Here is a 72,089-nt window from a genome sequence, read left to right as displayed (position 1 = left end):
ATCTGTGATTAACGAAGACGGAAGATCGGAAAAAGAAATTGGGAGCGGAATTGCCATCGCAACAAGCGCAATGACCAAGCTCAACACGATCTGGAAAAGATTAAAAAAAAAATTGGAATGAAGTCAAAAATGCAACTGCTCCGCACCATCATAATAGCAACTCTTCTATACGGTGCAGAATCCTGGACCCTGACAAAAGCTATGGAGAAAACAATACAAGCCTCTAAACTTAGAGCATATAGAAGAATGCTGCAAACCCCATACATAACCCATGTCACCCACACTGAAGTGCTGAACAGAGTTAAGGAAGCTATTGGTCACCATGATAGTCTACTGACCAAAAAAAAAAAAAGGAAATTAAATTGGTTTGAGCACGTTTACCAAATGGAAAGGACACTTGCAAAGGACATCCTGCAAGGCCTGGTAGAAGGGACAAGGAAGAGAGGGAGACCGAGAAAACCCTGGGTAAACCACATCGGAGAATGGCTACAGATGAGCGTAGTGGAGGCGGAGAGCGCTGCGATGGATAGGGAACGGTGGAAGAGACTTGTTGAGGAATCAGCTGTGCTCCTATGACCTCCATAGGTTACAGAACTGATGATGATGGTGATGATGAAATGTAGTTAATGTAAGTCAGAATCAGTCATTTGGTCAAAAGAAAAGAAAAACAGTATGTGGTTGATAACTGATGATCTTTGTAATTCTCCACTTGGAGGGTTTAAACGGTATCTCAGTCAGTTAAGAGGTTGCTGGCGTTCCCTTAAAACATAACAACAACACATGCCCCGGAAAAATGAAGTGTCGATTTTCTATTTTCAAACTCGACAGTATATCAATCTCATTGGATCATTATCTGTAAACCCACCACAAACGTTTTGAGCTCACAAGTGTATGAAAAGAATCCATCACCTCCGGCCTCTATTTCGGAGACGATACCACAGCGATTTCTTTATGGCTCGAACTGGGACCAAAAACAGAGGCACGCTTTTTGAAATTGCTGGACACTGAACAAACACCGAAGCATCGCTGCAGCTCAATTAGACAAAGGAAATTAGCCTCTACCACCGCTCCCGTGTTACTTTACAGCCCCTGTGAGCCCTGGATCTCTTCCAATGCAGGGAAATGCCCAATTATTATGCTAGACTGCTGCTCGCTTGGAGTCCTGCCCAGAACTCGCTGCAACTTAACCGAATCACAACAGCAGCCCCTTCTTCCCTCTCTACAGGAGGGGCAGCAGCAACACATGGCTTTTGGCAGACAGGAGAGATCGAGGAGCGGATGGAGATGAGGGAAGAGAGAGCGAGGAGGATGTGAAGAGGGGAGAACAGGGGAGGGAGAGAGCAACAGAGAGAGAGAGAGACAGAGAGAGAGAGAGACAGAGAGAGAGAGAGAGAGTGATGAGTGATGCTTTTGCTGTGCATTTGCTTTACAGAATCACAAACCGTGACCCATCATGCTGCTGAACATTACAAATCTTGGGCAACAGTGCTTCATCTTTGCTGCCAACAGCCCTCTGAAAATGTACTCTGAGCTCTTCCAACCACCTGGGGCCATCCTAGAAGACCTCCTCTCTGAAGTGTGGCAGTGATCTGAATAAAGACCAAGGGCATCCGCTGTCAGTTCCTGCTAGCATCCTTACCCTCATTACAGATAGAGAGATAGAGCCCGGCTTTGGCAGACACACACTGGCCTCTCAAAGTGGTTTCATCCTTTGTATTAATCGCCCCCTCGTGCTGTTTACACAGCCACCACCCAGGGACCTCTAGTCCCTGACCCACCACTCCTCCCCTCCTCGCACCCAGGAAAGATTTTCTGACGGCGGGGTGAAGAGGGGCCCACGCTGGGACCGGATCAGAGGCAGACACCAGGGGGTGGGGGGGCACAGTGACTGGTGGTTGATGTGAATGGAGGAGGGGGCACACTGCATGCTGCTGGCAGCTGTGTCTCTCTCGTAAGCCGGGCCCTACCTCGGTTGCCAGTAATGACGGGCTTTCTCCACGGTGACGGCTGGACGTTATTGATGTCGGTGTTGGCTCGGTGTGCGCGTGCAAACAGAGCCACGATGTCATAATTATAGCGTTTAAAAAGCCCTGTAGAACAGTCACGCACATGGACACACAAGCACACACAGTGGAAGGGAGAAGCAGATGAAAGAGAACTGGCAAGTGTGGGAATCACAAGGCCCTTTAGGAGGTGTCTGGAGTGCTGTTAGCCGGCCGAGTTGTGCCACAAAGCGCCGCAGGCCTCAAACAGCCGAGCGGTTTGTAACGGAGGCAGAGACAGACGACACGAGGGCCCGGCTCTTCACTCATAATGAGACACAAAAGAGCGCTTTTACAACCTCTCTCCCTGTTCCCTTCAAACATGCTGGCAGCCAGCTCTGACATCCAACACTAACACGGTGGGGATGAAGGCATGAGTCAGATGTAGACACACACACACACACACACACACAAGTGCACGCGCACACACCATCTCCTCAGCTCTAATAGTCAGTGAGACAGGCTTAACAAACATGTATATGTGAATAAACATCCATATGTATGTAACTGCACAAAACACACACACACACACACACACACACACACACACACACACACACACACACACACACACACACACACACACACACACACACACACACACACACACACACACACGTTTGGGACTTTGAGAGACAAGACAACAGGGACTCACTGACTAACTTCAGTCAACCTTCAATTTCTGATGAAACCAATCCCAGATTTGTAGGCTGGGGAAAAATCTGCATACCTTACATTGATTATCACTAAATAATGACCTTCAAATGTCATGTTTGGCTGAGTCGGGATCTATCAAAAGGCTGATAGATGAGGAATAGGAAGCGTTGTAGGAGACTGTTGGGAGGCTAGGAAGTGTGGTAGAAGACTTTAGGGGGAATGGGAAGTGTGGTAGAAGACTTTGGGGGGGATGGGAAGTGTGGTAGAAGACTTTGGGGTGGGTGGGAAGTGTGGTAGAAGACTTTGGGGTGGGTGGGACGTGTGGTAGAAGACTTTGGGAGGAATGGGAAGTGTGGTAGAAGACTAGGGAGAAATGGGAAGTGTGGTAGAAGACTGGGGGAATGGGAAGTGTGGTAGAAGACTTTGGGTGGAATGGGACATGTGGTAGAAGACTTTGGGGGAATAGGAAGTGTGGTAGAAGACTTTGGGGGAATGGGAAGTGTGGTAGAAGACTGGGGGGAATGGGAAGTGTGGTAGAAGACTTTGGGTAGAATGGGACATGTGGTAGAAGACTGGGGGGAATGGGAAGTGTGGTAGAAGACTTTGGGTAGAATGGGACATGTGGTAGAAGACTTTGGGGGAATAGGAAGTGTGGTAGAAGACTTTGGGGGAATAGGAAGTGGGGTAGAAGACTTTAGGGGGAATGGGAAGTGTGGTAGAAGACTTTAGGGGGAATGGGAAGTGTGGTAGAAGACTTAAGGGGGAATGGGAGATGTTGTGCAAGACTGCAGTGGGTAAACAGAGGTTATACTCACAAGCAGGAGTCCGGGTCCAGAGAGTTCATCTTGGGGTACCAGCCGTAGTCATAGATGGTATCTCCCTCTGCCATCCTTAGCACTGGACTCTACAACAGAAAAGACTTGGGATCTGTTTTTGTTTGCCAGTTATCACATCCCAGGAATTTGATCTGATGCTTTGGTCACTGACACAAAGACATAATACAATGTTAGGTGAAGTAATAAAACAAAAACTAAGGAAACAATGTAGACATGTATGATTGTTTATTCCCTATGTGCAAAAATAAATGAAGGACTAGAAGACAAGAAAGTCTATGCATTTGGTAGGTAGTAAAACAGATCTACAGTTGCGAAACAGATGGTACACCTAATTTTGTAAGAGCTTTTGTGACAAGTTTATAAATTCATAGCCAAAGAATCTGAAAAAAAAAGAAAATAGAAAAAGAATCACAGATTACCAAACATGGGTTAAGGCGATTAAGATGCGGTAGCTGATGCATAGCCGGAGATCAGAGACCCAATTTTTCTGGGTGGTGAAACTCAATACCAAGAGGTACAAATAATTTTTTTGAGGAAAATGAGGCAATTCCTAAAAATCTTTTGGGGCCTTTAAAGTTAAAAAAGGTTCTATGTGTAACATTTTAGCTTTAGGTATAATATGACTGGAAAATATCAGCAAGGGTTGGTGACTGGTTTTGCCAGCTAGTTGGTTTTGCTGTTGTTTGATACCCTGCCCTCCTTTGCTAAGAAACATGAGTGTCAGCAAACTATGCAGCAATCACTGCAAACTGACACTTAGTGGGGGCGTTCGAACACGGCAGATGTTAGTGCGTACAATGCATCTGCTACCTTTCCACTTAAATTTGCTTGATTCACATCAATTTGTTAGTTTAATTTGTTACATCAATTTGTTATTCACATCAATGAATGATTGAGGTCAGAAGTTTCAGTAAAATCATATCTAGTAACTTTGCAACATTCCCCACAATAGACAGTTAAAAAACAAAGGTACTTATATATCTTAATTATTGACTATAATCAATATTTACTCTAAGCAGCAAATCGGCGATTTGCCTTCTGATGAACAAGGTACCTGCACATTCCAGATGTTTTGTTTTTTTTTATCCCCCCCCCCCCTTTTCTCCCCAATTGTACCCAGCCAATTACCCCACTCTTCCGAGCCATCCTGGTCGCTGCTCCACCCTCTCTGCCGATCCGGGGAGGGCTGCTGACTACCACATGCCTCCTTCGATACATGTGGAGTCACCAGCCGCTTCTTTTCACCTGACAGTGAGGAGTTTCGCCAGAGGGATGTAGCACGTGGGAGGATTACACCATTCTGCCCCAGGTTACCCCTCCCCCATGAACAGGCACCCCGACTGACCAGAGGAGGTGCTAGTGCAGCGACCAGGACACATACCCACATCCGGCTTCCCACCCGCAGACACGGGCAATTGTGTCTGCAGGGACGCCCTGAACAAGCCGGAGGTAACACGGGGATTCGAACCGGCGATCCCCACGTTGGTAGGCAACAGAATAGACTGCTACACTACTCGGATGCCCCTCCAGATCTGTTTTTGAGCATAACAGGGTTTTGTTGTTTTTTTGTTTTTTTAGAATAACGGCATCACTCACCTCACTGAAACAGGTCCAAACATTAGCGGCGCCCAACGAAAGACTCCAAATACATTAGCCTACTTTTGAAGCTAATGAGTAAGATTCTAGCCAAACATCAGCCAGCATGGGAAACAATCATTAGGCTCACCATCTCAGTGAGCAAGTCCCAGTTGTAGCTGTAGAGCTCCGGAGGAAGGTTGTATACACGCAACACATTGTCTGCACTGTTGGTCAGTATACAAGAGCCATCAGGAGCCCTGAGAGAGGGAGAGAGTATGTGTGTGTCGGTGGGGGGCGGGAGGGGGGGGGAGAGAAATACATGATAAATCAGTTGCTTTGAGCTGAGGATGAGCTGCAACACTCGTCTGCTGGGTTCAAGGGATAATTCAGAAAGTTTAAAGCCCATTCTTGTTCTCTAATTGCCACTAATGTTGTCAAACGGCAAATTTCATTTACAAGTTCATCCATCCTGTTCATCCATTGGACGTGCAGCTACTGCTAGCCAGCTACAATGCTCGTTCAAGTGTGAAGTACAGTATGGATGAATGTGAAAACCAAATCTATGAAATCTACAGATCCAGTGTGATGCATCCATTTATAGAAAAGAATAGAATACTCTTTGTTAGTCATTTTGTACATACATACAAATGACAGCTGTGTAGCTAGGAGCAGTGAGCAGCCGCTGTGCAGCACCTGGGGACCAACTCCCGTTCTTCGTTCCATTGCCTTGCTCAGGGGCACAGACAGGAGTATTAACCCTAACATGCATGTCTTTTTTGATGGTGGGAGGAAACCCACGCAGACACAGGGAGAACATGCAAACTCCACACAGAAAGGACCTGGGACGGCCTGGGGTTCGAACCCAGGACCTTCTTGCTGTGAGGCAACGGTGCTAACCACTGGGCCACTGTGCCGCCATTTGTGTCCAAACAGGGTGTTTTTCGCTGCTCATTCAGAAGGGTAAAGTCGAGGGCAAAATAAGAAAACAGAATGAATGCTCAGCTTACACATGAACTAGAAGAAAACATACAAGTAACTGTAGTCCTACCATAGAATTTCTATGGACTTTTGCTTTCAAAATGAACATGCCCTTTATGAAACGTAAGCACCCAGAATCTTCAGGACAAATCTTTCGCTCAAGCCACCTGTATTATGTTATTGGGACAGTCCCAGTGGCGAACAGATGGAGAGAACTTGCTCTTTTTCTCCTTTTGCCATACCATATATTTTTTGTTAGTATAATGAGCGAATAAAAATCATATATCCATACAGTTTGAAGGTATATATATTGGGAATAAGCGCTGCATCAGTATAAAGAAACAGCCTTACGTTGAGAAGCTCACAGCCACAGTAAACCAGGTGTTGTCTAAAAATGGGGGAGTTCATGTGATATTCTCAACCATGGAGAAACGTAACTTCCAACAGGATATTTTCAAATGATCATAAATTCAAGTATGAGGGCTATCCTTGGTAAAGTGAATGTCTTCACAGTGCTGTGATGCACTCAAGACAAAAAGCCTCCACTAGATGACATTTCTTTTAGAAATAGTTTGGAAAGTTTACCATTTGCAGCCTTTGAGGTAGTTCTCTGGGAGACTGGAGTATTCCGCCCAGGAACCAGTCAACACCCGGGGGTTCTGGGTAAAGTCAAGGCCCAGGCTGAAGAGGAAGGATGGAGAAGGAGAAGCCCTCAGTCACCATGTCGGTCAAAACACAGAATCAAAGCTGGTGGAAACTGAGCGTTATTTTAATGTCCCACAACAGGAGTACATGCTTCAACCATACAGGCCACAAGGAAACTCTCCTGAAAATTCTTACTTGCTAGGTTGCCAATTCAGAAACTATTCAGACCCCTTCACTTTTTACTTATTTTGATATGTCTGCCATACTCTAAAATGGATTCATTTTTTTCTAATCAATCTACACACAATTCTCCATAATGACAAAGCGAAAGCAGGTTTTTAGAATTTTTTGCAAAGTTATTAAAAATTAAAAAAAGACTGAAACATTCCATTTACATAAATATTAAGACCCTTTACTGAATCCGGCCCTGGCCCTTTGCTGCATGTCATCTCCTCTCTCTCCCTTGCCTTTCCTGTCTCTCTCGACTATCACTATCTAATAAAGGCGGAAAATGCCACAAAAAAAAAGGATGATCAATGGAAACGGGAAACCTGAACTCAATTTCTAGTGTCACAGAAAAGGATCTGAATACATATGCAAATTTTAGTTTCTTATTTTTAATAAACACACAAAAATTTGTAAAAACCTGTTTTAGTTTTGTCATTGTGTATTGTACTGTGTGTAGACTGATGAGAAAAATGCATTGAATCCATTTTAGAGCATGGCTGTAATGTATCAAAATGAGGAAAAAGTCAAGGGGTCGGAATATTTTCTGAATGCACTGTAATTATTTACACAGAATGTAAATACTTATTTTTTTTACCACTTGTTGATTTGCCAAATAAGATATTATTTAACAACTTAAGTAATTACTTGCCAAATATTTACTTACCTTTTTTACTTGCCAACTTAACCATTTACATGCAAACAGATATTTCAATATTCATAGGCACAAAGATACTCTTTCAGATATTATTATTAAATAATCCTAGGTTTTTTTGTTCATGTTTATGTCCTTATGTTCTTTATGTTGAAGACTCCACAAAGTAGAATTCCTACTATGCAATCATTAAAAAACAAAACGTAATTTAAGAAAAGCTCTGGGAAAAAAAATTCTCCACATACTGCTGTCCTACACTGGGACTGTCAGAAGATCCACTGTTGTCCTCTTCCTCTACCTCTGGCTTCCTCTCTCCTCCTTCCAGAGGAGTTTCATGACCTCCGTCTCCATTCTGATGGTATCCTACTTCAACTCCTGTACTCCCAACGTCTTCCTCCGCCTCCTCTGCACCTGGAAAGCCATCATGACCAGGCAGGGGGGCTTTAGTTTATAGGATCACAGAAAAAAGTTGTGTAAGTACAAAAAAATGTAAGTTCTCAAGACAACAGTGAATTATCACAAGCGATTCACGAGTTAAAATCCCTGAGATCAGAGCTAAAAGAACAGATTTTTCTGAACACCAATCATCATCATGGCTAGAAACAGTGAATGCTCCACCTTGCACTGGTGGAATAAGTTCATCCTGCAGTCCTTCAGCTTGTGCCACTTCTCCATGCACATGGTGGAGCTCCACATCAAGCCTTTGGTTCTCTTCACTCAACCTAAGTCGCTTGGCAGAGGGAGAGGCCCCTTCCTCAGCGATTTTCCCCAGTTCTGAACTGTCACCCTTGGGTAACGGTGGTATCAGTTGTGGGGGCTCATTATCCGCCTCCATGTCTTGCCCTGCTGCCCCTCCATTTTCATCACCTCCCACTACACCAGACATCTTTGCTTTTCAACTCTCACCCGCTGAGTCCTCTACCTGGCGGTCCAAGGGCTGGTTTTGTACCTTGCTCCTGCTGGTTGGCTGTCAGACGTGGGTGAGGTAGGTGCTACTCGGATAGTGCTTCTTCCTGCAGTGTGGGTGTTTGAGTCTGCTGAAGGATGGGGACATCACAGCGCCCGCTAGACTGAAGACACACAGAGGCAGACGGGGGAAAGACGTTGGGCAAAAGAGGAGAAAGTAAGTAAGTAAAACTTTATTCATAGAGCACTTGAAGTCACACAAGTTCGTGGGGGTGCATCTAAACAATAGGCTGAACTGGTCCGACAACACTGAGGCACTCTACAGGAAAGGACAGATAAGGCTGTTCTTCCTTCAAGCTGTGCACCAAGCTACCTGGACGTTCTACCTGTTGGTGGTAGTCAGTGCACTTTTCTTCGCTGTGGTGTGCTGGGGAGGCAACATTAAAACTGGTCAGGTCAAGAGGCTCAACAAGTTGGTCACGTAGGCCAGCTCTGTAATTGGCTTGATCCTGGACAGCATGGAAGTAACAGCAGAGAGGAGGTTGTGGTCCAAAACGAACTCAATACTGGACTAGCCCTCCCGTCCTCTATGATGAATTGGTGCAGCTGAGGAGCTCTTTATGCCACAGGCCTACCAATGCCACCTAGGTGCACAGGTGAGCATTTCAGACATTCGTTTGTGCTGTTGGCTGTACAATAGTCACTTGACAGTGATCTCTGCCTGAGATGCAGACCCCCCCCTCCCCCCCAAATACATACACACACCATACACACCAATTGCCCCCACATTCAACCCCACACTAACTGCACTGGACAGTACCACCTCCTGCACAGGCACTACAGTAGTGCTGTCCAAACTGAACAGCTGCCCTACACGCGCGCGCGCGCGCGCGCGCACACCCCCCCCCCCAAATGCCCCTCCTCGTACCCACCTGCATTGGACCATATTTAGACTTACTGTTTTTACTGCTCATAGACAGTCACTTCGCATGCTGAACCGTCTAACATTACCCTACAACATCTGCTGCTTTTCCTATGAGTATTTTGCACAACTGCACAAGGCAAATGTTTGTTTGTATGCAAGTGTTTTTTGGTTCACTTATCTGTACCTACCCAGTAACGTAGTTTCAGTTCAAGTACTGTACCCGTTTCTGGTCTGTCCTCACCTGCCGCCGCAACAACTACCGAATTTCCCCATGGGAATTACCTTTCCAAACACATGGCTATAAAGCATTTTACAATAAGCACAAATAGACGCAGCTCTTAAGATACAAAAGGACATACGCAAGACATAAAGAATAATCAGAAAATACAAACATTCATTCAAAACAGAAAACACTTTAAAGGAACAGACCCCATTATTCGACTACACAACACAACGGTGCAAGATGAACTGGTCCAAAACAAAAGAAAGCCTCTGTTTAAGGGGGAGGGGGGGGGAAATAAAACAAAACTTACACAAAAGGTTCATTAGAACCAAAGGAGGTGAACTGGCTTGGGGGGTTGGAACTCAGCATATCAATCCCAACGAGCAGAGACTGCCAGACACCTGTAGCAGCTGTGATTGATGTAGTGCAGATCCCATTAACCATTAACACAGCCAGTTAAAAGTTGACACGCGAATGTCTTTAGCAAGGTTATAACGTTACGGATTAGCACAATTCGCGTCAATACGTACATAAGATGAAATAAATCATCTCGCTCGCCCGTTTACGTCGACATACCACCACAAGCCTCCAAACGCTACAGCTAGCTTTAGCTAGCCGACCAACGCTATAGCGCTACCTGTCTGTGATGCGGCTGGCCTGGCCTGTGGATGTAACGGTAAAGACGGGCTTCCCCTTGGTAGGACCGCGCTTTCCCCTCGGAGAGGTGGGCTCGGGGCACACAGGTTCCGTCCTCGGGAGCTTTCTACCGCTAAGCTTTTTCCGTACTCACGGGCTCATTGTTGTGAACGCTGGGCGGCCATGTGTTTGTTCCGACGCTATCGCGAGATCTGCGTACTGCCGCGAGAATACAATCGCAACCACGCGACATCGCCACGGCTCATTCAACCAATAAATACAGAATCAGTGTTGAATGCCGTTTTATTTTAATGTTTTTTTTTTTATTCTTCAAACAAACAAAAGCCAAACTATTTACACGTTTTTTCAACTATTTTTTTTCTCAAAACGTTTTCATTACATCTATGTTATTTCAATAACATTCAAAATTGTTTCAAGCAAAGGAGCTGAGTCGACTGGGGTCAGATGTCCGTTAATGCCATTAAGTTGATAACGCCAATTATACAATTCTTAGTATTCTTTAGGCCACTAATGATGGAGCCATTGCCAGAGAATGTGATGGCTCTAGTGTCAAAACCAAGAGGCTTGGTATCCCAAGAGAACAGATATTGTGAACCAAGGATCTAAAAGGTCTGAAAAAGGTTATTACCTGACTTCAGACTAAAAGCACAGCAACCAATTTTTAAACTATTCTTAACAGCTTTTCTAGTACACCAAAATAAACTGCACATTGCACCTAAAGCAGTGTTACTTACTCTATATTGGATACTGGTGTACCAACATTTGAGGGCCTAATGGCCCAATGCACCTCTAAGATTGTGAAACTCAAGGTTTCAGCTTTGTTCAAACTGTTCAGAGATACTTGGGCTTTCTAGTTTACAGTAGTTGTTGGGACAAAGTTATTTACGACAAAAGTTATGACAACGTCAAATCTATAAAGCATTTTAGCATCAAATCAACAGTAGATACCAATAATCAAAACTGTAGCCTACTTGAGTAAGGTTTTTAACATTAACATTACTAACATCCAAAAAGTGGTCTGCTGATGAAAAATATTTGGTAAGACAAAAATCTCAGCAGCGGGTAATCCACAAATTCAGACCCAATTAATTACTGCACACTGTTACGTCAGCAATGACACAAAACAAATAAGCTATTTGCAAACAGTTATCTTTTAGTACCAATTTCTCCAAATTAGGCATACGCGGTGACAAGAATCGCCTGCTATTAAACCAAATGAAGAAAATGTTGTTAACGCTGAACTTAAGTGGTAAATCCCAGACCTCAGAACCCTCAATAAGAGTAGATGAAATGAAGAGCTGTACAAATGCAACAAAAAAACACTATGTAAATTTGTGATCCCTAAAGGTTTAGAGAAAGAAAAAAAAACCCCATGAAAATTAAAAAAATTAATTTCAAATTCCACACTTGCCCCAAGAAACCGTTACCACTTCTTTCAAATCAAGTCTAGGCCATCTCCAAACTGTCAAAATACCTTAACACCAATTAAATATTTAAGTCATCAGGAGTGTATCAACTATCAAATAACCCAACCTCTTATTTCAGTTGAAAGACAGCAGTCACTAGTTCAGTTCTGTCTGTTCCTAGGGAATCCAATGTTGCCAAATGACAAAATGTCTGTGTTTTAAAGCTTGCCAATTCACCCCTCCCAGTCCACTCAGCTCCCGACAGTACAGACTCCAGCCCTTAATAATCCTGCACCTTCAGCAGTAATCTTAACAGGAAATTTGAAGGGAAAAAAAATCCACTCTTCATTTAAACAAAAGCAAATGAAAAAGAAAAGCAAACCATCACCAAAATCACCTTAAATCGACGACTGTCTGCAGCTCCAATCTATAGCTACCAAGTAGCTTTGACGTTGGTCAGATGTATACGGTTTAGGGCAAATACATAGCAGACACAACAGTAAGTGAACCTACAGAAACAAATCAGGTAGAAAACTCCTTCTCTCCAATTACAGGAGACGTCAAGGTGGTTTCTAACTCCAATTTGTTATTAAAAGAACATTTCATCTGTAAGCCATTGAAGACTGGACTATACAAGTTAAGGCATGTTGAATGTATAACAACTGAAACAAAATACACTAGGATAGGGAAAAAAATAAAACAACCTTGTACATTATTTACAAAGCAGATAGCTCATTATATTATTGAGTTTTTCCGCATGTGTTGTCTTGTTAAATAACTGAGGTATGGACCTCAATTATTTGTGAAAATGAGCCTGTGTAAATGAATGTAAATCAGCTTGTGTGGGCATGTAGTGTGCATCTGGGTTACTCTTAGTTTCTACAATCTATGTGTAGAACAGCCTGACATGTTAATTATGTGAATGTTTTGTGTGTCGTGTTGAAAGTCCTTTTTTTATTTTTTTTTATTTTTTACAATTCTCTCGTTCATCTACTTAAACAGCTGCAGGGATCTCTGCTAGCTTGGATGTAATCAGGCTAGGTTTACTCGAACCCAACCCCTGCCCTCGGTCTGACTTTGTGCCGGAGGGCAGGCCCGCTTGCCTCGCTGGTGAGAAGACTTCCACACAACCACCGATGAGCTTCAGGCCGCGATGGATGATGCAGTCAACATCTCTCCGGCGTAGCAGAGGGATTGATCCTCTTCTTCAGGAGAAAATAGTCTGTTCAAACCTCAAATAGTGACTTGATTTCAAACAGATGGAATCCACTGCAAATTATTTAATTCCGCATCTGGTGAATGGCTGACTGATGATGACAGTGGCCTAACCAGTGCAAGGTCAAGACAGCAGGTCTTGGGTTTTTAGTTCATAGGGCAGGAGTTAACCGGCACAGCGTTTGGCTGTATAATCTTCTTTTAAAGGGCAGCTAGCAGAGAACAGCTGGAATCCTGTCAGAAGACAAATAGAACAAGATAATAATCATCAGAGATTTGGGTTTATCAGCATGCTAAGTTGACTTTTTCGAGGAGTCTTTGTATGGTAGTAAGGCTCATGAGGCAGTTTAAAAAGTTGTCGCATCCTGAAGACTGCAACAGCCGCTATCCTTGCTTCCTCTATTTTTATTGTCCTAAATGGCTCTATGCCACTACAATAAAGGCTTTTTAATTCAGTCTATTCTTAAGAGTGCCTCAGTTTGGAGTAGCCCTTTCTTTTTAAGATTAACAGTAAACCTTTTACCTTGAATACAGAACACCAATATGATTCGCCAGGAAAAATGATCCAAATCAAACTGCAGGAATATAAACAGAATTTAGCAAGCAAATTGCCCCCCCCCCCCAAAAAAAAAGAAAAAGAAAAGAAAAAGATCTTACCGTCACCAGGGCTCCTTCCCACGTTGTCACTGTATTGCTGTCAGGGCAAGCAGCAAGCTAGGAGGCCGAGTGGTTGTCGAATAAAGAGATTCCTTCTCTACCGCCCATCTGACCTTCCATCATCTGCCCCCCTTTATTGTGTCTGTTGGTCAGACACTACAGGCTGGACAATCTGTGGCCACTGCAGGATCCATTTTGATAAATAATTATCACCAAGTCTTGGAGCCACTGCAGTGTGTCCTAAACCTCAGTCCATGTGGTTTTCCTCTCAATCCTTGATAATAGCATGGTTACTCAAAACCTAAGGGAAACCCACCACAAGTCCATTTGTCACAAAACTATATTCAAAAGGAGTTTGATTTTCTAGAAGAACATTCACTCCTTGTACAATGTCTCATGAATTTTCCTTCATCCATTCACAAGTCTATTTTATCCTCTGAAAGGTAATACAAAAATATGGTTATGTACAGGACGTGGGAGAAGACGTGCTCCTCTAGTCTCTTATTTCAGTTTGGGAATATCTCGTTTTCAGTGACGCCAAAGTCCTTGAAATCCCGCAGTTGTAATTGTGCTCCCTTCCCCAAAATGGTACCTCACAGCTTGAATGAACAAAAGTGCATAGGTGAGTTGGTGAGGGCAGGGTGTGAGCGTCTGCGAGGGCTACAGCAGGAAAAGCGCACGGACAACGTGCACCCTTATCGCGTCCCTCCAGGGTTTAGGTTATAGCCCTGCACTCCACACTCCACAAAATGAAGACAATCTTTGATTTTTTTCTCCTCCGCTCCTTTGATCATCAGGTCTCATGATCCAAGACTGCGCCAACGGTCCAACAGGAGGATCTGGTCGTCTCATTGTGATGCCATGCCACTCTTCCTAAAAAAAAACAAAAAAAAAACAAACAAACAAACAAAAAACAAAAAACAACTCCATGTCCACTCAATGTCCATATGGCAGAAGCGCACTTGCAAACCCCCACCTTTCAAACAAACTTTAAAAAGAATAAGAAAAAAAAAATAAATTCAAGGAAAATAAACTGCACCCACAAAAATCCATGTGGTTTGTAAACAACCAAAGCTCCAGTATGGAATTGTATGAGTCCTTTCTTTAAATTCATAGTCATTGTTTGTACGACCAGGATTGTAGAGGCAGTGTGTTCAACTGTATCCATCCCGAGTTCTTCTTCTTTGTGTTAAAAAAAAAAAAATCTTAAATGCATGTCTGAAGCTTTTTTTGTATGTTTCCATTTTTGAAATCTTGAGGAAAAACAAATCTGGTATCAGCACTGTTTTCTTGTCTTTTTTTGGAATACATTCAATATTTTCTTAAGAAATAATACAAACACACTTCACATGGCGGTAATGAAAAACCAATGGAAAAAAATTAAGGAAAAAAAAAAAACAAAAACAAAAATAGCAGCCCCAAGTGCTCATATTCTTAGTCCAAATACTTTTAAACTTTGTATATAATGTATATATTCATATATATTTTTCATTAAAAAAAGAAGTTATCAAATTGCAACCACAAATAAGTAACACAATATGCTAAAATTATGCACCGTCCTGTGCACTTGCACATTTAGATGCTGTATTTTTTTTCTTTAGCAGTCAGAAACTCGACACCTTTCATTCACAAGTTCGAGAGCTGACAAAAGGCAACGTGATCACACCCCAGGAAAAACAAAAAAACAAAAAACAGACTGGACTAACTTTTTGATGGATCACCCCCCAGACTAAGCTCAAAATATTTATGGTAACACACACAAGAAAAAAAAGTTACGTACATTACATACACTGTGCTGAGCACTGACACAGGTCAAACTCGCTCTCAAAAAAGTCAATGTCTGAATGGCCACTCAACCTACCCAAGTTCTTAGGCACAAATGTGCATTCATACACATACAAATAGCACATCCACACAAATGAGTACCTGTACTCTCAACTCATTTATCTGAACAGTAAATGAACGCAGGTGCATGTGCGTGCACACACACGCACACACACACGCGCGCGCGCGCACACATTCTCTCACACTCACAGACTAATGTCCCTTATGATTTGCCTTGTCTCCATGTCCTTACAGGTCTAGAGACAGCTCCCCAACGGGAGAAGCAAAGGGAAGTTTAAAAAAAAAAAAATCTAAGGGGTGGCCAACACACAATGAACACAGAGCAAACATTTACAAATGTATGCGTTTCTTTTAAGTCTATCTGGGGATGAGGAGCTGGTGAGAGAAAGGATGTGTTGTGCAATTGCCCCTTCCCCCCTCTCAGTCAGTCAGTCATTCATTGATTCATTCGCTCTCTCAAAACACGCAAAGCAAGTCCCCGTCCGGAAGAGGGACACACACATTCTACAGGAGAATACTAAATTATCATTTGAAAAAAGCAGACAAAAAAATGGCCTCTTATGTTTCATACATCTTGGTAAGCAGTGAGCCAAAAAATAAAAATGAACAAAAAAACATTGTGCAGACTGGTATAATGATACACACCAACCCTCACAATCAGTCACTCTCACAGTCGCTCGTACACATTCACAAAAATATTCATTTCTACAACTAACTCCATTTGTTTGATTTTTTTTTCATTTTTCTTATTTATTTTTTAGGCAAGTGCAAATCTTCAAGTTTTTTTTATAATCCGTTTTTCAATAGCTTTACTTTTTTTTATAAATGTAAAAAATGCTAAACAAGAGAAATATCAACAGTGTTTGTCTTTTGAGAAAGGATTTGCTCTCTGATAAGGTTTCAACTAAAAAAAAAGAAAAAAAAAAGAAAAAAAAAGGTCCCCCTGACTTTGAAAACCTACCAGCCTCACCGTCCACCCCGCAACCTCAGTTTTATTTTCCCCTTTTCCAGTTCCAATCCCCACATGTGCACATGGGGTGTTGTATACCAAATACATACACACACCATGTGCACACCGATTCTTAAAAAGAAAAAAAAAAGAAAAATTTAAACACACACACACACACACACATATTCAAATCCCATCTCAATAAAGTGCATTAGTTTAGTATAAGGTGCTTAATCTTTTGAGTGCCAGAGGATACCCATCTAACTTTTAACCTCTCCCCTGCAGACACACACAAACACAACCCTACCCAGTCCCCTGCTCAAGTGTTTAACTGGTGCTGCAGGGAGCTCTTTATCCCCCCCCCCCAATTCCAAGGGAGGGAAAAACTGGAAGGCGCAGATTCATGCTGCCCCCACCTGCCTCGCGCCTACCTCCCTTGCATGCTCGTCCCCCCTCCCCCTCCTCCCCCTGGTTCCCCCAGCAGTGCACATTCGTCATCAGGTTTGTCTGATTAAAAGACAGAAGGCCTCAGGTAGCTATTGCTGCTGCGCTGCGTCACATCAGTAATCCTCCCCCATCTCCATCTCATTCAGGCTCAGACACTCGCCCGTGTTATGGAATGAGTACCCTGTGGAGGGGAGCAGGAGGGAGGGATGAAGGGGTGCATGAGAGAGAGACACCAGAAATGAGAGGGGTGGAAGGATGAAAGGAATGAGAGAAGACAGTAATTGAGAGGTGAGGAGGGTGGAAGTGAGGGAGGAAGGAGGAGGAGAGAGGTTAGAAATGCCAGTCTCAAAGCTGGAAGATTTACAGCAAAGAAACAATCCAACATTTATTTAGCCACCTAAATCTGGTTGGATTGGCAAAAATTTCTTGTGATTTACATGTAGATGTGAAAAGTCTTCTGAGACTTTTATCACTTACAATAACCGATGAAAAAATGCCATTTATATGTACTGCTTAAGTCCAGCTACAGATAGAACTTGACTTTGTACGTTAATATCTGACTTCATGGTTGTTGTCGCCTTGAACAACATTTACAATACATTTTAGGGGTCGAGCAATATCGGACTGGCTGATTATCAGATCCGACTATGACGGAGTGGCTCCGCCACTGACTGCAGGCAGCACACGCGCACACGTACACACACCACACATTCCTCACTCCCTTCCATTTTCGATGAGAAGTTCATAAACCTAGCTTTCTTTCCTTCTCCATTTCAGTAGTGCGACAAAGGGTGCACACTTGGTAAGTGCAACTTTCATTTACGTATATATTCGCACAAACGTTTTATTCGATTGCCATTTGTTGAACTGCGTTGCATAATCACAACACTGTCTCCTATCAATGAGTATGGTTGGCAAAACAAGGGTGTAACATTTTCCTCTGTTAAATACTATGTTCTTACACAAAGCGCTCTCATGGTCGCATGAACTGCATAATTGTGTTTCTTGATTGTAATGTTAATTTTGTGTATGAAGCTATGGATAATCCTTGTTTAAAATGTGTAAACTGAGGGCGTCTGAGTGACGTGGCGGGCTATTCCGTTGCCTACCAACACGGGGATCGCCGGTTCGAATCCCCGTGTTACCTCCGGCTTAGTTGGGCGTCCCTACAGACACAATCGGCCGTGTCTGCGGGTGGGAAGCCGGATGTGGGTATGTGTCCTGGTTGCTGCAGTAGCGCCTCCACTGGTTGGTTGGGGTGCCTGTTCGGGAGGGGGAACTGGGGGGGAATAGCATCATCCTCCCACGCGCTACGTCCCCCTGGTGAAACTCCTCACTGTCAGGTGAAAAGAAGCGGCTGGCGACTCCACATGAATCGGAGGAAGCATGTGGTAGTCTGCAGCCCTCCCCAGCTCGGCAGCAGGGGTGGGCCGTGGCACAGCAACCAGGATGGCTTGGGAGAGTGGGGTAATTGGCTGGATACAATTGGGGAGAACCCACCCCCCCAAAAAAAGTGTAAATTGTATTTTTTTTATGTAATTATGAAGCCTAGTGGGAGGGGCTACCAGTTTAAAAGGGCTGTCTTCGGCCCGCGTGGAGTCAGTTAGTTTGGTTACAGAGGAGGTAACAGCTATTTTGCTTTGGTACAGTGATTGCAGTACTGTTGTAAATTCTTTGTTTCAAAAGTTTTTGGCTTTTTTTTTTTGATCGTTTCTTTTTTTAAAGATATCTGAGTTATTGAGGAACTCCTTTTTGTAATATTTTGCAGTCCTGTTAATATATTTTGTTTTTCTGTTTTTCATCTTCATGCTCTTTTTTGTAAATATTCTCTCATTGTCTGCACCTTGGTGAAGTCGGCATAATAAATCACACCATCATATTTTCTGACCATGCCTGCTTTTGTCCAATTTTTGGGGCGTCTGAAATAGAACCTTGTGACTCCGATAAATCAGCATTTTTACGATTATGGGACTCATTATTTTTTTTAATCTGATTGCCAATAAAATAAATTCATTTACAAATGTGCTACTTTGGCTCTGATGAAGCCGTCTCTCTGTCTGTAGTCACCACTCTGTGGTCTCGAGCAATGTCCCGCCAACAGCACATCTAGTAGGCTATTACTCGTGACTTATAACCAATCAACACTGAAGGCTACGGTGCTACAGACGGGCACAGAGGAATACATTTACAGACTAGAGCAGCTCCGGTGAGTGAGTGGCGCTGTGTTTCAAAGGTAAGGCAGCAGATATTGCCGAAGTTGCAATAAACATGACAATCCTCTACGCTGAAGCTGCAAAAAACACCACAATCTTGTGATTTATTTCCAGGACAAGCATGCCCAGTTTCCCAGTTACACCACTGAAAATGCCCAAGTAATGCTCTTTGTTGCATTATCCAGGCAGTTAACTATAACGAGATAATAGTTTATTTATGTAGCTAAAGCTACATCTTTGAGTAAAGTTGATGCCAGTGACACGAACTTATTTTTAGCTGCCATATTGAGAATGTAACATTAATATTCTTTAAAACATTTTAAGCTTCACTTGGGGGGAAAAAATGTAAACAGCAACTTTTTGACAGAATAACAAATAGTTTAGCAATTTCTACATTTTAAACAATTTTAAGTGTACTTCATGTTAATTTAGGTTGTTGGTCAAAGTATCACTTTAGAGACAAAATTTGGACTTGCGCCAGTATATAAAAAATTTAAAAAAGCCAATCTTTAGGTTTATTTTATCTATAAAAAAAAGAACAAAATAAAACAAATAAGTAAGTACAGTAACTGGTGAGAGCCTGTACCTAAGATGCTGGGGTCAGAGTGCAGCATCATGGGCTGTTTCTTCTTCATCTTTCCTCCCTGGTTGTCATAGAGACCAGCCTTGCCCATGTGGCTGGCCTGGAACATGGACTGCAGGGTGCTGGGGTTCATACCTCGCATGGAGTCCTGAGAGACAGGCGGTACAAAAGAGAGGGATCAATGGAGAAGGATAAACAGGGAGAGAAGAGAAATAAAAACAGTAAAATAGAGAAAGGTAGATGAAAAATTAAGAAAATAAAAGATAAATGTTAAAATCTGCAAGAAGGGGACAATGATATCTGGTGTAAAGAAATGTCCCTAAAGACAACATGACAGAAGAAGTAGCTTTATTCAACTTGTGTACAGTATTCCCTGATGCACTTTCTAATGAGTGTCTTAACAACAGTAAAGCTGTGAGTCAGAATTTACCTGCAGGGGAAAGTTCATGTTCATTCCAGCCACTTCCTTTGATAACTGGGATACAAATAAACAAGAGAAAGCTTTACTACCGAAAATATTTAAACTAATAAAAATGAACCCTTAAAAGTTTGAACTAATTTCGAACCATCAGAACCCAAAGCTAAGCATATGTCATGAACACCTATGCCACCTATTTTTATGTAATACTGGAAGTCAACTATTTAGTGTCAACAGAGTTAGAAGATGGAGTCTTTATATGTCTGGCAGTCTGCCCTCCCCCCCTCCCCCCAATTGTACCCGGCCAATTACCCCACTCTTCCGAGCCGTCCTGGTCGCTGCTCCAGCCCCTCTGCCGATCCGGGCAGGGCTGCAGACTACCACATGCCCCATCCGATACATGTGGAGTCGCCAGCCGCTTCTTTTCACCTGACAGTGAGGAGTTTCACCAAGGAGACGTAGCACGTGGGAGGATCACGTTATCCCCCCCAGTTCCCCCTCCCCCCTGGACAGGCACCCTGACTGACCAGAGGAGGCGCTAGTGCAGCGACCAGGACACATACCCACATCCGGCTTCCCACCCGCAGACACGGCCAGTTGTGTCTGTAGTGACACCCGGCCAAGCCGGAGGTAACACGGGAATTCAAACCGAAGATCCCTGTGTTGGTAGGCAACGGAACAGACTGCTATGCTACCCGGACGCCCTGGCAGTCCGTTTTTTAATGTACCTTTGTCCTTTTTAACTGAATAAAGTAACAACATTGAAATGTTTATTGGTTGTTTGCTTCTGCACGATTTCTTTTCGGTAATTCCACGTTAAATGTTCAATGCTTAAGTCCAGTCTTTAGTTCCTGAGGTTTGACAGGGGTTAACACAGATTTACCGTATATCTCTGAATCCTTTCCTTCTAAGAACACAATGTTTTCTACAGTGGCTCCACTCCTTTGCCACTAAACACAAGATTGCCCTTCCCTTACAATGCAAAGGTGTATCTTTGGACGATACCAGCAAAAAAGACCCTGAACTGTTTACATCTACTTACAGACCTCTCAAAAGTTCAGGCTGGCCTTCCTCTATAAGCAGGCGAGCGAAGAAGACATACAGTACGATACAATTAATGCGTAGAAGCCAAGAAACTGTCAGCTGAAAGTAAAGAGCTTGGGGGAAAAAATTTGCTCACAGAATTATTATCCTTTTTTTTTTTAATAGCCAGTGGGAAGAATTTGGGTGGGAAATATTATTGGGTTAATAGGTATAATGAGTGTACCTATTTGTCTTTCACTTGGTGTTTTTCTCTTGTGACAAGTGGGTGGGATTGGGTGGAGGAATTACAGGACTAATGGGTATAGGGTAAGAATTAATTGGACTAGGGATTGATGACTGTTCTTGTTGCTGCTTTTTTTTCTACTGCTGTTTACATATGTATGAAACTAGTTCAATTTGATATTTTGTGTATACAACAATGTTTTATATGCAACACTGGTTCAAAAATCCATAAAAAGATTAAAAAAAACAAACTCCCAAACACCAAGCATGTTGTTCATATTAGTCAGTAGTTTTACAAACGTTAACCCATTATTAAATTAAACCTTATTTGTCCAATTTGTGCATAGTGAGACATCTATTAGGTCAGTCTTATACTGTTCCAGGCTTTAAACAGACTTTTTAATGAAATCTTTCAAATATCCATCATTCTATAGCTTACTGTGACTGAAGCATAAATTGATGCAGAATTTACTAACTCAGAGACTGAAATATCAGCCTTATATTTACAAACTTTTGAAATTAAACTAAAGCCATTCTACAATTCATGAAATTGACAAAGCCTCAACTTTGCACACAATCAAATCGTCTGGGATGACGAATACCTGCTGCTGCTGTCTCTGTTGGTTAGCTTTCTGTTTGGCACGTCTCTCCAGGAACTGTTTGGCGAACTCTTTGGCTTCCACTGTGTCCCCTAGGTAGGACCGGATGAAGTCCAGCACCGCATAGGGAGACTCCACCTCCTTTAGGTAGGCCACAATTGTGGCAACTTAATACAGAAACACAGAAGACATAGATTTAGCAAGCTGTACATGGGCTGTATTGAGAGTCCAACGTGATTCATACAAAAATTGAGTAAGAGCAGAAAAGGAAAGAAATAATGTATGTGGTGAACACATTTTGTGGCCTTAAACATGAAAAGGAATCGGAGCTGTTGAGTAAATTTGGTCAGTAGGAAGTGTGACATTACTGAAGCAATATTATGGCAGTGTGTTCAATTTAAAATTAACTAAGAAACTCTTACCATAAACCTGGAATAATACAATAATGCTCTATCATTTAATTATAGAGCCCCTTCCTACTCATTTAGTAAAAGCCTGTCTACCTTCTCTATCCTCTTTAATAACTTATATTTTACATTCCTGCCTTACCCCTGGTCTTGTTCCCTCATCTCTCAAAACAGCTGCAATAACTCCAATACTCAAGAAACCTGGTGCAGACCCCAACAATCTCAATAATTTTTGCCCAATCTCAAATTTACCATTTCTTTCACAAACACTTGAAAGTACAGTCGCATCTCAGGTACACGCTCACTTGATGCACAACAATCTGAACAATTCCAGTCTGATTTTCGCTTCATGCAGAGTACAGAGACAGGCTTGGTGAAAATCACTAATGATCTCTTGATGGCAGCTGACTCTGGGCTCTTAACCATACTTGTCCTTCTTGACCTGAGTGCAGCCTTTGATACCACCTCACAAAACATCCTCCTAGAGAGATTCGCTTCTATTAGAATAACTGGCACCCCCCTTGACTGGTTTAGATCATATCTCTCTGGTCACACTCAGTTTGTCCAACTTAAAAATGTGATCACAGTCATTTCCTGTTACTACAGATGTTCCCCAGGGCTCTGTATTGGGACCCCTCCTATTTATTATGTACCTATTACCTCTTGGCCACATTTTCAGGAAATTTGGCATTCAATTCCACTGCTACGCAGATGACCCCCAGCTTTATCTATCTACCAAGCCTACCTCCACTCTTCCACCCACTTCCCTTTCTGACCGATTACTAGAAATTAAATCCTGGTTTTCATACCATATTCAGACTTAATAATGATAAAATCGAGGTCCTCTTAGTAGGCACTAAATCTACTTTGGCGGAACCTGATAGTTTTTCCCCCAACTATTGACAATTCTATAGTTCCTCCATCGCCTCAGGTTAAGAGTATGGGTGTCATCTTGGACAGTACATTATCTTTTGAAGCTCACATCAACAATGTTACTCGGTCTGCATAGTTCCACCTACACAATATTAATGTTCTTCGCCCGTCACTTACACATAACAGCACCGCCATACTCATTTACACCTTGGTTACATCCGGTATTGACTACTGCAACTCTATCCTCTTTGGTCTTCCCCTCAAGTGTCTTCATAAACTTCAATTGGTCCAAATTCAGCTGCCCGTATCATTACCAGAACTCCTTCCATAGAGCATATCACTCCTGTTCTTCAGCAATTCCATTGGCTCCCTGTTAATACCGTATTGACTTCACAATCCTGCTTCTCACCTTTAAGGCCCTTAATAACCTAGCTCCTTCATATCTTTCTGAACTCCTTCATATCCACATGCCCTCCCGCACTCTCAGACCCTCTTCTGATCTCCAGCTCACTACACCATTGGCCTGCTTAACTACCATGGGGTCTAGAGCTTTCAGTTATTCTGTCCCCCGCCTATAGAACTCTTTCTCACAAGACATTCACGACACTGATTCTCTTTCAACCTTCAAATCCCATCTCAAAGTACCTTTTCAAACTGGCATATCTGTCTGGTCCACACTTCATTGAGTTTTGTGCAGATGATTATTTTATACTTATCTGTTATATTAACTTTTTATTGTCTACCCTGCTTTGTTTTGATTTTATGCTGTCTGATAGTGCTGCTTGTTTTGTTTTTTTAACTGTGTTCTGTAAGGTGTCCTTGAGTGCTCTGAAAGGCACCCAGAAATAAAATGTATTATTATTATTATTATTATTGTTCTCATTTTCTGAAGCCAATCTAGAAAATAAATTTAAAAAATCAGCTTGTGAATCTATGGCAGCCTTGAAATGAGATGAAGAGGTAAAAAAAAAAAATCAGAGAGCATACCATCCAGGGAGGAGGAGGAGTTGTTGGCGGAGGTGTTGAGGGCGTGCAGCATCTGTTCACACCAGGTGGTGAAGCCATCCTGAGGTTTCATCCCCTGGAGAAGCTTAAGCAGCTTCTCCTCTTCCTCCGTCCGCTTACGGCGCATCATGTACTGATCACTTGAAACACAACAGATAGAAACTATAAAATACTGATCAACCATAAGACACTTTTAGAAATTTAAGCTAGTTAAGTGCTTTGAAGTAAATGTTCGGTAAATAGGACACAAGCTAGCTAAATGCTTAGCCACAGAAGCAAGCTAAATACTTTAAATAATAAAACTGTCTTTGATGCATGCTCAATAGGGCTGTCAATGAATATTCAAAATTCAAATATATAACCTAAATGTAAAACAAAAACAAAAACACATTCAAGTGTGAAAATTAATATTCATCTGTGGGGGAAAAAATGCAGCACTACCATAGCTGTCTGCCTCGTGAATTCTCGCAAGCCTTGGCCACTGTACTGAATACGCTGCATGACGGACAGGAGTCACACAATGTCAATTTCGTTGGTTGAAAATTAAATTTAGGTAAATAAACGACTAATTCAACAACAACTGTGTGGTAAAGATGGCAGAGAGTTCACAACCCAACTCGGCTGCAGAGAGAGTGATTTTCACTCCTAACAATCTGAAAAGCTCTGTTTGGAAATACTTCGGATTTTGGTCAGGAAACGGAAAAATTGTGGAACCTCGAGATAAAGTCGCATGCAAGCTATGTAAGCTACAGTTAGCTTATCAAAAATTCTATCAAATTCTTTATTTAAACCAGTATGAATATTACCTAATTTGTACAAAAATTAGACTATCAAATAACACATCAGTTACGAATCAATCATCTCGCTCCAACAGACTGTGTTCTCATTTGAGAGAGAGAGAGAGAGAGAGAGAGAGAGAGAGAGAGAGAGAGAGAGAGAGAGAGAGAGAGAGAGAGAGAGAGAGAGAGAGAGAGAGAGATCGATCTATGGTCTCTAAATGAAGTTTTAGGGTATAGGATTTTTTTTAAAAATTATTTTGTAATGTGTAAGTATGTAGATCTTTTAAAAGACATGTTCATGTTGAAATAAATATACCTATACAAGTAGTTATGTCTCATTTTATTCATTTGCCCTCTTATGGACATCTTCCTCCGGCTTGTTCCCCGTTTCTCAGGGGTCGCCAAAGCGGATTTTACAATTTCCATCGGTACCCTGTGAGGGGCACAGCATCAATGGCGGTCTTGTTAAACCTGGGCCTCGGCCAATCTGGTATGGTCTTGTCAATCCGCATAATGATTTGGCAACATTTTACATCAGATGCCCTTCCTGACACAATCACTAACCCTATGGACCTCTTATGCCCTCTTATGGCTTAAAGCGCTTTGAGTGGCTGTGGCAGCTAGAAAAGCGCTATAAAAAAAGGTAACTTGATTGATTGATTGATTGATTGATTGATTGATTATGGACATAATGTGCAAAAATATGTTTGAATGGTTTCGAACTTTTTTTTTTTTTTAAAGAAGGAATAATTGAACGTAATTTCTGGCCAATTTTGACAGCCCTAATGCTAAATAATCCAGGTAAGGAATTCCCGATATTGGATCTGATATTCAGCATTTTTACAATTATCAGAATTGTTATTTTTTTATCCGACTGTCGATAAAATGAATTAATTTAAAAATGCGCTACTTTGGCTCTGATGCAGCTACCTTTCTCTGTCTGTAGTCACCACACTGTGGTCTCGAGCAATGTCCTGTCCACAGCACTCTCTGCTTAGTTACACATAAGGAGTAACAGCCTATCAGTGTTTCCCAACCCAGTCCTCATGGAACCCCTATCCTGCAGATTTTCTTTGCAACCCTGAATAGGTACCCGTTTATATTTATTCAACCAATCAGCAATGAATTATGTCAGATGTTGCACACCTTGCATAATTAAGTGCTGTGAGATGATTCGTTGAGTAAGTACAAACAGGGCTACATATGCAGGGTTACAATGAAAATCTCCAGGATAGGGGTTCCTTGAGGACTGGGTTGGGAAACGCTGGCCTATCAAAACAGAAGGCTAAGGAGCAGTTCCGGTGAGCGAGCGGAATTGTAATTTGAAGGTAAGGCAGCAGATATTGCCAAAGTTGCAACAAACACCACAATCGTCTATGCTGAAGTCGCAAAAACAAACAAGCTTATGATCTATTTCTATGATGACAAGTATGCCCAGTTTACCAGTTACACAACTGAAAATGTCCAAATAATAAAAAATTCCCACTTTGTTGCATTACTCGGGCAGTTAACTATAATGAGATAATTTTTTAATGTGCGATAGCTATATCTTTGAGTAACATTGGTGCCAGTGCAACTGGAATTTATTTTAGCTACCATATTGCAAACGTAACATTACTCACCCGTATGAGTTGGTGTTTTTACTTGTTATAGGTAGCGGATGGTCATAATAATACAAGCTAATGTTGAGTCTCGTAGAGCTAACTTGAATGTGATAGCGAATGTCAACACATCTGCCCTTTTTGTTTTAAGTGAATGTTTAAAAGTTTTCTTTTAATCAAACCTATGCTTAAAGGAACAGTTCACCCCAAACCAAAAACATGTTTTTTCTCTTGCCTGTAGTGGTATTCATCCATCTAGATTGTTTTGGTGCAAGTTGCCGAGTTTTGGAGATATCGGCTGTAAAGTTCGGCCATAGAGATGTCTGTCTTCTCTTGAATACAATGTAACTAGATGGTAATGTAGGTGTAGTTCAGTCTAAGAAAGTAGTTCCTACAGGAAACTGCCCAAAACAAGGTCTGTGGATTATCTTGATTAACCGGGCCATGATTTTTGGAAAGAGACGTTACTGTTTATTTTTTTCAAATGTGTTTTTTTGGTCTTTGAGTAACACAAGCCGAGTGCCATCCAGTTCCATTGTATTCAAGAGAAGACAGATATTGCTATGGCCAATATCTCCAAAACCCAGCAAACTTGCGACAAAATTATCTAGATGGATAAATAGCACTAGAGGTAAAGAGGAAGAACAAGCATTTTTATTTATGGGTGTACAATTTTGGGGGGGGGGTTCCCCCCTTTTTCTCCCCAATGGTACTCAGCCAATTACTTCACTCTTCTGAGCCATCCCTGTCGCTGTTCCACTCCCTCTGCTGATCCGGGGAGGGCTGCAGACTACCACGTGCCTTCTCCGATACATGTGGAGACGCTAGCCGCTTCTTTTCACCTGACAGTGAGGAGTTTCGCCAGCAGGACGGAGTGCGTGGGAGGATCACGCTATTCCCTCCAGTTCCCCCTCCCCCCTGAAAAGGCGCCCCGACTGACCAGAGGCACTAGTGCAGCGACCAGGACACATACCCACAGCTGGCTTCCCACCTGCAGACTCGGCCAATTGTGTCTGTAGGGATGCCCGACCAAGCTGGAGGTAACACGGGGATTCGAACTGGCAATTTCCATGTTGGTAGGCAACGGAATAGACCGCCACGCCACCTGGACGCCCTTCAACAATTTTTTTTGTTGGAGTTTGTGTTCTTCTAATTGACACCAAGATTTTTAATTTTTATTGCAAATGTACATCGGTTTCAAATATCAGTTATCAGTCTCCTTGATTACCATTAACTGGTACTGGCCCTGAAAAAAACCATATTGCCTGATCCCTAGTACAAACTCCCTTAAAATACATAAGATATAAAAAATGCATAAAAAATAAAAACTGAGTTATTCAAGTACGCCTGTAAAGTTACTTGAATTTAGCCATTACTACTTCCCACTCAACAATACATTCAGAGTAGGAATTCAACAATGCATCAAGGACAGCCTCAAGGTTATAATTGCTGCTAAAATGGTCTCAAATATTGTCTCAAAGAGGGCATAGTCAATAATTTTCTCTTATAAATCCCAAAATAATTTTGATTAATTTGCAGATTTGTTTTCAGATAAACTTTAAAGAGCATTTGTCTGATCAGTGGCAAAAAAGTCCAATTAAATCTGGTAACTTAATGTTGTAAAATAACAAAATGTGAAAAAGCCAGCCATAAGGAGAACACCTTTCACATTAACTGTAAACAAGCATTGACCATTAGTTACCTGAGAGAGGGGCTGCTACGACTGTTTTTCATGCCCATGTTGTTGTTGCTGCTGCCACGGAGACCAGCCTGGTTCTTCACTGCTTCATCCCACATGCCCATGCTCCCAGCGGAGGAGCCCCCACTGGTGGCCTTCCCTTCCATACCTCCAGGCCCTCCCCACATACCAACACCCTCTACCCACTGGCTTCCCATTGACATGCCAGGGTGCTGAAAACAGAGAGAAAATATAAATATAATATATATATATATAGTCTTATTGATGTAAGCTGTCCTTAGTCATTTCTTTATTCTACTGTCAAATGTTTTCTTAATGTTGTTTTGTTTTTTTAAGTTGAAGATGACCAGGACAAGTTCCTAGCATGTGTAAACTTACTTGGCGGTAAATACATTTATAACTAAGCTTTGGTCACAATAGCATATTTTACATGACAAAATTTCTATTTGCATTCTATACAACAGCCTCTCCTCTCTGCCAGATCATTTTTGTTGGAGCCTTTGCTATATCCTCTTTTAGTACTCACTCGGTCTCTCTGCTGCTGGGCTCTCTGTTGTTGCTGCTGCTGCTTCAGTAGCCTCTCTGCTTCTTGCTGCAGTTCCAGCAGGGCCAGAGCCGGGGGCTTTCCTGCTTTGGCAAGCCCAGAGGAGGTAGCCCCGCTCCAGCCTGAGCTGCCTGCCCCAGGCCCCTGCTGCTGGGGGGCCTGCTGGAGCAACTTCATGATCAGTTCTTGCTGCTGACGACACTACAGGGAGGGGACACACACACACACACACACACAGTTGGATCAAATCTTAATATCTCTGACGCAAAATTCTTCTATGGACAGGCACAGTAATAACTGTAATTGGTTATCATGATAACGGGCACATTCCTCATTTCTCACCATCTCCTTTCTCACCTGCTTGCGTCTGAAGAGCTCCTCTTCCTCCCTTCTTTTCTGCTCCTCCTGCTGCCTTCTCTTCTCCTCCCTCCGCTTACGCTGCTCCTCCTCTTCGCGCTTCGCCCTGAGTTCAGCGTCTCGCCTCTCCTGCTGGAGCTGGGAGGGTGAACAAGAGTCAGAGGCCAAATCAGGTCAAATGATAAAAAAAAGGATCAGGAACAACAAATGGCTTGAGATTTCCCAGCATTTGAAGTAGGGATGTAAGTTTCAATTAATTTTGCTTTCGACAGACCAACACCCATTAACCGGTAACTAACCAGTTAATTTTTAAGAAAAAATGCAAAATCTGAAATACAAGAAAATGACGCTTTCCTTTTAGTCTGGTGCTCCATTGACCCAATGAGCTTTGGCGCCTCTTTTCAATGCGCTGTCCATTTAGAGGTGCTGAAATTTTAACGTTTTGTGTTGCAAAGGTCTTGTCTTGCCTTTTATTCAATTTTCTGTTGGCTTTGCTGAAGTTTATTGCTGCATTTTGAAAAGACCATCATTGCAAAAGAGAATTTGTTAATGATTCCACCAGATAAAATAAAGGTTAATAAATAAAACTATAGAATTGTCATTTCATTAATAGGCAAAAAATGAAATTAGGCCTACAAATTTCAAAATTATGGAACAGCATAGCGGTCAAATTACCACTGCTCTGGCACTTCTAGTGTTAGTGCAGACAAGGAATTTATTTAAGAGCTTTATTAAAAGTACAACTGCACTTCAACAAAACAACATATTTAGCCTTTTGATTTGGCACTTGGCACATTACTTGGCAGCATTTAACAAAACACTTTTGAATTATTCAATTTAACGTGAACAAGGAAATGATTTTTAAGAGCTTTAAATGAAGTTGGCGACAACTGCACTTAATTTTAAAAACAAAACAACCTTTCAGTCTGAACTAACGATTTTTGTTGAGGAAGATCAACATAGCCACATGCTTTAAGGTGATTCTGGTTCATAGCCTGTTGACCATGAGGCCTACAGCGAGCCTGGCGTCTTGGGAGTTCTGTGACGGTCCAGTCAGACAGAAAGGCTGTGACTGCCCATCTTTACTTCAGCAACCTCTCGAACATATAAGAGAATATTTCCCAAAGAGTGTCCAGGAAGTGTGGCGGTCTACTCCGTTGCCTACCAACATGGGGACCGCCGGTTCAAATCCCTGTGTTACCTCTGGCTTGGTCAGGCATCCCCCTACAGACACAATTGGCCGTGCCTGCGGGTGGGAAGATGGATTTGGGTATGTGTCCTGGTTGCTGCACTACTGCCCCCTCTGGTCGGTCGGGGCGCCTGTTCGAGGGGGAGGGGGAACTGGGGGGAATAGCGTGATCCTCCCATGCGCTACATCCCCCTGGTGAAACTGCTCCCTGTCAGGTGAAAAGAAGCGGCTGGCGACTCCACATGTATCAGAGGAGGCATGTGGTAGTCTGCAGCCATCCCCGGACCGGCAGAGGGGATGGAGCAGTGACCGGGCCAGCTCGGAAGAGTGGGATAATTGGCCAAGTACAATTGGGGAGGAAAAGGGGGGGGGGGGGGTGTTTAAAAAAAGAAAAGAGTATCGCCTTGGCTAGCTTGACTTTAAGCTCGTCGTTCTTCTCAAAGTGTTTTTTAATGCGTTAAGTCCCAGTAGTGCTTTATGCATAATGTATTCGGGCTTGAGGTACCAAACTAGCTCTTTCAATCCCTCACCCTCTACCACGCTGATTGGCAGCATATCAGTCTCAATTATTTGGCACACCAACTGGGTGATGGCCTTGGACCAGCGTGCATCACACTTTCTCCCCCCCCCAGCTAGCAGCGACGTGATCTTTGGCTGCGACTGCAAGCCATCCCTGGACATGGCAGCCAGGTGGTTGTTCTTTATGTGGTACTAGCATAGTGCTAGCACTACTACTAAACTGAAGTGGAGCATCACACAATTTATATTTTACTTCATTGTCTTTCTGGAGGAAATGGTCCCACACTCAGCTTTGTTTAGCACGCTTCACTTTTTTTACCCAAGACTGCTAGCTACCAAAGCCATTAGCGGAGTGTCTGCGAATGTTCTCATTCATCCAGGTCATGGTTATCCAAAGGAATTGAATCAAGTGCAACTGGACTTGGTATATATCCGTGAAGACTGGACTTGGTATATGGACTTGGATGAGAGGTGAAACATCTTCATGGATATATATCAAGTCCAGTTGAACTTGATTCAATTCCTTTGGATAAACATTAGCGGAGTGCATATGCAAATTAACCTATAGACCGACATGTGTAACCAGTCAAAAATATTCTCAGTGCTTAACCGATTAACCATTAACATCCCTAATTTGAAGCTTTCAAAACTTTTATCAGACCTAAATAGTGCCATCTGTGAACTTGCAGGAAATAGCTGGCTGCCCATTTCTCTTAATGTCTGTTAGGAGTTTAAAAGTCCTGCACATCTTACCATTTCATATTAGCTTAAATTTGGAGATTAGGTTTAACTTTCTAGCTACCCAGGTAGGTAGTCAGAATACTAAGTATTCATCACGTAGCTATGGCAGAAAGTTATATCCATCCAGGCAAAAATTGCCCAACTAAGTCTGTATGATCAAGCATGAAAATTTAGGTTTTCCCAATTAACAAAAGTATTAAATAACATTGTATATTCTAATTTAACCCAGAAGGCCTGTTTTAGTGTAGATGTAAACATAGTGCAAAATAATATTTTCCCCCTAAACTTAACAAAAAAAAACAACACCCATAACTACATCATCCCACATTCAGAAGGTTTGATTGAACTCACCTTTTGAAGCTGTTCAAGAGTTGGACCCTGAGTAGAAGAATTCATTGTTAAGTCCCAAAGACTGGCTTCACCTCCTAAACAGAAGAAAGACTTAACCACATCAGATATTCAGACTGCAAGAGTGTGTGTGTGTGTGTGTGTATATGTGTATTTATGCCATGTAAGATGGTTGTGGCCTGAAGCCTTACCTGACGGCTGTGAAGCTGAGGTATGCATGTCCCACATGGACCCTGTATCTGGCACTGACATCGACCTGTTCATCGAAGGCATCATACCCTGCTCACCGCACCTGTGAAGCACAAATCAAGTGCCACGCCATCAGACCAGAACTTTCTAAGTGCAGGGAGAGCTTCCAACCTCAAATGACATTCATGAAAAATAGGATCGCACGTTCTTGCAACAACTTATCCAAAGTTTTGAATAGCAGCTATGGTTGAGAAAGAACTAGCAGGCAAATCAAATTAGTGAGAGTTGATTGAGAGACAGAAGACATGGTGAAATGGAGGGAAAGAATTAAAAGGGTTTGATAGTATAAAAGCCTGAGGTGGAATTTACTTGAGCCAAGGACATGAAAAGGGGACAATTCCATTGAAATGACAAATCTCTAAAGTGGTTAGATTATGTAGTCAAAAAGTGTCATAATTTCTTATATCTATGAACACTGCAGTATACTTAGTGTTCACCTGTCTCTGACAAGTAACTAATAGTCCGAAGGTCTGATCTTTACAGGGGAGTAGAGTCTAATCTTTGGTGCGTCACCTGCAATACAGTTCAGGCTTACACAGTTAAGTCAAATGATTGGTTGCCAATGTCTGAATAGAGCGTTTTAAACAGCAGCCATACGCTATAGTGGAATGGCTAATCATAAAGGTGAAGTGGAAGTTTTTACCCTGAAACATGGGCTGATATCAGGCAGATTTTTTTTATTTTTAAAAGGGTGCATTTGAAACTTGTCAAGTCTAACTGATCGTAATTACACGCAAACACGAACACTCTTAAAGGTGACTTCTTTTTGTGGGCTACTATCTAATAAATCCCAGAATGTAGGGTTTTGACGAAGTACAGCCACGTTAATGAAAACACAGCTCAGAGAGGGAGGGAGATAACGGTAAACACAGAAAAAGTGGATAAGGGAGAGAGAGCTGAAGTCTCTCTACTCGTACCTGTTAATGAGCTGGAATAGCTGCTGCTGCTGGAGCTGATAGAGAGCTGCTGCCGCAAGCTCCTGCTGCTTCTTCAGACGCTCCTGGTCCAGGTTCCCCTAGGAGGGAGAGAGAAAGAGACAGAGAGAGAAAGAGATAGTCATGGTGAGACAAAAAGAGAAAAGTATCAATTAATAGAGAGCACTTTAAAACAGCCTAATCAAACCCAATTCTCAGGGAGTCTGATACTCTTATGGATAGTGTTAGCTATTCATTTTTAATTTGACTTCACAATGTTTTGTTAATGTCCTTAAATGTACTTTCTGTTCTTTCTGTTCCTCCTATGTGCAAATTCCTCCTTTTTTCACAATGACAGCTGCTGTCAATGGCAAGCTAAAACAAGAGTTGCTTTTTTTTTTTTTTTTGATTTTGAGATACATTATTGATCCCCGTAGGGAAATTATGCTCTGCATTTCAGCCATGCTAGCTGTGTAGCTAGGAGCACTGGGCAGCCGCCGTGCAGCACCCGGGGACCAAATCCAGTTTGTCTTGAGGAGTACTAACCCTAACATGCCTGTCTTTTTTGATGGTGGGGGAAACCGGAGCACCCGGAGAAAACTCATCGCAGACACAGGGAGAACATGCAAACTCCACACAGAGGACGACCTGGGATGACTCCCAAAGTTGGACAACCCCGGGGTTCGAACCCAGGACCTTCTTGCTGTGGGGCGACAGCGCTAACCACTGTGCCATCGTGCCGCGTTGCTCTCCTTTAAACAGATTTGCTGATAAGGTGCCTATTTTGTCATGTTCTTTCCACCAAAATTTGCATCCATAAACAATGCTCAAAACATAAGACTAGTGTATATTGTACAGTCGACACAATATTTAAGATCGACCATATAGCAAAAAAATAACATCCTCAAGTACTTAATCTAATTAAGTTTGTTTTTGAGAATTTCTCACCAATGAGACTGGACTCAAAATAAGAAGGGGCCCAATTTATAGTTGATATGCTGAATTTATTGGTATGTTTTCAATTTTAGCCTGGGACAAGTAGAAATGAGCAAGTTATGTATGTAAAGCACTTCCTAGTTGCATTGATGAACAGAAATGCAACAATCAAGGCAAGAAGATACTGTTTTTATCTTCAAATTAGTATGGAAGTTTGCCTTTTCTGCTTCATCTATTTGACTGAAAGTTTGGATTTAATCTGCGCCGTTGTCCTTGACTAGAGGACACAACCAAACCAAGGTGCAACAATTTAGTCTGAATAATTTGAAAGCCTTCCTGTGTACTTTTCAGCTTGAACAGAATCTTATTTACCTACAAGTTCAAAAGCAGAGATTACAGCTCCATGCAAACTTACAGATGCACGACCCAAGAGCCCTCTGTAACCTCTAAAACAGTGACCCAGACTTGAGAGTTCAGTGAATACACAATTAACAGTTCACCCATCATGAAACTCTCTGCAGCACCCTCCCCTAAGACAAAATCACAACTTTCTTACTTGTTTTTGTTCATCAGTCCCCAGCATCTTTAGCTTGTGTATTAAGCACTTTGTACACACAGGTTTACATCCATTACACTTCTACTATCAACTTTCCCTCTTCCTCTGTGTCCCTCAACACCTCCCCACCCCACGTTGGCTGAGCTCTGACTCACAGTCCCGGCGGGGCCCCGGGTGGCCTGCGGCCGCTGTGGAGGTGGTGGCTGTCTCACCAGCAGGGGCGGCGGGGAGGGCCCCGGGGCAAAGGGGACACGCCCCCACATCTTGATGACGTCCCCCAGGGCCTGGAAGCCCTCGTCACAGCCCCTCTTCACCAGCAGGGTCATGGTGAAGTAGCCAGCCTGGAACCACTCGCACATCTCCACTGTGGTGAAGGGACCTGCGGGGACAGACAGATAAGAGCTTTAAGTCTAAAATTCAAACCTATGGAATTTGTTTTACGACACATCCTGGTATGTTGACTGAGTGGCTGCATTTTTCTTGGACAAAAAAAATATTCACCACAATTCACTCTGTTCTCACTGGGAGTCAATCAACCAAGAAAATCAGCATGTTATTTCCTTATGAAAAAGAAATGAAATGTTGATGAAAAAAAGACGATACCATGATCAAAACTTCACATTTGAAAACAAAAACTAAGACTGAGTGCTGGTTCTGCTTGTGGAACCCTCTGTGTGTTCTGCTTCCTTCTTACATGCACGTTACATGAATTGCCATACTCTACATTGGCCGTAGGGGATGAATGGTGTGCAAGTTATCACATGCGTGGACCTTGTGAGGGACTGGGGAATTCTCCAGTGTGGATGTGTTTCTTAGGTAAGCTCCAGCCCCCTATGACCCTGAATAACAACAAGTTAACACTTGGCTACATGATGAATTCTCTGTTGGGGGGCTAGCTTGCTCAATGCTCCGGGACAAGGGTAGGGTTAACAGTCTTTCTCATTAATACCACGACAGATAGTGACAATGGGTATTCTACTTAAGGGCCAAGTTCACTAACTCTTAGAAGAAGCCACTTTATTTTGTCATTGTATTCTTACAATGAATTGTATTCTCACAACGAATTTATTCTCTGCATTTCACCCATCCTATTGTATAGGAGCAGTGGGCAGCTGCAGCACCCGGGGACCAACTCCAGTTCTTCTTTCCATTGCCCTGGTCAGGGGCATAGACAGAAGTATTAACCCTAACATATATGTCTTTTTGATAGTGGAAGGAAACTGAAGCACCCAGTTGAAACCCACGCAGACACAGGGAGAACATGCAAATTCCATACGGAAAGGACCTGAGACAGCCTGGGGTTCGAACCCATGACCTTCTTGCTGTGAGGCAACAGTGCTACCTACTGGGCACGGTGCCATCCCACCACCTGTGTACCTAATCTAAAGAATATACGACTGAGTATTTGAGTATTATATGCAGTCATAGAATTCAAAAGGTGGTAGAAAAGAGGTTTTTATTTTATTTTGATTTGATATACCTTAATGATCCCCGTAGGGAAATTACGCTCTGCATTTAACCCATTCTAGCTGTGTAGCTAGGAGCAGTGGGCAGCCACCGTGCAGCGCCCGGGGACCAACTCCAGTTTGTCTTGCCATGCCTTGGTCAGGGGCACAGACAGGAGTATTAACCTGAACATGTATGTCTTTTTGATGGTGGGGAAAACTGGAGCACCCGCAGAACACCCACTGCAGACACGGGGAGAACATGCAAACTCCACACAGAGGACAACCTGGAATGACCCCAAGGTTGGACAACCCCAGGGTTCAAACCCAGGACCTTCTTGCTGTGAGATGACAGTGCTAACCACTGCGCCACCATGCTGCCCAAAGGTTGTTTTAATGGTCACAAAAAGTACAGTGCTGTAAAACGAAGTCCAATATAAAGATATTAACTGTGATCAAGAATGATCGAGTTCCTTTTATGCAAGGGTTTAACAATCCAGATATCAAATGAAATGATTAAATTGGTACGACACTTTCTTCAAGTCCAAAGACACAAAGCATACATGATACGAACGCATTACATAACAGTGTGGGCCTCAGCAGCAGCATCAGTGCCATGCTCAATGTATATGCTGCCACAACACTGGCATTCTACCGAGTAACACAGTACCCACTACATATTGGGCTGGGCAATATTTTTGACCAATATCTCTATATCGATATTTTGACCATATTGTAGACGACTATTGGTGCTCTGACAAAATATTTACATAATGACATTTTTGATAGACACTCATTAGTAAAATGGATATGATGTCCAGCTAGAACAGCCTAATAAGTTCAGAAAACTGCACCTCTTTACTGTAATGCAGCCTTTAAAACCAGGAAAAGACAACACTTATATCCTATCACGATATCCAAAATCCCAGATGATATCTAGTCTGACATCACAATATTGATATAATATATTGCCCAGCCCTACCTAAATGTGCATAAAAAATGGGTCCTCTCGAACTCTTGAGGATTAAGTTCAGTTTAAATACGCTCCGTGATATGCAATGACATTAAAATTGATTGGAAAAACAAAACGTAACGCTCTTGCATTACGTTTGAATATGTGCCTTGATAATGCCAAAATGTTGGGCCTAGTTCTTAAAAATAAATGAAAATAGAGAACGCCAATGGTGTTTTGTCTCTTGCTTACCAAGGCATCCACTGTATCGTTTTGAATCGAAATCGTGAGCCCTGAATCGTGAGACGTATTGAGCAGTGAGATTTGTGAATTGTCCCACCCCTAGTAGATGTCCATGTGGGTTTCCCCGGACTCTTTTAAGATCAAATTTACAGTTAATATTACTTTCAATATAGTGACTTGGCATGAAAATTCTGATTGGACTAAATACTAATACAACTACTACTACTACTGTTTAGACAAACAAAAAGAATAAAAAAATAACTTAGGCCAGACATGAATTAAAAATTATCGAATTCAATCGCATTTGCAGATGTTACCAAGGACAAGCACGTGCATGGGTGTCAAAACGTGTGTGTGTGTGTGCTTGAGTGTGTATGTGTCAAAATGTCTGCGTGTGATGATGTGTGCCAGTACCCTGGATCTCTCCCTGGGGGTCCTTGTAGAACCACTTCATGGCAGCCTCATGGGACAGGGGGAGGGCCGCCGCTGTGTTTCTGCTCTCCTGCTGCAGAGTTTGGGTGAAACACTCCTCCTCCAGAGAGGTGTCCTGCAGCGATGCCACCATTTTCTCTGCTTCCTACGTACATAGGGGGTTACATACGCAGTCACTCAAACCAGACCAGTTTGTTTGCATGTGCAGTAAAACCTTGCTCGCCTGAACCTAGTGTAATGAGTTTAGTCACGCTAATCCCACTTTTGAAAAATATGGGTCAAGGTTAGATTTGTGTTATGGTGCCAAAATGTATTCATAGTAACTACTCTTTACAACCATGATAACCTGTACACAATTTATTTAACCCAATAACCAAACATCCTTCCTGAGGCAATAATATGTGCTTATCTAATACCTCTGGTGTTAGCTCTAATGCTGTAGACAACTGGGAAAACCATTCATCACCATTAGCCTATTTAGTACTGTTAATGAACACTAGTGCTCTTTGTAACCGTTACATTGTCTGCTATGGAGAAGTGATGCAGTAGCTGGCTACGTAAAGATATTAGGTTTCATTCCGCACTAAACTAAAACGCACTAAAATGGTGTTGCTCACTACTGCTTTCTTTGTACCCTTTAAAAACAAAGAGAAAGGCTATTCTTTGGATAATCTCTTTTTTTAGAGCACCACTAATTCAGCACCTAATTAACCACAAAAACAGTCTTGTTTATCTGTGCCGTTAAAAGTATTAGCTGTACCAGCATCATTGTTGTATTTGACATTAGGGTTTATGGCAACAATGAACACCAAGATGGCACCACAGACGGCAGCCTCGGTTCTGCGCTTTCTAGTACTTTTTTTTTTTTTTTTTTAGTTTCCAGCTCTCACTCTCTCATCACATTGAGCAGGGAAGAACTTTTAAACCTCCGGCTATCCACTGGTCAAACTGTATTGCTTTTCACTGAACCAGAAAGTTTCGCCAAGCTTTTAGTTGGAGGAGCAGCAGCTCGGTTGTGAGCTTCACCGGACCCAATGATGGGGGAAGCGAGCTGGAGTGCTCATTAAACTGTGACAGCGGGGATTTTGAACTGTGCTCCCGTCAATCGACCTGGTGAAAGTCCACTCTATGGCCAATAAGATGGACGAACTGCTGTTCCTCAACAGAACAAACTCGGACTTTTCCCTGATCTGCCATCCTGTGCCTCACTGAAACCTGGCTTGGTGAGCATATACCGGCCAGCTCACTCCATCTACTGCACTTCCAACTCCTCCGTGTGGACTGTGATGCCACCTTCCCGAAAAAACGGGGAGGTGGAATCTGCTTCTATATAAACAAAGATTGATGTACAGATGTCCCAGTGTTGAAGAAATCATGCAGTCCTCACTTAGAGACCATTTTCGTTGACTGCAAACTATTTTATTCACTGCTGGAGTTTTCATCATTTATTCTGGCTGGTGTCTATATTCCACCCCAGGCTTGTGTTAGTGAGGTGTTACAACACCTGGCTGACCAGATAAACATGGAGCAAAAACATCCACCCTCTCTTCTCATTATCCTTGGGGATTATAACAGAGCAAACCTCAGCCATGAACTGCCAAAATACAGACAGCACGTTAAGTGTCCCGCTAGGGACAAAACAACACTGTATCATTGCTACACAATATTAAAGGATGCCTATCGCTCTGTCCCCTGTCCAGCTTTGGGACTCTCTGATCACTGTCTGGTTCATCTTCTCCCAACCTACAGGCAGCAACTTAAATCTACAAAGCCTGTGGTTAAAACTGTGAGGAGATGGACCAACAAGTCAAAACTGGAGCTTCAAAGCCTGCTTTGACTGCACTGATAGGAGTGTTTTTGAGGCTGCATCTACAGACGTGGACTAACTTACTGACACTGACATCCTACATCAGCTTTTGTGAGGACGTGTTTGCCCACCAAAACTTTCTGCACCTTCAATAGCAATAAGCCTTGGTTCACAGCAAAACTCAGGCAGCTTCGTCAGGCCAAGGAGGAGGCCTGCAGGAGTGGAGATAGGATCCCGTACAATCAAGCCAGAAAAACACTGACAAAGGAGCTCAAAGTAGCCAAAAGGGGCTATACTGAAACGCTGAAAAACAGGATTTCAGCTAACGATTCTGCATTTGTGTAGCGAGGCCTACATGACATCAACTACAGGACACCCTCCCCCCACACTGCAGAGAATCTTCAACTAGCTGATGACTTGAATATGTTTTACTGCAGGTTTGATCAGCCCTTTTTCCACACCCCTCAACTGCTCCAACTCAGACATCACACAACCAACTGCATCCCCTGCCATCACCCCTTCTCCCCACTGGCACTGACGGTCTCTGAAGAAGATGTGTCAGCTCTTCCAGAGACAGAAGATCAGGAAGGATCCAGACCCGGACGGCGTGTCACCCTCCTGTCTGCGCAGACAAGCTGGTCCCCATCTTCACACGATCTTCAACAGATCACTGGAGCTGTTTGAAGTCCCCTCCTGCTTCAAACGCTCCACTATCATCCCGTTCCCAAGAAACCCTCCATCACTGGTCTGAACAACTACAGGCCCATCCCCCTGACGTCTGTGGTAATGAAGTCCTTCAAGAGACTGGTGTTGGCCCACCTGAAGAACGTCACAGGACACTTGCTGGACCCCCTACGGTTTGCCTATTGGGCAAACAGGTCAGTGGATGATGCAGTCAACATGCGACTGAACTACATCCTGCAACACCTCGACTCCCCAGGGATGTATGCAAGTATCCTGTTCATGGACCTCAGCCCGGCGTTGAAACACAATCATCCCAGAAGTCCTACTCACCAAACTCACCCAGTTTACTGCGCCTGCTCCACCTGTCAGTGGATAACAAACTTCCTGACAGACAGGAGGCAGCAGGTGAGGCTGGGAAAAATCACATCCAGCACCTGGACAACCAGCACTGGCACCCCCTCAAGGATGTGTGCTCTCACCTGTACTCTTCTCCTTCTAGGCAAATGAAGGCACCTCAGGAGACCCGCCTGTTAAACTCCTTAAGTTTGCAGATGACACAACAATCATCGGTCTCATCTGGGATGGTAATGAGTCTGCATAAAAACGGGATGCTGAACACCTGGCCCTCTGGTGCGGTAATAACAAGAGATGACATTGGACTTCAGGAGTAGCCCCCCCCCCCCATACTCAACAGCACTGTGTCTGCTGTGGAAACCTTCGGATTTCTGGGATCCACAATCTCCCAGGACCTAAAGTGGGCATCCAACATAGTCACAATCATCAGAAAGGCTCAGCAGAAGATGTACTTTCTACACCAGCTCAGGAAGTTCAACCTGCCTTAGGAGCTGCTGATTCAGTTACACTCTGCAATAAACCAGTCTGTTCTCTGCTTATCCATCAGTGTCTGGTTTTGCTCAGCCACCAAACAGAACAGGAACAGACTAAAACAGAAAGTCAGAACTGCAGAGAAAATCACTGGTGCCAACCTGTCCTCCATTCAGTACTTAATACATATCCAGAGTCGAGAAAAAGGCAGGCAACATCATTGCAGACCCATCACACCCTGGTCACAACCTTTTCAAACTCCTCTGCTCTGGCAGGTGCTACAAAGCACTGTACGCCGAAACAACCAGAAACAAGAAACAGTTTCTTTCCTCAAGCCGTCACTCTGATGAACACTTAAAACAGTCATAGTATCACCAAAAAAAATCCCCGTGCAATATACCTGTAACACTGAACATCCACTATACCTACAAATACTAAGTTATCTATATCACTATATACTAAATTATCTATAATATCTATATATATCCATCCAATAGTTTAAACAGTTTCAACATATCACTGTCAAAAATAAATCTAAGCACACTGTATATACTGTACATGCCTATTGTCACGTCCACCTACCTCATAAACGTAACCTGTTAACATATTTATTCCAGCAGACATTTATTCCAGAAGACAGTAATGCAATGGTGCAGCACGCTGCACCATTGCATTACTGTCTTCCTGTTGTAACGTCACTGTTGTGTTTTCTTAACTGTTTTTATATGCATCTATATCTGCACATAGTAGTTAAATGTTTATGTTATCTTGTTGTCTTTGTTTTAGCTGTATGTCAATTCTGTGTAAGTACATGGAGAGCAATGGAAGAACTGGAGTCAAATTCCTTTTAATCAATACTTGGCATAATAAACTGATTATGATTCTAAAGTTTAAACTAAAAGTTATAAATCTCAACCTCGACTCTGCAACATTTTTATAGTTTTTTTTTTTACAGCTTCCTTTGTTTATCTAAAACATTATGGGGTTTCACCTCTCGGCTATTCCTACCTGTTGCAGGTGCTTCATTCCCTCATCATCCTCCGTGTCTCCTCCAGATGGAGGGAGAAGAGGAGCAGCAGAGGAGGGAGGGGGAGAGGGCAGGCCTGAGGAGGTGGTGGCACTGGGACTCAGCTGGGCCTTGGAGATCCCAACTGAACCACCATCTGACAAACACAGGAGGAAAAAAAAAAAGGAATGGGGAAAAAAAGGACCAGTTGGTAAAACAATAGGCTTTTTAGTTTCTTTGTTCAGGGGGCAGGGCCATATTGGTTTTAGACTGAGTGGTAGAGACATCTACTAACTCTTTAGCAGCAACAAAAACAGGTTCAGTAAACAAGGTACTTAATGACGTGGGATCAACAAATTGGATATCTAGCGCAAACAAGCCAAAATATGCTCCCTCTCTCAGTCACAAGACAGTGATAAGCGTTGGGCAGGATAACAAGCATTTCAAATTTACTTTGGATGGACACATTTAATATCCAATGTCTATTTGTAGATAACCAGTCTCTCAAACCCCGGAACCAGATTTACGGTGCATTAGTTGTGAGTCTGCACATGGGTATTAGATAAGTTTGGCTTGTTGATGGAAACTAATTTCCTTGTCAAGATACAGGTCTGCTTTGTTCAAGTGCTTATGGAAAAATGCTAAACAATTTCAAACATAACATCTAACATTTTAACATTTAGATTAATTACTTTTTCTTGCAAGAGATTAATCTCATCATATCACCTTGACGACAACATGTAACATATGTCCGAAAAGTACGTTTGAAAAAGGCCTTTCTGAACTGATGAAAAGACAGCTTCTTAGGCTGGTGATATCTTGCTTCTTGAATGAACCAATCAATCATTGGTAGGTTTGATATGCACACCCCTTGTTCATGTCCACTCATGTAAACTGAGCATAGCAACACTACTTCCATCAAATCTTTAGCCATTTAAAAACCACTTGTTCTTCTTCTGGCTTAGTAATTACCCAAAGATAAAGAACAAACTGCTGCTTTTTGGACCTAAGCAAACGGCAGGTCAAATGTCCTAGCCTTGGATAAATTCAGAGCTGTCAACTTTCAACCTAGTAAAACCACTAGGAAATCAGGAAATCAAAGTGTACCCTCACTCAGCATGCTGCTGGCCTTGACAGGGTGACTGTTCGTCAGCTGAGCATTGTCCAGAACCAGAACACTGGTGCTGGGCTGGGTCTCTGGGGCCAGAGGACCAGGGTGGACAGGAGGGGAGGAGGAGGGTGACACCAACTTTGCTTCACCATCAGCCACAACAGAGGCAGCCTCTTTGCTCTCTGTGAGGTGAAGAAGAGGAAGAACGAGAAATTATACAAACAAAACCAGGCTTTGCTTGGTCACTGCTGGACCAAAGTGAGCGCAAAGTGGTTGTGTGGCAATGGTGAGGTCAGGGTTGGGCAATATGGCCAAAACCTTTTATTAAATATGTAATTTTAGGTCATGGAAATGTATATAGCATTGTAATTTTTCTGGAAATTTAATCAAAAAATAACACTGTTCTTAACATTACTGCTCCCCGGTTAATAAACTTAGCCTGCTTCTAGCTTTCACATACTTGCATGTCGCCAAGCATCAAAATTACTGCAATTTATCACCAGCATCAGTGTTTATATGTATATATATATATTCAGTTTGAGGGAAACACTTGATTTGTATTCACATTACTACCTGCTTTACATTCAGTATGACAGGGAAGCAGGAAAGTGAAAAAGAAAGATTAGAAAGCTGGAATCAAAATTTGTTGCCTAAACATATTCAAATCAGGCACTGGACCTGTGCGACAACAGAAAAGTATCAAGAAGGAAAATATGTATCAGAATTACATTACAGATGTGCACAAACATCCAGAAATAAGGGGGGGGGGCGAGGAAACCCCTTTTCCTCACCCTTTTCTTTGTCTCCTCCCGTGGCGTTCCTTTCTGTCTCAGCAAGGCTCTCCTCCTCTTCCTCTTCCTCTATCCCTTGGAAGTCCAACTCTTCCTCCAGGATTGTCTCCTTGCCACCCTTCTGATAGTGACAGAAGAGAGGCAACAAAGAGGGACAATCATAACATATAGACATACAGGTGGACATTAAAAAGATCCCCTCTGGTTTTAGTGTACAGTGGTGTGAAAGTGTTTGCCCCCTTCCTGATTTCTTATTTTTTTGCATGTTTGTCACACTTAAATGTTTCAGATCATCAAACAAATTTAAATATTAGACAAAGATAACACAAGTAAACACAAAATGCAGTTTTTAAATGAAGGTTTTTATTATTAAGGGGGGAAAAAAATCCAAAGCTACATGGCCCTGTGTGAAAAAGAGATTGCCCCCTAAACCTGATAACTGGTTGGGCCACCCTTAGCAGTAACAACTGCAATCAAGCGTTTGCGATAACTGGCAATGGGTCTTTTACAGTGCTGTGGAGGAATTTTGGCCCACTCATCTTTGCAGAATTATTGTAATTCAGACACATTGGAGGGTTTTCGAGCATGAACCGCCTTTTTAAGGTCATGCCACAGCATCTCAATCGGATTCAGGTCAGGACTTTGACTAGGCCACTCCAAAGTCTTTATTTTGTTTTTCTTAAGCCATTCAGAGGTGGACTTGCTGGTGTGTTTTTGATCATTGTCCTGCTGCAGAACCCAAGTGCGCTTCAGCTTGAGGTCACGAACAGATGGCCGGACATTCTCCTTCAGGATTTTTTGGTAGACAGCAGAATTCATGGTTCCATTTACCACAGCAAGTCTTCCAGGTCCTGAAGCAGCAAAACAGCCCCAGACCATCACACTACCACCACCATATTTTACTGTTGGTATGATGTTCCTTTTCTGAAATGCTGTGTTATTTTTACGCCAGATGTAATAGGACACACACCTTCCAAAAAGTTCAACTTTTGTCTCGTCAGTCCACAGAGTATTTCCCCAAAAGTCTTGGGGATCATCAAGATGTTTTCTGGCAAAACTGAGATGAGCCTTTATGTTCTTTTTGCTCAGCAGTGGTTTTCATCTTGGAACTCTGCCATGCAGGCCATTTTTTCCCAGTCTCTTTCTTATGGTGGAGTCATGAACACTGACCTTAACTAAGGCAAGTGAGGCCTGCAGTTCTTTGGATGTTGTTGTGGGGTCTTTTGTGACCTCTTGGATGAGTCGTCGCTGCGCTCTTGGAGTAAATTGGTCGGCCGGCCACTCCTGGGAAGGTTCACCACTATTCCATGTTTTCGCCATTTGTGGATAATGGCTCTCACTGTGGTTCGCTGGAGTCCCAAAGCTTTAGAAATGGCTTTAGAACCTTTTCCAGACTGATAGATTTCAATTACTTTGTTTCTCATTTGTTCCTGAATTTCTTTGGATCACAGCATGATGTCTAGCTTTTGATGATCTTTTGGTCTACTTCACTTTGTCAGGCAGGTCCTATTTAAGTGATTTATTGATTGAGAAGAGATGTGGCAGTAATCAGGCCTGGGTATGGCTAGAGAAATTGAACTCAGCTTTCCAAAGATGTGATAAACCACACTTAATTTATGTTTTAACGGGGGGGGGGGGCACAATCACTTTTTCACACAGGGCCATGTAGGTTTGGATTTTTCTTTTCCCTTAATAATAAAAACCTTCATTAAAAAATGCATTTTGTGTTTACTTGTGTTATCTTTGTCTAATATTTAAATTACTTTGATGATCTGAAACATTTAAGTGTAACAAACATGCAAAAAAATAAGAAATCAGGAAGGGGGCAAACACTTTTTCACACCACTGTATATGCTAACATTTTTGAGAAAGTCAGTTGCATATACAGTATTGGCATACATCACACTAAGCAAAAACAAAGTGCTAAAACAATGAGGAAATCACGCCAATCTCTTTTGCCACAAAGGAATAGGGATTGGTATCGAAACCCGGTATTAAATAGGCACCGGTGCTAAATTATTAAAGACCATAGTATTGATAGGCTAACCCAGTCACTGAGGATGCATAAGCCAGTGCATTCTTAGTGTCGGTCCCAAGCACAGATACATGAGGAGGGTTGCATCAGGAAGGGTATACGGCATAAAATCTTTGCCAAATCAAATATGCGGATCATAAATCAGAGTTCCATACTGAAATGGATGATTCGCTGTGGCAACCCCTAATGGGAGCAGCCGAAAGCAGTAGTAGAGTATTGATAAGCTCCGACGTTAACGGTTCTGCTATTGGTAAGGAGAAATTAAGAAAATAAATGTCTTATTTATTTAGGCTACATAAATGTCATCTTGAACTTTTATCTCACCGACTCCGTTTCTAATTTGTCTAATTTGTAGACATTTGTCTACAATGCAATTTTGCTATTCTCGATCTAGAAGAAATCTCGCTCTCGGAGCCTCTCGTATATGAGAGCCAAGGGGCGGGGCCAGCTCTCCGCTTGTCTCAGATGAGTGCGTGTGCATGCACACACATAGAGCTTGCTCTTAATGACAATGGCAGAGAGAACTAAACAGTCACAAGTCTGGTTATACTTTGTTTGAGTTGAGCCTGACCCTGCTCATTGCCACAAGTGCAACAAGTCTTTTTCATGTAAGGGCGGAAGCATATGCAAGCTTTCGAAACGTCTAGTGCAAGTGCATCAAATACAGGCAGAGAAATGCAATTTTCAACTGCCTAGCTCGTAGTTCATCTGTTGCCCCATCCACCTCAGGTACATTATGTATGCTTGCAGCCTACAGCCCACACGGAATTAACTAAGTTATACAAACATGGGCTAATGATTCAAAGTAATGCTCTGTCCAGACATGAGAAAATAAAGCAATGTTAAGTCTGTTCTTAAAAAAAAAGTACCAATAAAATACGGTTAAAGCACCAGATTGATAAGCAATATTGGTAAGAGTAGTAGTACCGTTAAAATGTTAATGATAACCATCCATACAAAGGAATGAGCCGTTCAAAAAAACATCTTCCAAAAAAATTTGTATTTTCTACTTACCCAAAGTGACAAACCATCATCTTAACAACAAGCATAGTGAAATTCAATATTCTCCATTTATGTTCACATACAACAAGCCAATTCTGAATGTTAAGAGTCAGGGATAAGTGATGCAAACTACTCTGTAGATAATAAAGGTGAAGGCCCACTAGAGGTGCAAATGTCAATCCCTGAGTATGGCAGCATCACGTACATATTTACATACAGCAGTGTTTTTCCCAATTTCATTGCATACACATATACAACCAACCTTAATGGGCATGAAGGCTCCAGACGAGTCAAAGGTCCCCATCTCTCCATCCTCTTCATCTGTGCACCACTCAGGCAGGCCATCCCTGTCATCCTCCAGGCCTTCGCTTCCCGCACGCCGACGCCCACCGCCGTGTCCATCAGAATCCCGGAAGTCAAAGTCAAACTTCCTGCGGCGGCTCTCCCCTGGACCAACATGGTCCCGCCAGCCAGCTGAACGAGGACCGCCATCTGTGTGTGTGAGAGTAAGGGGGGGGGGGGGGGGGAGAGAGAGAGAGAGAGAGAGAGAGAGAGAGAGAGAGAGAGAGAGAGAGAGAGAGAGAGATGCATTCAGTCATGAAGTTCTTTGTGACCACTAATTAGGAGTCATTATCTAAGACTGCAGAGTTTGATAGTATCTCACATACACACACACACACACACACAACTGTCCCCTAACCCAAATACAAGTTTGTATCCAATTGCGGTTACTGTCAATTCCAACCACCACCATACCACAGCACGGTTCCATATCCTGACCAAATACAACCAATCAGCAGATTCACATACAAGCATTCACTTTCCCAAACCAGGGCTCCTATTCTACCTTTTATGGATGCATGCACAAGCCTTCCTATCCTATAAAGTGCTCTCCATTTTTGTTTGAGGTCAGTAAACATCAGTTAATGCAACAAGTGTAAGTCACACTGCATTTAAAACCTCCTATAGTGCCTCTTGAGCGGAAGGACACATAATTGCCAAATATTATAATCTTCCATTACCTTGAACAGAACAGTTATTTAAAATTTGTACAGCCCAAACAAGCTGTCAGCTTTGACAAATGTTCCATATTAACATCCTAACTTGTTTGCACTTTGGACAGAGCGTCTCCTGAATCAAAAATACGTCATAATGTAAAGTGAATGAACGTTAGTGCAGGTTGTGCACAGAAATTTGTCCATTTTTAGCAGTGCTAATGCCAATGCTGCAATAGACCAGGACAGAGAGCGGTAGCAGATAATGTACAGATAGTGGCGAATGGCATAGGGAGATCAAGTGGCTGTACATAGACTGGTCAGGTTTGGATCTGATGGTGCTGCAATAAGCAACACCTGCACTCAGTCTGAAAGTGTCAGATTATGCAAAACGCCTTACAAAAAAAGCCATTCATAAACTACATTTACAGAAGTGTGAAGCACAATGTTAATAACACTATTAGAAAGTCACGACAAAGCGAGAGAAATATTTTTCTAACAAATTAAGGATGGCAAGTTAGCAAGTCACTAGTTTAATCACAATTAGCAACCATATAATTCTATCCAACTCCTGTTGCATCATGACTGAAAAATACCTTGATAATGGATGCTTTTGTTTACCTGCAGGCCTAGTATGGGGCTGTTTTTAAAAGCTTTATAATTTAAAAAGCGTAAATTGTATCACTCAAATAATGGGAAGGAATTAATTGGGTGAAAGATTACCAAATTTGATGTTTACTTTAAGATCTGTAAGAGCACTTAATGTCTGGACGGCAATAATAATAGGCTATGACTAACTAAGATGTTGTGAATTAAAGATTATAGGCCCCGTTTTTTTAGAAGTTAAAATTTGCTTCCTCTGTGCTTTTTTCCTTTATTTACTGATTCACATTTGACAAAGACCCCCTAAAAAAATAAAGGGAGACAATTTGGCCCCCTCTGAATGATTCCTGGTTCAAACACTGCCAAAGACAGGCCAGTCTTATTCCTCCACAGAAGAGCCAAAGGGGAAGAGCAGGGGAAGAGAAGGCCGACTTACCATACGTGTGCATGTGAAAATGGGAGAATGAATGGTATTTATAAAACAGAGGACAGGGAGAAAGAAAAATAAAGCAGCCCAAAAAACACCCATGGACAGTGTCAAGAAAAATGTACCCATTTTAAAAAAGGAAAATTAGACAAAACTTTTCAGGTATTCCGATTGTCTTGCTCATATCTATAAAAAAACATTTTCAATTTTGATTTTCTTTTTGAATTAATATTGAACTAAAAAGATTTTTTACCCATTAATTTCAGTTGTAGTATGTAATATTATTTGATGCCTGGTGCTACCGTTTAGCACAATTAATGCCGACACTGGGGATAAGATTAGATTAGATTTAAGATTAGCATGAAATATTTGAGCCAGAATGAGTCGTTTGATGCTTATGTCATTAGGGGCACAATGCACAATACGAATAAAGCTTGGTAGATTGATTGATAATGTCTTTAGTTATGACAGTCAATCCTACTGAGAGGATGTGTATATTACTCCTACCGTCTCTACGGGGTCCAGCAAGCCTCCAGCTGCTGCCTGGCTCCCCCTCCTCCTCCTCCTGCTCCTCACGGAGGGTGCGCCAGTTGTCGCTGTCTGCACGCGTGTATTCCTTCCTCCCCGGACCCACAGGGCCTCCAGACTCTTCAAAACCCGGACGCCCCGCCTCCCGACGGAGTGGTTTCTCAAAACGGCGCTCACCCCTGGAAAATGAAAGTCAGACAGAGAGATGATATCAGTGAAATATGAGTGAGAGAAAGAGGGAAGTGAGAGGGAAAGAAACGGGGAAGAAGGAAAGAGGGAAAGCTATTATAAAAATTTTAAAAAAAAAACTTTCTGGACCCAGAGGCTCGAAAAAAGGCAAGAGTACTGCCAATTCATGGCAATTAATGTGCAATATGTGCAATTACAACCATAAATTGTAATTGCACATATAATTACAACCATAAATAAGTGCAATTACAACCATAAGTTCATCAAATTAATTACAAGTATGTCCACATGTAACTGTATAAAGAACACTCCCTAAATGTATGGTTTTAATTAATATGATTAGGAGTTAAGAGTGAGACAGAAAGATAATTTCTGGACCAGAAATCCACCCAAATTTGCATTTCAAAACTTAAAAATGGCTATTCTCACATAATGTAACAATAAAATGGAATATTTGTTAAAAGGAAATAATAGAAAAACCTAAACAAAAAAAAAAGCTGGGTAGAGAGAGCCAAGACAAATACAGCCAAGACTTATGAGAGGGGACTGGGCAGACATCAAAATGTCAAATAATGTCAAATAACATCATATAACGTGGGTGTGGTTACCTGTCATCCCAGCTCTGGCTGCGGTGGATCTCACGAACACTGCGGCCAAAGCCCACCTCTGCATCTTCAATACTTCTTTGGTAGAATCCACCCTCTCCACGACCTCGACCTGGGTGGGACATGGGCACGCACAAGAACAAGAGTCACTTAAAAGAGCGTGCACACGGAGTTCAAGATTTATTCTTCAGTTTTTACTGTTAGGAAACAAGTTTGCACATGACAACTTGGTTGAATACTGAACAAAGAACATAAATGAAAAAATTAACAAATTGTTTTAAAGTAGTTAAACACAAGAGTAATAATTATAGCAATGATCTCAATGCAAGCTATAGAGAGTGTTATTGATTGGTATATAATCATGAGAGGAATAACTGTCATTAATATTGCCAAAACGAATGATCATTGCCTCAATTACAATTCAAAATTTTGATCAGCCATGTTGTGTCATGAGTAACGTGCTCACATGTACTTTCAGAGCCCCTTTTCCTAATATTGTGCTACTTAACACTAATCAAGTCAATACAATTTCTATGTCAGATTAGCTCACATCTCTTTCAAGCTGAAGCTTGCAAGCAAACAAATGTGTAGCACACAGACATAAAAAAGGGATATGCCTGCTATAAAAACTAAATTCAATCATTCTTCTCAATCATTTCCTGAGCCATCCTAAACCGAATGCACAGTATTTACATTAACCACGCAAATCCTCACAACACTTGTGTCCAAGGTGCGCTCATAAGCACAGCAGTCTTAGGCAGGTGTGGCCAGACAAAAGGAAAACCATTTGTACAGGATAAGAACAATCTTTGCTAGAGCATGAGGGCAGAAAGGAAGTAAATATCATGAAAGGATCACTTTAACAAAACTGTTTTTTCTATCCCTCAATTAAATCAATTGCAATTGCAGATTGATCTAATGGTTTTGGGCTGTGTTTTCTGCTGTGGTTGGACCATGTTTGTACAAGTTGTGGTAGTTGTGGTAATGTTACGATATCTCAGTTTTCATTAACAGTGATATATTGAAATTCTTAGTAAAATCGGATTGAGCTTCATATACGGCTTGTTTTTTTTATGTCTTTTTTTTTTTTTTTTTACCTCGACCTCCTCGTGCAGCCCCTCGTCCTCGAACCACTCCAGCTGGGGCAGCCCCACTCACTCCTTTACCCATGAGCCTCAGCACTGCCACACTATTCACAGACATGGAGAAGTTCCTCTGTGTGTGCAGAGAGAGAAGAGACAGACAGAGAGAAACAGAATCAAAACAGCAAAATGGAAGAATGTTAGGAATGTCAGTTCACGACCACGTTTTGTCGCACAACAGAATAGATCTCTTTGAATCGGGCGTGTATCTGGGTGTGATAGGATGAGCTGGAATGTGTAAAGCAGAGACGTTACCAGCCTTCTAGGGATGTTTCAGGGAGTGATAGAGGCTAACAACTGTCATTGAATCTGGGCATTTTCGCATGTAGTTCATGAAGTTTTTATAAACCCTCAAGCCATTTACCCCTTGGTGCAAACCAAAATAAACCACACCAAAACCCGGCTGAGGATGTGGTCTTGGTGCAGTTCATACAGGAACCAAGGAGCAGGTTTATTTGGGGTGAGAAAATTATCTCATTCTGATGCGACTTGACTATGGGAGGTAATGTGCATTGTGGGTCAAACACGATGAACTACTGGATAAAACAAGTATTTCCCCCACTTTGGTTGAGAGAATGAATGTGGAAACACATTTTTCTACATTAAAGATAAGTAGCACATTGTTTTTGTGAAATTTTAAAGTGTTTTGGTATTCCACGCTGTTCACATATAACATATAGGCCAAACATGTGAAGGCAAAATTGACAGCCATTAATTTGTTGAAAAGCAGAACAATGTTTATTCTTGCCACTAATTTTTATCCAGTAAACAAAACAACTGCTCTCAAAAAGCTTTTGTTGAGAAAATATTAGCTTACAATTTTTCAGTGTGAAAATTATATGCACCTGCAGGAACTGTATCCCATTTCCCCATTTAGCCCAAAGCAAATGAATAACGGGTGTGAGCTGTCCTGAAGTTTGAGCAGGTAAATGTCATACCTGCTCCTCCTCAGTGAGAGGTACCAGTGCCAGTGGCTGCATGGGCTCATCTTGCAGAATAGCAGCAAACTCCTTATCCTGCATATCCTCTGGGACCTAATGACAAGTTAAACACAAAGAAAGTAGCATGAATCAAGGGGGAAAGGGTGTCATTTTGTGGATTTCAGAACTTCAGATTCGGAGAGCAATGGTAGCTTCTAGAGGTTTTGGTAGGTTTAGGTTTTGAAGTGTTCAACTAATCAAAATGTAGGACTCTGGAGGTCATCCACAAGGAATCTGCTTCCTGGTTCTTTTCTTAAAAATATTAGAAGCAAAATGCATTTTGCAGTGTTGTTGCTTTTGCAGTGTTATTTAATTTGCAGTTTATTTAGCAGCGTTAATTAGGTTCAAAACCATGTCTGATGAATTTAATCAGACCTAGATAATAAACTACCTTGTTAAGAGATGTTTTGAGTGGCTTCCTTGAGCATTGCTGCAATAAACAAAATTGCTATGATAAACCTGACATCTCTCTTGAAAGCCCTGTGAACTCCAATCAAACATTATGAGAGAGGACAACTGTTTAACTTCCTCTCACCTTGTTGTCTTTGATATAAAGTGCTAACATCTCCTCTCGGCCGTAGCGGTACTCGGCCAGCTTGTACTTTGGCATGGCGGGGGAAGGAGGGGGGGACGTCACACTCCCCCCACTGGACAGTGCACGAAGCCTGGGGGAGGGAAGAGCACAAATGTATCGCAGCGTGAGGAAAATTTTAATGCGCAACAATGCGCACTTTAATGCGCAACAATGTCATTTACTGACCTCATTAAAAACACATGACCTGTAACTTAATTCTTCAGCGACACAACGACACATATTGACATCCTGTTCTGGAGATCTGAATCATAAGTGAAACACAGGCTTTCAGGAACCCTCCCAATTTTTTCTTTACAGGCAATGACATTGTAAACAGTTTCTAATATGAAAACTGTAATTGTAAAACACACGTTAAACAATATACTCTCGAAACAAAGGCAGCAGTGGAGTGAACATGTGTCAGTGGGGGAACCCAATGCTACGATTACAAACTGGGCCTTTAAAAGTACATTTTTATGTCCTTTTTTCTGCCCACTGAAGTGAGATTTAATGTAATTTGAAAGAATCTCTGATGTTAATAGCCTGGGGTGAGTTCCCTTCACGACAGAGCACTGTATCCAACAAATGTTGAGGGCTATTTTATAACACTGTTAGAATTCCTTTTTTATCTGGCCTTGAAATTCATCCTGCACCCCAACATTAATAATTTTTAAAAAAAATAGCTAAATGTTCTGACATGAATCAACTATCCTTCCACGTGGGTCCCTTTGAACACTCTTGGCCGAACAAAGATGACATATTATGCTTTTTAATCTCAAGATTTCATTTTAAATACTTGCCTCATTTATTCAACTAACTCAAAAATGTAAATGTAACATCACACACACCCATTTCTTCCATTATTTATAAATTCAAAATTTCAAGTATAGCTGATATCCCCCGTTCCCCAATTTACCAGCTGAAACAACTTTAGATAGGATTCTCCACATCAAGTGTACAATGGGACGCCCAGGTAGCGTGGGAAGGGTGGGGTAATTGGCGGGTACAATTGGGGAGAAAAATCCACAAAAATAAATAAACAAACAAATGTGCACAGCAGAGGAGTAATCAAAGTGATATATAATATATTATTGACTTTGCATTCCCCCTCTCCATTATTAGATCCCAGTGGGAAGATGATTTGGCATCTGAAATAACAGATCACACCTGGCAGTCCATTCTTCAAATGGTACATTCTTCCTCAATTTGTGCTAGGCATGGGCTCCTACAATTCAAGGTTGTACACCATCTTCATCTATCCGAGGAAAAGTTGGCTAAGATTTATCCAGGGGCGGATGCCTTAGGCAACAGATGCAAGACAGTAACAGGATTCCTCATTCATACTTTTTGGACTTGTCCATAACTTCATAATTATTGGACATCTATATTTGATACATCTCAGAGCTTTTTGGAGTTACATTTACCCCTTCACCTTTGACTGCAATTTTCAGAGTAGCACCAGAGGACACGCTCCTTCCCAGACATTATTACACATTCCCAGACATTGTGTGTCTGACGTTCTTCTGTAAGAAGTCGGGTTGTTGTGAAGCGTCTAGTGTGTTGGTGTAGTGTTCTGTGCCTGTCACGTCTCACTCTGAACCTTCACCGCTGGCTAGCAGAAATGTGAAGAGGAGAGTCGAGCACGCAAGTCTCTCCCTGCCAGTACGTAGCCTCTCCACCAGCAAGCCCTATGTAGTGCCTCCTCGTGGCGACACATGGTAACTGGGTACACCTTGGACCCTGGCAGAACTGCAAGGGACTCAGAGGAGGTCTGGCTCCTAGACATGCGGTACGCAGGCCCACCAGTGTGTGGATATTCCCTGATGCCCACAAACCAGTCCCCAGCTATGGGTTAAATAGTGCCACTGCCTAGTGGATACCTTGGGAGAGGAATAGGCTACAGGAGTAAACCCCTACAGAAACTCAACATCTACATTGCTGTTGTTTTTTGTTTATCTTGCCCTCTTGTATCTGTTTAAGTCAGAGTACTGCTGGCGTCGTGTGTGGCTGACACTTCTCCCTCTCGTAGCCCCCCCCTTCCCATCCACCCCTGTATGTGTGTTATGTTTATCTGTTCTCTTGTTTCACTGCCGTTTATTGCAAAGCGACTTTGAATGTTAGAAAAGCGCTATATAAGATTGACCTATTATTATTACTAGAATGCAATTGCTTTTGCTTCCTTTAATTGCTAGACGCCTTATACTTATTAAGTGGAAGCAGGAGGCCTCTCCCACATGTCCAGTAGACTGGAGAACTTTTACACATGGAGAAAATAAAAGTTTACGTTAGGTGGCTCTACAGGTAAATGTCATAAGATATGGTAACCATCTCAGACATACGCTATATGGACTAAAGTATTGGGACAAACCTCTTAATCATTGAATTTAGGTGTTTCATTCAGACCCATTGTCATAGGTGTATAAAGTCAAGCAGCTAGCCATGCAGTCTGCATTTACAAACATTTGTGAAAGAATGGGTTGTTCTGAAGAGCTCAGTGAATTCAAGTGTGGTACTGTCATAGGATGCCACCTTTGCAATAAGTCAGTTCATGAAATTTCTTCCCTGCTAAATATTCCACAGTCAACAACTATAAGTGGTATTATTGAAAAGTGGAAGTGTTTAGGAACAACAGCAACTCTGTCATGAAGTAGCAGACCACGTAAGGTCACACAGAGGGGTCAACGAGTGCTGAGGTGCAAAGTGCGTAAAAGTCGCCAACCCTCTGTTGACTCAATAACTGCAGAGTTCCAAACTTCCTCTGACATTAACATCGGCACAAAAACTGTGCGCCGGGAGCTTCATAGAATGGGCTTCCATAGCCGAGCAGCTGCATGCAAGCCTTACATCACCAAGCACAATGCCAAGCGTCGGATGGAGGGGTGTAAAGCATGCTGCCACTGGACTCTGGAGCAGTGGAAACGTGTTCTGTGGAGTGACGAATCACGCTTCTCTGTCTGGCAGTCTGATGGACGAGTCTGGGTTTGGTGGATGCCAGGAGAACGTTACCTGCCTGACTGCATTGTGCCAACTGTAAAGTTTGGTGGAGGAGGGATAATTTCCCTTAGTTCCAGTGAAGGGAAATGTTAATGCTTCAGCACACCAAGACATTTTGGACAATTCTATGCTTCCAACTTTGTGGGAACAGTTTACGGAGGGCCCTTTTTTGTTCCAGCATGACTGTGCCCCAGTGCACAAAGCAAGGTCCATTACAACATGGTTGGGTGAGTTTGGTGTGGAAGAACTTGATTGGCCCGCACACAGCCCTGACCTCAACCTCAACTAACACCTTTGGGATGAACTAGAATGGAGACTGTGAGCCACGTTTTCTCGTCCAACATCGGTGCCTGACCTCACAAATGCTCTTCTGGACGAATGGGCAAAAATTCCCACAGACACTTGTGGAAAGCCTTCCCAGAACAGTGGAAGCTGTTATAGTTTCAAAGGGGGGACCAACTCCATATTAATGCCTATGGATTTAGAATGGGATGGCATAAAAGCTCCTGTAGGTGTAATGGCCAGGTGTCCCAATACTTTTGTCCATATAGTGTATATGAAAACGCTAAAACTGTGTACGCTTCCATAACTGATTTTATTTAATCAAATTACAATGTCGATTAGCTATAGACAACTGTGACTAATATATAAATATATATATATTTTTGTATGTGTATTGATATTTACATTTTGATCTACTTTGTCATTTGTCTATGTACATTTAATTTTTTTTATTTTATTTGTTATTTTAGTTCTGTTGTGTAAAATCTGTTTTTTTGGTTAGGCGGGTATAAAAATTAACAACATGTAAACTTTTGTTTTGTATGTTGTTGAAAGAAAGGACAATAATAATAATTGAAAAAAAAAAAAAAAAAGATTTCATTTTAAAATACCATCAAGAGTGGGTCGGCTTCCAAGGCCCTGGTATTTAACAATAGGTCTATTCACATCCCGGCACACAGTGTGACACGTTGACTCCAAACCCCACATCAAAACCATATGTAACTCTAAGGGGGGATGGGGGTGTGAGAGGTAATGTGGGAGGGGAAAAAAAAGCACAAGAAAGTAGAAAAGAGTATAAAGACAAAGGCAAAAATCAAGAAACGGAAAAAACACTGGCGAGTAGGCAGGGGTTCATCCCGTGTCAAAGGTTTTGATTAAAAAAAATTAAAATGTTATTACCTTTAAATCAGCAAACCACTGTTAGTTTTCCCAGCCTCACAATGCAATCCCACAAATTTTACTTTGTGGTCTGGCAAAGCTAACATTTGTGTTAAAGGTGTTATAAATGGGTGTAAACCAAAAATCTTTTGCAGGTGATTGGCTCAGCCTTTACTCAGGCAGAGCTGCAAACCTTCATGACATAGAATCAGATCACCACATTTACAAAAACGCTTAGTCTGCCGATAGTGAATGCCACTACCGTCAGTCCATGAGCTAGTTACTACATCTGAGAAAGGCCTTCAATGTGTTTTTTAATCATTTTTCAATAAGGTAATGAATTCCAATTCTGATAAAAACTAATTCTACAGCAGCACCGCTGCAAACCTCCCCTAGCACAGCCATTGTTGTCGTACTCAAAATAAAGCACTGCTCATTGTCGCTGTCGTCATCATCACCTAAACCACACACCCCCGAATAGTTTGCTGACTGGTCTGGCTTCCAGTTGCCAGACTACCAGACTATATCTCATGTCGCGATAAACTGAACTCACAAAATGTAGGTTGGCTTCACAAGGCTAAAGTTATACGCATTTAGTGTGTGTATATGTGTGCGTCGCACGATCTGATATCGCATGTTGGTGTTGTTCCCACGACATCATAATGTTGCTCGTGGACCATCATTGCAACAGACCAATCGATACCCATTGTAAAAAATGGTGGCTGTGAGGCTCATCCAGGTACAAGCTCAGTTGCGGTGTCTCTCACTTTTACTGTTGTCATTCATACGGAAATCAATATGTATACACTAATAATACTATTAAACATTTGGGAGAAATCGTATGGATTATTTAGCCCACAACATCTTTCCATCCCTGGTGAATTAAGGACTAACGTTGGGCCTGGGCATATACTGCGAACACGTAGGAATACTGGACAACAATGTACCGGCACAATCACCGGGTTCCGAAAGCGACCCTACTGACCAACCTTGCCGGTTTTACTACTCTCCAACGTTAGATCGCTCAGGAATAGAATGGACGAACTCCTACTTTTGATCAAAACTAACTGGAATTACAAGAAATGCTCTGCCATCTGCCTTACCGAGACCTGGCTGACTCAACACACCCCTGATGCGGCTGTAACACCCCCACGTTTTACTATCCAACAAGCTGACAGGTCAGTTAAACTGTCTTTTCAAATCTAAAGACGGAGGTATATGTTTTATGATTAATGAACGCTGGTGTACCAACCCCACCATAGTAGAACAGTCCTGCTCCCCAGACCTCAAGTTCCTCACTATTACGTGGAGGCCCTTCTACCTCCCAAGGGATTGCGCATCCATTGTGCTAACTGGCATTTATATCCCACCGCAAGCTAATGATATGTGGTGTGCTAGTTCACTACCACCCGTGAACTAGCACACCACATATCCGATAAAGAACACACTCAAGACTCCACCATAATAGTACTGGGTGACTTCAACCACTGCAATTTGTCCAACGAACTCCCTAACTATATGCAACAGGTAACATTGTCCAACAAGAGAAGATAAAATACTGGACCACACCACTGCTATACAACAATCACATCAGTTTACCATGCCTTCCCAAGAGACCCGCTGGGAAAGTCCAACCAAGCAATGCTGTTCCGTGTCCCAGTGTATAAACAAAAACTCAAAACTGTTACAAAGCCCCACACCGTAAAATACGGTCCACAGAGGCCATTGAAACTTACAGGTTGTTTTGAATCCACTGTTTGGGACAACTTCAGACACGTAATATAACTTCCTCGATGAGTACACAGACATAGTGACATCATACATCGAGTTTTATGTGGACCAATGTATCCCGACCAAAACCGTGATGTCTTACAATAATAACCCTGGTTCTCAAAAGAACAAGCTGCGCTACACAGGAAAAATAATTCTGCCTTTAACAGTGGAGACAGGGAGAAATAGAAATCTGCCAAATATGAACTGCGCTCTGCAATGAGGAAGGCCAAGTCTGACTACACAAAAACACTGGAACAACTCACTACAAATAACCCCAGAGCAGTCTGGAAAAGCCTGAAGGAGATTACAAACTACAGAAAGGGGCCCACTTCACCTCCAGATGAAGACCCTAGTCTCCCCGACAGGCTCAATGATTTTTATGCACGGTTTGAGGATGTACATACCCCAAGCACTCATGCCCCCTCTCCCTCACCCCTCCTTTTTCCATCCAGGAGGCTGAGGTGAGGCTTTTCAAAAAACAAAATTAAAAGGAAAGTAGTAGGGCCAGGTCAGCTCTCCCCTGCTATTCTTAGCCACTGTGCAGTTCAACTGGCCCCAGTGTTCACTGACATTTTAAACACCTCCGTATGCAGTCCCATAGTGTTTAAATGTTGTTGTTTTTTTTAAATCTACCATCATCCCAGTCCCCAAGTAAGCCAAAACAACATGCCTCAATGACTTCAGGTGAGTTGCCCTCACTTCCACGGCTATGAAAGTGTTTGAAAGTGTCGTCTTTTCCTACCTCAAACACTGTATTTCCCCACTGATGGATCCATATTAGTTTGCTTATCGGGTTAATAGATCCATTCATGATGCTTATAAACCTGGCTCTTCACTTCACTCTGCAACACCTGGAATCCACCAACACCTATGCCTGCATCCTGTTTAAAGACTTTAGCTCGGCTTTCAACACCATTAATCCTCTCACACTCTTCACCAGGATTATAAACATGAACATCGACCCAGCTCTGTGTTACTGGATACTGGACTTTATTAGAAAAAGAATTAAATCTGTCAAGGTTAACAATGCTACATCACATCCTCTGACCCTCAGTACTGGTGCACCACAAGGCTGTGTGCTATCTCCTCTGTTTTTCTCCATCTACACCAACAAGTTTACATCTTACCACAGCTCAGTCAAAATATTAAAGTATGCAGATGACACTATTATTATTGAAATTATCAATAACAATGATGAGACTCAGGACTGCCAAGACATGAATTGGGCTGTATATTGGTGCAGCAACAATAACCTCTTACTCATTACTTCAAAACAATGGAAATAGCTGTTGACCTCAGGAAGCGGACAAATATCCAAGTCCCGGTTCATATCTCTGACCAACCCATAACCCTGACAGACTCCTTCAAATTACTATGCACCTACATCAGTAACACTCTGAAATGGAATATCAACACCAACCCCATCATCAAAAAGGCTCAGCAAAGACTGTACTTCTTCAGGAAACTGAAAATGTATCATTCCAAAAAACACCTGTTGGTCCACTTCTATAAAGCCATCATAGAGAGCACCTTCCCATCATCTCTCACAGTCTGGTGTGGGAGCTCAGACAGTCACACCAAGAGGAACCAGAGCAGATTGTTACTCAAGCTTCCAACATATTTTGTTGAGCCCTTCCCCCACAGACTCACTATATACAAGCACACCTTCAACCGGGCAGCTAAAATAACCAGTGACCCTTCCCACCCAGCCTACCACTTCTTCCAGCTTCTCCTCCCTGGAAGGCGCTACAGATCCATATTAACCAAAACCACTCAATTCAAAAAACAGCTTCTTTCCTACAGCAGTCAGAACACTTAACATCCCTTCTGATACAAGATCCCATATACTGACCGAATGCAATGTATGCACTGGACTGAACTCAGAATGGACTTGTTTGCACTGGTACATCAACCATTGTACTCTCTGCCTGTTGGGCTACTTGATATTTTTGGGAACTGAACACACATAGATTATATATATATATATTCACTGTACATATTCTCACATTCCTGTTTCCTTTTTGTGTGTGTTGTTGTCATGGTTTATGGTGCTGCTTGTTTTTCCACCCTTTTTTGCACTGGAACTGAGCTACCATGTAAAAAAAAAAAAATACCACCAATGTTGTGTGGCAATAATAAAGTATCTAATCTTATCATGTTCTTATGATGGATGCCGCGCCTTTGTGACATGGGGGAAAAAAGACCAGAAAAATACCAAAGCTGGCCTAAAATAACCTCAACCTAACCTTAACAGATAGCGCACCTCCGCTAACCTACAACAGTCTTTTTCCCCCAAAGTCGCAAAGGCACGACAGCACAAAAACATGATTGGTCGGTTGCAATTATGGTCCTGGAGCAATATTAACTATGTTGAAGGAACACCAACTACACGGCGATATCAGATACACCATCCGCTGCTAATTTTGCAAACTACTGGACCTGTAAGCCTAAAATTTTTTGTGCAATTATGTGTGATGAAGAACATCTTGTGGTTGCGTTGATTCAAAAAAAAAAAAAAAAGATTTTTCTCGCTATCACCACTCCCTCTCTTCATTCACACTCTAGCTCGCGCGACCAATGCTGCTTTCTGTACTGCCCAATCTAAGTCAACTGTGCACACGCGAAACTCACATCTATGATTGAGTTGGATCAGGCAGCAACAGTGTCAAAACAAATACATTATGCTTTCGGGTATGAGTCTTGAAAGTAAACGAGAAGTCCATCGTATTTCACAAGCCAGCAAATCATTCACTGCTGATCTTGGCACAGTGGAACACTGGATGAACCAAAAATAAATCGCCTTGGCATCCAGGTACCGTAGCAGTCTATTCTGTTGCCTACCAACATGGGGACTGCCAGTCTGAATCACCATATTACCTCTAGCTTGGTCGGGCGTCCCTACAAACACAACTGGCCATGTCTGAAGGTGAGAAGCCGGATTGAGTACGTGTCCTGGTCGCCACACTAGTGCCTCCTCTGGTCAGTCGGGGCACCTGTTCGGGGGGGGTGGGTAGCATGATCCTCCCACACACTACATCCCCCCGGCGAAACGCCTCACTGTCAGGTGAAAAGGAGCGGCTGGCAACTCCACATGTATCTGAGCAGGCATGTGGTAGTCTGCAGCCCTCCCCAGATCAGCAGAGGGGGTGGAGCAGCTATCGGGACAGTAATTGGGGAGAAAATAATAATAATAATTCGCCTTATTCACCTCGTCGCCACATGGAAGTGCCATAGTCTCCAATGTTAAAGCGCCGCTATAAAAATACAATTTCAAGAGTAGGATTAATTACAATCCTAGCTGGAAGTAATCTCAGTAGCTACAATAAAACATTTCCCATGGCTGAGCCGTTTTCTTACCATTGTTTTATGAATAAAAGTCAATCAGCAGAGCAGCCACTCACCTTGATTAATTTTATATCATGAAAACCGCGATGGCTACACACATTTGAAGTCTTTTCTTACTGTAGTTTTATTGCTTTAGAATGAACGAAAGTCAACCAGCAGAGCAGCTATTCGCCCTCATTATTCTATATCATGAAAACTGTGACGGTTAAACATATTTGCAGACTTTTAATAAGGGCTCTGAAATTATGATAGCTCGATCTCTTGTTAGTTCATGTCAGACTTGGTCGCTTTCGAGCTAGGGTCCACAAAGGAGACTGTACATCCACAGAGTGACAGGCAAAACGTTTTTATTAGGTAGATTTTTTAGCTTGAGTGCTGCATGTTAAAAACTTTTTTTCCCCATATTTCCCGTTCAATCGACTTGGGCACTGTGCAAAAGTCTTATAGCGGCAGCAAAAACACTAGTTTTTCTGTCCGTGTGTGCGTGTATTTTCCTTCTCCCGGTAGGCAAAAAAAAAAGAAAAAGGGGGTGGTTTGTCGCCAAGTTCTAACACTGGAGAAGGGGAGATACATACACTTGGTGGGGACCTGCACACCACTTACTGCACTCCTCTAGTTTATCATGATTTTAGGGTCCAGTGCTGTCAGACACTAAAAATGGCAAAAACTTTATACAAGTTAACAGGTTTACAGAGACACACTGGTGGAAATACAAGGCAACTGTGACAACTATCAGTGACTGGAGACAACATAGCAAAGCTAACAGCGGTTAGAGGACAATTTACAATACAAGACAATTAGTTGTACCCCTTCGTACTATGATGGGTGATGGTACATCAATGGTGGGGGTAATATGGTGGGGAGGGGGATGGGCATAATGTGAAAAAGAGGGTCCACAGAGGCAGAGCCACTGCAGATGTGTAAAGAGAGGAATATTCTTCTGAGCTGGCACTGCACCAAGAATGCACACAGCAGTCACATACCATCAGAGATGAAGCGTTACCAAAGCAGAGGCTACGCCTCCCGTTAATCTCTACACAAATATTTTACCGAGGACAACGACAAGCAGGGGTAGAGAAAGCTGGCGGAACTGACATTCCCAGCATTTTGACCATAACAGGTCATTAAAAGTGAGCAAAACCTTCAAAAGTTGGACAATATCAATGTATATATCAGCTAAACATTTTTGCCTTAAACTCAAGACTGCACTCAAGGGTGATTATTGGTCATTAAAACATCGGTATTACCATTTATAGATAGCTGTATCAAGCTCGTGTTTTAAAGGGCCTGCCCATAGGTTGAGTTTAGTTAAGCCCTGCTCTGTAAGTTTTTGAAATGATGCATTGGTTGTGTGTGTTCTGATTCAGTGCATACGTCAGAGGTATTCGTTTATGTTCGCTTTACATCCACGAATGTAAGTGAATCCAAGCCCCCTTTCGGAAGGAATGTAAACTTGTATTCACTACTCGGCAGCCAAAAACTCTCACTATACATTTCTTTTCAACCGGACGATCCGGTTTTCAAATTATTTCTCCAGGCTCAGACAGTCAGAGAAATCAAACATGCCCAACTGTCGGTCATTTTTTTTATATATCCAAAACCAACCACAATGAATATGCTGCCCAATTAAAAGCAAGAATCAGTAATAGAACTTTCTGCTCAATAAGCTATCATTTGCCAGGAGCAAATTATAGCTTATTGAAGGTCACTGATTGACACACATTACCAACATTGATTTCTCCGATCATGGATAGTAACTGGGGGGAAAAAAACACAATCACATTGTGAATATCCAATACATGTGCATTTGAGGGCATATGGTGTTTGAACACATTGTGGCAGAAATTAGAACGACCATTTCCTTTGCAATTATGTATTATATTTTCTAAAAGTGGTGGTTTTCGGTAATATTTGGAATAGGTTCTACTTATTGGAAGTCCTTAGTAAATTAAATATCTGTAATTGTGAGCCTAGAAGTTATGACATCGATATACACTCACAAACAAGCAAGTGCCCCATCCAACTACCCAACCTGAGCCCCCCCCCCCACACACACACACGCACATAATTAAAACCAGAATTCATGTAAATTACGCATATGCACAGGAAATAATGCATAGGTTAGCATGAGTTCCTTCAAATGTAGACCACACTATCATCGTTTAGCCTTGGACTTCGATTCTCCATTTCATTACTAGACCCAAAGTAGAAAGATGATAGAAAAGCATGAATTGACCAGAACCCTGTTGATCCCCATTTTTTCCCAACAGTTTATGTAACTTTATGCTCAGAGAGTAAAGTAAGCATTTCTCACACTAAATAATCACTAGTTTGTTTGCACAGCTTCACGTAATCACCACAAAATTTCCAGGGCTCTCAATAATTAAATTCTAAATGCTGCTGGCACAGCAACCAACCAACAGAATATATAATTTGTTTTGATATACTTTATTAATCCTTCAAATGGGAAATTCTTTCATCACTCTTTTGCTGGTGTGCAGGTCTGACCCCTTGGAGAGGAGGTAGGGGTAAAATACCAGGTTTGTGGATATATCTGACAGCTCTGACAACATACGGCTAATCAAGCCTGGCCCCCCTACCCAGAGGATTACCTTGTCACTGGTTCTGAGTTTGCTAGGATAAAGTCTTCATTACACTAGAAACCTGTGGCAGTGAGGATTTGTCAAAGACCTGACAACAGTGTCCCTGAAAGTTCATCAAGCTCAATTTTAAGGTCTGCGGTGTAGAATTAAAATGAATAAATAACCATATTTTCTATTGAATACATGTTTTGAGATGCTACAAGATAAATACATCCATTAGTAATCCATTATACCCAATATTTTCATGTGTTTTTTGCCCCTTTCAAGACTTGCAAGATGGCCAAAAATGGTAATTTGCATTTACTGAAATCTTGTTGGTACACAAAAAGTGATGCATTTTACCAATCATAGAAACATAAATCCTCCATGGAAATTTTTCTTAGGAATACCACACAAATGTAAAAAACACTGAGCAGCTTCAGACAATGTTATCCGAATGCAAGAAACAATAGCAAACAAGCTCCACAACCTCGGCCCTCAGAAGAAACTAGGCGAAAAAAGTGATATGGGGAGGACTAAAACAAGAAATGTTGGTGCTGCCTTCACAAAATGGAGGCACGCAAAGCAGCATCACGATATGTGAACTGTTGCAGAGCTGGCTGCTTATTAACTGAATAAGTACAATATTAATTATGTTTCCGATTGTGGTCAATATTGGCTAAGTGCATATTTATGGTAACCACTGCAGTGTTATTAGCACCTTAATGGCGTGGCAGTGGCTCAGGAGGTAGGACGATCATTCAGCAATTGGATAGTTGCTGGTTCAATGCCACCCCCTCCTCACCTTGTGTTGAAGTGTCCTTGAGCAAGACAGAACCCCTAACTGCTCCCAACAAACATGTAGACATCTTGCATAGCGGCCTCTGCCATCCTATGCGTTATGTGAATGGTTGAATGTGAGGCATTACTTATGAAGTGCTTTGAGAGCTCTGATGAGGAGGAAAGTGATATACAAAGAGTCCATTTACCATCATTATCCCTGTAAAGCTGGCAAAGTAGATAGATTTTTTCCCCCGATTGTATCAGGCCAATTACCCCACTCTTCCAAGCCGTCCAGATCACTGCTTCACCCCCTCTGCCGAGCCGGGGAGGGCTGCAGACGACCACATGCCACCTCTGATACATGTGGAGTCGCCAGCCGCTTCTTTTCACCTGATAGCAAGGAGTTTCACCAGGGGGACGCAGCGCGTGGGAGGATCACGCTATTCCCCTCAGTTCCCCCTCCCCTCCGAACAGGCACCCCAACTGAAGAGGAGGTGCTAGTGCAGCGACCAGGACACATACCCACATCCGGCTTCCCACCTGCAGACATGGCTAACTGTGTCTGTCGGGACGCCCGACCAAGCCAGAGGTAACACAGGGATTCGAACCAGCGATCCCCGTGTTGGTAGGCAAAGGAATAGACCACCACGCCACCCGGACACACAAGTAGATAGATTTTTTTACAATCTAGAGCAACGATATGGCTAAATTGTTAGTCTGGCAATGTTTGTAGTGTCTTTGTTTTATCAATAAATTATGTATTAATTTTGGGTAGGGGCACACACATCTGTTTTCTAGCAGCTCAGTTCTACAAACATCACTTATAGCTCAGGATAAAAAGTCATACACTATTTGCTTACTTGTATTGATATTTAATGGGCCACTACTGCGCAAATATTTAGCCTGGATACTTCCTAATTTGTTAAAAATTTCAAATTTAATTTGATTTCAAATTCACCTACTTCTTTCCAATTGTAATAAGCTTGCAGTTATAAGACTATTTCAGAATTCAATTTTGATATGATAGTACCAAAATGTGTGATAAAAATAATTATAAGGCAAACGTTCACTGGCTTCACAGAACTATGTTTTTCCAAAAACATCGTTATTTCGGTTGTCATCCATATTGATCTACTGGGCTGATCTTCCAACTACTTTTTCACACCGCTACTGTTTATAATCTGACAGGCAGTGGTGAAGGATTTATGGGAAATGTGGTCAAACTGTGGTGCAGTTAACACTCGCAACAACAGAAATCACAACAGAGAATAAAAATCTCATTGCGACACTTAAGTGATGGTGAGAATTTAGTTAGATGGTAAAAAAAGTATCAAGGGAAAAAACACCTCTAGACATTAGAAAACAGGTCTGGGTGATTGTGCTGATTTTGAAGATGTAGATATTGTCATTTAAGAAAAATGCTTTCACCAGTGTTATTTGAGACCATGAAAGTGTCAATATGAATGATATAATTTAGACATTTTAAACATTCATTTGGACCTACAAGCAACTTGGTAATACATCTGCTGTATTAAGCACTACAAATATAATAAAATACTGCCCTTTAGAAGTGATGTTATATTCAATAAGGCACGAGGAGGGTGTTGTAAAAAAACAAAACAAAAAACAATAATTTTAGAAAGTTACCATTCTGGGCCGAAGTTAAGAGTCTCAGCAGTCATATTCCTCACGTCCACACAGAACTGAGTATCTGGAGAGAAAATTACAAGTTTGAGATTTAAAATTAGCTGCAAAAGAAATACTAATTAAACAATTAAATGTGGTGGTACAGATAAATGCTCTCCAGTCAAACACAATCGCACAGGCCATTTCTCTTACCCTGTCCAGATGATCGGATCAGGCTGGACTGGGCTGGACCAGGCTCGGGTTGGCTGGCTTTAGTTAGGCTTAGGTGACTAGAAGGCTGAGTGGTGCTTTAGCTGTGGTCACAGAGCTCCCCAAACACACAGACACAAGGAGAATAGCTGCCAGTTTCAGGTGCTTGAGGAATACCTGTTTTTTTTGTTGTTTTTTTTGTTTTTGTTTTTTACAGGTTAAATACAAGGTAAGGAAGGGGATTGACAATAATTTGGAGAATGGAAGCTCCTGCTACTCACAGCCAAACAGGATGAAAAGAAAAAGAAATAACTAAAAAAAAAAACAACTTGAAATTGAATGATGGAACAAAGTAAAACACTCGGTAGAGATAACGATTCTTTTTCGACAACAGCAGTATCACATGGAAGTTAAAAATATGAACTGATTCATCAAAAAAGATAGCGCAGGAACGAAATAACAGCCAAAACAATGAAACAGGCTGCTGGAACAGCTGCCAAGAGCAGATGCGACTCTCCCTCCACCTCTCTTTTCTCTCCCTCTCTCTGTGCCTTGTTCTCTTGCTCCAACTGAAATGTGGATCAACGGAGACCTTCTAGGTAACTCCTTTATTTCCTGTCTTCCTCCTTTTGCACCACTGGGAAGAAAGGGAAAGTGTGAGAGACTGGATCAGAGAATGGGGGTATTTAAACCTACAGAATGAAAGAACAATGTTAGCAGTGTGCACTTATATTAACTGTCAGCGACAATTTCACTCACAACCTGGCAGCCTGCCCTGTGTCTTGATAGCCGAGGCAACAATTTGGTTCTCGTGTTGACTTTACGTATATCAGGCCCTTGTCCTTTGGAAATTTGATTCAGGTTTTTGAAATGCTTAACTGTTATTTCAGACATTAACCTACATTTGTAATTAACAGATGAAAATCTGATCGTCGACAGCAGCAACTTGCTAATTTCAATGGGATTTCAGCTTAATTCCAAGTTTTACTTATCTCCAGCCTGTCAACACTGAAATCTTTGTTTATTTTTAGTTTAATTTCTCATGCTGAACTGTTAATACTGTAATGTTACACTATTAATTTTTTGGTTTCACTTAATTTGTCATGTCATATTCTTCAGCTCTTTTTTTTTAGGTTGAACTGGTGCCTAAGCATTTCACTGCCAGCACCGCCTGACACACTGCATTGTTGTGAATTTGACAAATATAAATAACTTGCCATGACTTGACCTTGACTGACAGCTGGGCAGAAATCAGGCCCATTCAATGTAAAGTCAACCCAAAGATAGCAGAGCTTAAAGACGGACCATTTCAATGACTAACAACTTCTCTTTACCACGACTGAGTCTATAAGATGTGGCTTTCTACGAGGGACGAGATATATAAATTGCCAAACGCAACATCGTGTGGATTTTATCTGCAAGTCAGCTCGTATTTTGTTTTGGCCATGATGCCTTCTTTGCTCGTTAAGCCACAACACGTAAAGCGACGCGGTTTCGGGGCAATGCGCGTAATTAGCTGTTTAACAGCGGGAGGAAACCAAAGTGTGGCCATTTCACTTTGAGCAAAAGTAGCCCGCGTTATTTGATCAAGAATTAGGGGGCTTTCATTTCGAGTCCCGGAATAAAAATAAACACATGGGTCCCGTGTGCCTCAGACTGACCTATTTCAGAAACTGATCTGGTTTTAAAGCAATTCGCCCCAAACATTAAGGCAGGAAATAACGTCCTGCACTCGACATCAGAAGGAGTAAAGTCGGGTCATGATATAGCAGGGCAAATTACCTGCAGGAACTCTCGCTGGGAAAATGCGTATCCGTTTGAAACGTTTACCAAGCTCTCTCCACTGTAAACAGGGGCACTGTCACGCTTGGTCTTCCGCAAATGTCCGTGATGCAAAACGAGCCCATCTGTTAATTAACGGTTGTGCTCCGATCGACTTTTCCCCCGCAACGAGCAACGCCGAACCGCCGGGCCGTGAAGGTGGCTAGCGCGGAGTCCGGTATGCTAGTCCGCTCGTTAGCCTAACAAGCTAACACCAGCGGCGATGCTGCGCGACGCTAGCTGCTCATTCTGCAAACCAACAACAACGCAACAAAAAAGGTGGTGGTGGTGGGGTGGGGGTCACTTCGCGACGACACCGAGGAACGAGCGAACGATACGAGGCTTTACGGCGAAACACTGGGCCCGCTATATCGCCTTTCAGTTGCATAACACCCGTCCGCGCTAAACGCTAGCTTAAGTACGCGGCCGTCGTGTAGAGGGCCTCGGCGGGTTTAGATGGCACCAGATGGGATATGGCGGAGGGGGGCGGAGCGGCCGGAATGTCGGAACGTGGGAATCAATCGCCCCCCCCGGCCTGCACAACCGGAGTGCGGGCGCACGGCCGCCCCTCTCCCGCGGCGCGCCGTCTGAAGTTAACGGGCTCGCAAAACGACGAAACTTGGGGGGGGGGGGACACGCCGAGGACTGCGACCCGGTGGAAACGCGTTGACGGCGCTGAATGAATCCAATGCGTTCGGGCACGTCCGACCTGTTAAATCTCGGACGCTAGCTAGTCGGCTAACCTTAGCAGGCGAGCTAAAACAGAGATGGGGCTTACCTTCTCTCTTCAACACTCCGCACGGTGGGTTTCACGGCTACCTTATCTCACGCATTGGTCTCTCGAGTCGCTGTAAACGTTCTGGTTCGACAGAATCGTACTTCGGGGGAAGTCGTGCGCTATGTTTGTTTTATTTTTTATTGTATTTCTACCTCTCTCTCTCTCTCTCTCGCCTCCAACGGTCGATGCTGCGTATCAGTGTCTAGTCTGCTGGCTCCTCTTGTTGTTTGTGTTTGGGGAAACATGGCCGTCCGTGTGCGGACCACGTGATCTCGCACTGACAAGCCGCTGGCCAATGCTGTCGCGAGGCAAACACGCCCCTATTTACCAGCTCACGCAGCGCACAAAATGATTTTTTCTTCTTTAAATCAAATCTCGTAAGATTTCATTTTGTTATTGGTTCGTAGGCAGATGGTTTGGACCACGATTGGGGATTATGCGAGAGCCTGCTTTAAGACTGACGAGGTCTCCAAGAGGAGCCATGAAACGTTTGTCTTGTCATTAAACGTTGTGTCCAGATGAACCGACCCAACTTTTGGTGACTTCCCTTTGACTCTTTCTGGCACCCTTCTGTCGCAAATAACTCCTGACACTCTTCTCCACCCCCCCCCCCACACACACACACACACACACTCTCTCCGCACTCCCTGCTCCTTTGAACAGTTGACCCCAAGTATTTAAACTCGTCCACCTTCATCACCTCAACCCCTTGCATCCTCACCATTCTCCACCATATGTATTCTGTCTTGCTCTTACTGACTTTCATTCATCTTCTCTCCAGTGCATACCTCCACCTCCCCAGGCTCCCCTCGTCCTGCTCCCCACTCTTGCTACAGATCACAATCACCATTTTTGCGGGGCATGTGTGCTGATAACATTCATCAGTACACCTTCAGTTTCCAGCTTCATGCTCATCCCTCCGTCCGACACTCTCTTCACCTCCAACACACTCTTGACATACTCTTCCTTCAGAATTACCCCTACCCCATTTCTCCTTCCATCCGCACAATGGTAGAAGAGTTTTGAACCCACCTCCGATGCCCCTGGCCTTACTATCCAGTTGCACTTGATTCAACTCCTTTGGATAACCATGACCTGGATGGATGAGAACATTCACAGACATCCTGGCCTTACTCCCCTTCCATCGGGTCTCTCGCACACACAGTAGATCTACCTTCCTTTTCTCCGTCATAACAGCCAGCTCTCTCCCTTTACCAGTCATAGTGCCAACATTCAAAGTTTACATCGCCAGCAACAACGATTTCTCCAGACATTTAAGTCGTGGAGGTCAGCTGATGAACAAATCTCTGTTCTGTGAAGCCGACAGCAGCAAGCCACTGGTCAAACTGACTACAGAAACAGTTTATTGATGTCAAAAATAAACTTAACATTAGTTAACTAGTAACTAGTGGGCACTGGGGCCCATCGTTACTGCCTTACACTACTTGAGAGTAATAATTTTGAAATTAATTGTACATTTTCTTTGTAAATGTGAGCAAATGTAAAGGTGCATTTGCACTTCATAGATTAATACTTTGTACTTTATATTGCTCAGTCTTGTAAATCTGCTAGCCTGTGACCAGCACCAAATTCAAACCACTAAACGGCAAATAGAAATAATGAAATAATTATTTACATTTTATCGTTTGAAATAAGCGATGGCTCAACAGAGATACTTCAGTCTTTTCCACAGCTGTCTAGAGTGAAAAGGTAAAACCAGTCAACTGCAGGAAAAACGGATTTCACATTGCAGTTTTTTTATTTTTATTTATTGGTTTTTGACTTTGCCAAAAATACAATCAAACCTTAAAAATTGAAAAGTGAAAGGTGGTTCACTCGGGACGAGGCTCAGCCATTGCACATCCAGCTGTGCGGACCCCTGTGAAGTCCCCGAATTTGGGCATCTTGACTGCATAATTTCTGGTAGTGGGAGACTGTGTTCACACGCTCCCTGTATACGTGTAGAAAAATAAGTTCATCACCATGAGGTTAACAGCA

General features: G+C 42.4%; 2 protein-coding genes across 2 annotated transcripts in view; both read right to left on the bottom strand.

Moving 5' to 3' along the window:
• Positions 1–10,468, bottom strand: part of wrap53 (WD repeat containing, antisense to TP53) — a 22,562-nt gene extending 12,094 nt beyond the window's left edge. The window contains exons 1-7 of the mRNA XM_056300509.1: positions 10,308–10,468; positions 8,909–9,031; positions 8,235–8,686; positions 7,862–8,057; positions 6,677–6,772; positions 5,262–5,370; positions 3,515–3,603 (exon numbers count right to left, since the gene is read on the bottom strand). Of these exons, the coding sequence (XP_056156484.1) occupies positions 3,515–3,603; positions 5,262–5,370; positions 6,677–6,772; positions 7,862–8,057; positions 8,235–8,502 (758 nt within the window). The 5' untranslated portion in view covers positions 8,503–8,686; positions 8,909–9,031; positions 10,308–10,468. The remainder of the gene's footprint in view (positions 1–3,514; positions 3,604–5,261; positions 5,371–6,676; positions 6,773–7,861; positions 8,058–8,234; positions 8,687–8,908; positions 9,032–10,307) is intronic.
• A 6,438-nt stretch (positions 10,469–16,906) lies between these two features.
• gigyf1a (GRB10 interacting GYF protein 1a) lies at positions 16,907–67,758 on the bottom strand. The gene is made up of 24 exons (XM_056300376.1): positions 67,496–67,758; positions 67,304–67,367; positions 52,980–53,109; positions 52,403–52,498; positions 51,420–51,537; positions 50,326–50,434; positions 49,508–49,707; positions 47,238–47,467; positions 43,939–44,059; positions 43,144–43,329; positions 42,039–42,193; positions 37,697–37,859; positions 34,798–35,021; positions 33,154–33,251; positions 32,179–32,279; positions 31,991–32,064; positions 29,191–29,328; positions 28,816–29,034; positions 28,293–28,501; positions 24,193–24,350; positions 21,929–22,092; positions 20,073–20,117; positions 19,646–19,790; positions 16,907–17,027 (listed from the first exon to the last, which is right to left on the bottom strand). The coding sequence occupies exons 2-24, from the start codon at positions 67,336–67,338 to the stop codon at positions 16,960–16,962; spliced, it is 3,186 nt and encodes a 1,061-aa protein (XP_056156351.1). The 5' UTR covers positions 67,339–67,367; positions 67,496–67,758; the 3' UTR covers positions 16,907–16,959.
• Positions 67,759–72,089: the final 4,331 nt, after the last annotated feature.

This window comes from Lampris incognitus, chromosome 20 (assembly GCF_029633865.1).
Source record: "Lampris incognitus isolate fLamInc1 chromosome 20, fLamInc1.hap2, whole genome shotgun sequence".
Classification (NCBI taxonomy): domain Eukaryota; kingdom Metazoa; phylum Chordata; class Actinopteri; order Lampriformes; family Lampridae; genus Lampris; species Lampris incognitus.
This window is presented reverse-complemented; position numbering and strand designations above follow the sequence as displayed.

Excerpts from the sequence above, each read along its gene's own strand:
- gigyf1a (XM_056300376.1), bottom strand. The coding sequence starts at position 67,338 with ATGACTGCTGAGACTCTTAACTTCGGCCCAGAATG. Across the intron at positions 53,110-67,303 it reads CTTAACTTCGGCCCAGAATG|GCTTCGTGCACTGTCCAGTG; the intron begins GTAACTTTCTAA and ends TCCCTCCCCCAG. Across the intron at positions 33,252-34,797 it reads CCCGGGGCCCCGCCGGGACT|GGGAACCTGGACCAGGAGCG; the intron begins GTGAGTCAGAGC and ends TCTCCCTCCTAG.